Source organism: Sceloporus occidentalis, unplaced genomic scaffold (genome assembly GCF_023333645.1).
Source record: "Sceloporus occidentalis isolate IW3139 unplaced genomic scaffold, rSceOcc1.0.p SCAF_7, whole genome shotgun sequence".
Lineage (NCBI taxonomy): Eukaryota > Metazoa > Chordata > Lepidosauria > Squamata > Phrynosomatidae > Sceloporus > Sceloporus occidentalis.
Genome location: NW_028316987.1, coordinates 66,350,509 through 66,422,597, shown reverse-complemented (window position 1 = coordinate 66,422,597; position 72,089 = coordinate 66,350,509). Strand labels below are relative to the sequence as shown.

At 39.9% G+C, this 72,089-nt stretch overlaps 1 protein-coding gene across 1 annotated transcript; it reads left to right on the top strand.

The window, feature by feature from the left end:
• The first annotated feature begins 13,419 nt into the window (after positions 1–13,419).
• Positions 13,420–40,341, top strand: LOC149309869 (succinate dehydrogenase assembly factor 3, mitochondrial-like). The gene is made up of 3 exons (XM_089531376.1): positions 13,420–13,706; positions 17,447–17,717; positions 39,394–40,341. The coding sequence occupies exons 2-3, from the start codon at positions 17,535–17,537 to the stop codon at positions 39,595–39,597; spliced, it is 387 nt and encodes a 128-aa protein (XP_089387502.1). The 5' UTR covers positions 13,420–13,706; positions 17,447–17,534; the 3' UTR covers positions 39,598–40,341.
• The last annotated feature ends 31,748 nt before the right edge of the window (positions 40,342–72,089 follow it).

The following is a 72,089-nucleotide window of genomic DNA, read 5'->3' as shown; positions in this document are numbered from 1 at the left end:
TGGGCTATAGCTCCTAGTTACTTCTCCAGCATGGCGGGGGGGGGGGAGATTCTGAGAGGTGTAATCCAAAAAAGTAATTTTTCCAAGCACTACAAAATACATAGGGTGTTGTTTGCAGTGCATCGAGGTAAGGTAGATCTATTTACCCTAAAAGATCTGGCTAACATTCTTTCTTCCTTTGCATTTAGAAAATACGTGAAAACACTGCTGTTTAAATGAGCTTTTGGCCTGGTTGACAATGCACACTGGTGTTGACATGTGGAGGTTTACTGTTTGATAGTTTGAGGATTGATTCAATCCTCATGCTTCTGATGATGTGATCAATGGTGTATGAAGATCTCAACTGATTTTGGATAATATTCAGAATAAATTCAGGGCTTTTTTTTTTTTAGATTGGGCGGGAAATAGTTTAATTTTTTAATCTGGTTCAAAGTCTAATAAGGAGACTTCCAATGTAAAGTCGAAGGCTTTCATGGCCGGCATCCATAGTTTTTTGTGGGGTTTTGGGGCTATGTGGCCATGTTCTAGCAGAGTTTCTTTCTGACGTTTTGCCAGCATCTGTGGCTGGCATCTTCACTGAAGATGCCACCCACAGATGCTGGCAAAACGTCAGAAAGAAACTCTGCTAGAACATGGCCACATAGCCCAAAAACCCACAAAAAACTCTAATAAGGGGAGTTGTTCTCACTGTTAACTACTTTGCCCTCATCTAGCCTAACTCCCTGCCATACAGGAATAAACAACTAAGGCACTCCCAAAAGATGGCCATCCAACCTTTATTGAAAGACCTCCAAAGAAGGGGAATCTATCATCCTCAGAGGCAGTCTATTTCACTGCCAAGCAGTGTTTATATCAAAAAGTTCTTCTTAATGTTCAGGTGGAATACCTTTTCTTGCAATTTGAATCCGTTGCTTTGTGTTCTTCTATCTGGAGCAGCTCATTCCTTCTACATGCCATCCCTTCAGATATTTAAAGATGGCTACTATGTCACCTCTTAATTTTCTCTTCTCCAAGCCAAACATACCAAGCTCCCTAATTGGTTTCTCATAGGGCTTGCTTTCTAGACCTTGTATCAGCCTTTAAAAGATATTACAAAGGACGTGGGGCTACATCTCTCGAGAGATGTCTGATGTTTTCTCATTCAGAATTTCTCTACCACCCACAATTAGCAGCCAATAAAGTAGAGACAAGGTGCGTGAATTCCTGAGCACTGTGGCATCAATCCAATGCTAATTGTTCATATCTTTAACACCAGTTGGATGGGTAGTATTAAGAATTAAGTGCCCTTCCAGCTATAAAGCTCACCTGATTGATCATGAGAAATCTATGGCACAGTGAAAGGCGATATGTGTATGTGGGAGCATAAACAAAATGTGAATTGTCATTACACACATCCTTCCAACATTGATTTTGTAATATTTCACCAGATGAAAATCTTGAAAGTTTGCTATCCACATGAGTTTGGTTCCATGACCCGCTGTGGATACCAAAATCTGTCGATGCTCAAATTCCATTATGTACATTGGCATAGTAGTGTGCCTTATAGAAAATAGCAAAATGAAGGTTTGCTTTTGGGAATGTATATATTTTTGGACTATTTTCAAGCCGCGGATGGTTGAATCCATGGATAAAGCATCCATGGATATGGCAGGCTGACTGTACTTTTTGTCCTGAATATTGGCTTAATAAGGATTTTGGAATTTTTCTGATGGCAAAACATTGCTGCTCTTGGGGGGTTTTTTAGGTGCTGATGGTGGAGGGTTGCATGGTCATAATAAATGCAGAGTGTGGGATAGTGGTTAGATGCTGGACTGTGATTTAGAAGCTCTAGGTTCAAAACCCCACAGAGCCATGAAGCTCTCTATGTGATTGCAGGCCAGTCGATCATCCTGATGGATCTTGCAGAGTTTTAGTGAGAATAAAGAGGAGGGAGAAAGGACCATATATACAACCTTGAATTCACTGGAAGATATAAATTAATTGGATAAGAAGTGTAATAAAGTGTAATAAATAAAGAACTATACAAATAAGAAATATCACAATTTTTTATATATTTCTGCCTAACCATCTTTGCATTCAACCTTTGCCCTGAAAAGATCACACATTTCTTTTGCCCACAGCGATTCCTTTTGATACTCTGATTTGTTGAGAGACATGTGTTGGACAGAACTGTGATTCTCTGTGATAAAATATCCAAACATTTTTCTTTTGTTACACAGACTCCCCAAGTACTACTAAACCTTTGGTTGAGAGTTTGAGAGAAAGAAAAAGAGACCCTGGGTTCTAGGCAGTTATGTTCCTAACAGGCTGAGTCCAAAGCTGGTGAACATCCTCTTATTCAATGGTGGTGTTCAATCTATTTTTGAACATTTCAGCATGGGTTTGCTTTGATTCTCCTGAGGTTATACGCGCGGTTACAATGCTGGCAGAGTTACACAAATACGGTGTTCACAGCTCAGCAATCTTTGGATCCACATTTGGAGTTCAAGGTGGGTGGCATGTCAGTAAATGCCAATAAAGTGGCTACAGCAAGGTTGCTGCAGAGACTCGGTGACTCAGTACAGACCCTGTGCAAACTTGGAATTAAAGGGCCAGGAGGCTTCTTTTCTAATTACAAAAAAATGAGGGGCAAAGCTCAAGTCAAAAGCAATTATTTTTCATAAGTATCTTCATCTGGCCTCTATCAAACAGAAAATATACAGACAAATGATAATGCACAGACTGGATTTTGAATATGTTTTACGCATCAACTCAAACACAATCAACCTATTTCTTGTGAAACTATACAGTGTAGCTGTCCATGACATGCAGGGACAAGAGAACCCAGATAAGTATAATAGAACGGGGCCATCCACACCAAACAAATTATAGCACTGTCATACTATTAACTGTAATGGCTGCATCTTATGGAATCCTGGGATTTGTAGTCTGGTGAGGCACTGAGAATTGCTCTTCCTGAAAACGTACCTCACTAAAGCATAGTGTGGTGGTTTGAGCATTGGACTATGACTCTGGAGGCCAGAGTTTGAATCCTGTCTCGGCCATGTAAATCCATTGGGTGACCTGTTGAAACCACACACTCTCAGCCTCAGGGGATGGCAATAGCAAACCCCTTCTGAAGAAACTTGCCAATAAAAAAAAAACCCTGTCATAGGTTCGCCTGAGGGTCAGAAACAATTTGAAGGCACATGACGACGACGACAACAACAACAACAACAACAACAACAACAACGTGCAAATCTCAGGATTCCATAGGATGGAAGCTGAAATGGAATAATAATGCTAAAATTGAGTAATGTGAATAGGCCCCAGGTAGAAAGAAATGTGATATGCCAATTCTGCTGATAGTTTGTTTTCTTTCTAGTTGTCTTAATCACCAATGAAAAGTGGAAGGAGGAAGAAAAGAAGCTCCCTCCCACCCAGCAATGTAGAAACATATAGAAATATGTCTTATATGCAGTTACACCAACTAGTTCATATAGTTAAGGGTCGAACTAGATGATATGTCTTAACTTTTGTCTTTTTGGCTGTGCTGCTTGTTCAAGCGTAGAAACACACCTGTCTTTCATAGCTTGTGTTCACCCTCAACTACATATCTTGCATTTAGTGTGCTTTGTTTTGTGATTGGTCACCGAGAGGTAAAATGGGCTTACTTTGCAAACCTGATTCTAAGGTATTTATCTCTGAGGAATTCACATGATGGGAGGAAAAAAATGACTTAATTGTAGAGAATATGCATCTCTCCTTAATATTTCATTTGAACCTTAGTGCAAAGAAAGTTACTTTAGAACTCCAGTCTACCCTCCGTATCCATGGATTCTTTATCCAAAGATTCAACCATCCACAGTTTGAAAATAAAAAAAAGTATAAATCCCAAATATCAAACCTTGATTTTGCCGTTTTATATAAGGGGCACCATATTACAACAACATTGTATTTAATGAGACTTGAGCATCCACAGATTTTGGTATCCATGGAGGTATAGGTTGAGTCTCCCTTATCTGGAATTTTGAAATCCCCAATATTCCAAAATCCAAAATTATCCAAAGAGGAGTTTGAGATAGTGACGCCTTTGCTTTCTGATGGTTCAGAGTACACAAACTTTGTTTCATGTACACAATTATTAAAAAAATATTGTGCATAAAATTACCTTCAAGCTATGTGTATAAGGTGTATATGAAACATAAATGAATTTAATGTTTAGATTTGGGTCACATCTCCAAGATATCTCATTGTGTATATGCAAATATTCCAGGTAAAGTGCAATCACAGCACTATAAGTGTGAAGTGTGAATGGACCCCCAGGCTACGTCCTTATGGTTGTTCTATTGCAGACCATGTGGTGTAGCTAGTGCCCCAAAATCCCAGGGACTACCTATTGATAGCAGGTGATAGAGGCAGTCCCAAAAAGGCATCACATAGCATCTGGGTTGGCATGAGCATTGCAGGTCCACTAGAAATGTGTAGCATCCTTTTTTTGTTTTTGTTTTTAGAATTCTATTTTCAGGGGACAAGCTAGCCAGGCATATACATGCTTCCACTGATGCTTCTTTTTATTATTGCTATTACTTTGTTTTATTCCTTTTATTATCTTTACCTTTTCTGCAAGAAGACAGTGCTTATTCCTAAGTAAATATGTTTTCCATCAGGGCAGCAGGTGCAGGGTGGCTTTGGATGAGGCTTTTATCATGCTAGCAGTTAGAAGGCACTTTGCAGCTGTTCTGTCTTTGCTTCTTAATGGATTTTCCAATGCCAGAAAAAAGGTGGATGAAGGGGCTGAAAGACAAGGGAAGGTTAGAAGCAGAGGATGACATTGTGTAAAGCCCCCATAAAATTTAGTCAGGGAAATAAAATAATATCATCCATAAACTGCCCAAAGACTCAGTTTTGTGTCTATACACATAATGATGCTATAATCTAAGGTTTTAATTTTTTAAAATTAGTTTTACAACACAACTGACAATTACATAACTACTGTCTCCCTTGGATAGCCTATTTCATGACAGTACTTATATTAAATATTCCCTGATTCTGAAAGAGAGTCCTGTGAATTAAAGTAGGGGTCGTGGGAGAGAATCAATGTGGGGTACTGGTAGTGAGAATTGGATGTGTAAATTTATAGTGCTTTATAAACAACAATGAATTGGAATTGTCTTGAAGGCACCAGGGCCTGTCCAACCAGCATTGAGGAGATTATTAATTTTGTGAATTTAGTATGTGCCAAATGCCATGTCTGAACTATTTTAATCATTGATTATATGAAAAGAGCCAAAACTGATTTATATGGTGGAGTAATCCAAATTTCCCCCCAGTTCTCACTGGAGATTCCATATGTACTCATGTAGAAGTGGCCCTCATGTATTAGTTTGGGGGCCAAAATTATGGATTTTGATATGACACCTGGATAAGTTGAGGGTAAAATTTAGGGGCATATAACAAATGATGTAAAGAACGAAGCAAAGGAAAACAATACCAAAGAATTTACAACATTCTGGTAAGCATAACTGTTTGTGCTGGATGGAGCCTTTGGGAGAAAACTAAGGTCCAAAACACGCTGTAGAAATATCCAGACTGAGACCACTTTTACTGTCCTGGCTCAGTGCTAGGGAATCCTGGGAATTGTAATTTATTGTGGCACCAGAGCTCTCTGACAGAGAAGGTTAAATATCTCACAAAATTACAAATTTTGTTCCCAGTATTCCCTAGCATTGTGCCAGGGCATTTAAGGCAGTCTCAATCCGGATTATTTCTGCAGCGTGTTTTGGACATAAAATAAATGGTGGCTGTGCCCTGATGGCGCAGTGGTTATATGCCAGTATTGCAGCAACTCTGAAACCACAAGGTTGTGAGTTCAATACCAGCTAGGGGCTCAGGGCCGACTCAGCCTGACATCTTTCCAATGCTGCTAAAATAAGTACCCAGCTTGCTGGGGGCAATTAGTTTACAGTTGTAAACCACTTAGAGACTGCTTAGTGCAGTATGAAGTGGTATATAAATGAAGCTGCTATTGCTATTGCTGTGCAATGTGTCACAGAAGCGACCAGGTGTGTGTGTGTCAGGGGGGGGGGGGGGGCTAAAAATGTGCATGTGTAAAAAAGGTTGGAATGGCAAAGCAAAGCAAATGGTGACTACATTAGCAGTGATTACAGCCTTTAACTTTAATGTGATAACCTTGCCAAATTTTAACCCAGAGAAGCTGACAAACATTCACAAATATCTTATTTAAAAATACTTCAAAGCCAGATTTCTCCTAGCACTTCTTTGAGGGAAAGTACCAAAGAGCCATCACTGCTGCCATTTTCTCACCCAGGCATTCAAAAAGGCCAGAAGTGGCACTGTGGCAGAGATAATAGAAAAGGTCGGTATTTCTTTTGCATTCTCCTGGGATGGACTAAACTCTCACCGTTCATTGCTCAGAAATAGAAGTGGTTTCTTTTTTTATAAGAGTTAAAGTACAGTATTTATATTGGCCCATAGAATTAGTTGATTCTTTCACTAAAATTTCTCAACGTATACACAAATAGATTTTTTTAAAAGCTTTGATTCCTGTAATAGCTTTGTTCCTTTTTGTGTGTGAAATGATTCCTCTTATGATTTTATAAAAGTTTGACACTAACCTTGTCTTAAGGGAATTGTTTATACATATAGCTTCCGATGTAGTGATGATGTAAGTGAGCTTAAACTGTAAAATAGCACATGTTCAACATATATTTTTTTAAAAAGTCATAATTAGACAAAAGGGGTATTTGGGAGGCTTCTGACATATCAGATATGTAGAACAGTTCTCAAGTGGAATGGCAAGAGGCGTTGTGTAGAAGATGAATATTTATTGTACGGTTCACAACTGAACTAAGACAGTATAAAGCATATAGCATATAACTCTGCTATAAGACCAGTGGGAAGGGATTTATATAATACTTGCAGATTTTCTGGTCCTCACTGTGAAAGGGTTTCTTGACAGGTTGAGGCATCATCCATTCAGAAAATGGTCAACCACCATGAGCTGTTTATAGTTCAAGAAGTTTTGTAAAAATATTATTTGCAAAAAAACACTTCATTTTTCATTCAGAAAACTACATTTTCAGGCAGAGTATACTATTTTTGCACAGTTTTCTTGACAGATTGTGGGGTACTTGTATGAAATAAGCTTTTTGTGTAAGTGAGTGTAAGTGATTTTTGCTGCAAAAAGTCTTTGTCATGTGCCTTCAAGTTGTTTCCAACATATGCAAATCCCAAGATTCTAAGACGAAGCTTTCATGGGGTTTTCTCGGCAATATTTGTTCACAGGGGGTTTGCCATTTCCTTTCTCTGAGGCTGGAAGAGAATGTAACTTGGCCATGGTCACAAAGTTGGTTGAGTGTAGGGTTGCCGTGTTCCTCCAGTGGCCCTTGCTAACGGCTGCTCCAGTGGCCCTTCCGCTCCTGTGGCCGTTGCGTGCATGCGCCGCCTCCAGCTGGAGCGGGCGCTAGCAGGGGCCGCTGGAGGCACCACATGCGCAAAAATCTTGGGTTAAGACTCTGGGAGCCCAGGGTCAAATTCCCATTCAACTAGGGTTGCCATAACTGTCAACCTCCAAACCAGGACAAGTGTCAAATATAGGACATATTTTTTAAATTATTAATTTTTTTTAGTTGTTCGCGTGTCCTCCATTTAAAAATATGTCCTACATTTGGGGTGAAATTTTGTCCAACATTTGTCCTACATTTTTTGACACTTGTCCCGGTTTGGAGGTTGACAGTTATGGCAACCCTAGTTGAGTGGGAATTTGACCCTAGACTCCCAGAGTCCTAACCCAAGATTTTTCTTCTTGGATGTGAAAATGAAACATGTTTTATATCCATGTGGCAGGGCCCACTGAGGGAATGGTCCAATCATTTTGAGAAAAATTTGAAACATGAAATCCAGATCCCTTGCATCTCCCTAATTCAGTAGAAATTGCTCAGTTTTTTTTAAAAAAAGAGTTCCTCGACCAATCCAAAATGCTGTTAAAATCACTGCCCCAATTTGATATTTGGCTTGAAATCTGGATATCTAAAAGACTACTTCCTCCCATATGAGCCTGCCCCAAATCTTAGATCCTTAGAGGAGGCCTTGTCGCATGCCCAAATACATCATGATGTTAGGTTGGTATGGGCACATAATAGGGCTTTCTCTGTAGCAGCACCTTGACTGTGGAACTCCCTACACAAGAAAGTTAGGCTGGGCTCCATTTCTTTTCATCTTCCAGCAAGCAGCCAAAACACTGATGCTTTGAATGGCTTTTAATGTTTAATGTAATTGATCTGTCTTAACTTGTATTTAACTTGTAAGATTGTATTTTTAGGATTGCTTTAGAAGTACAGTAGCATCCATGGTTTGAAAATATTTAAAAATAAATACATTCCAAACAACAAATCTTGATTTTGCCATTTTAATAAAAGGGACACCATTTGCCACTGTATTTAATGGGACCTGAGCAGCCATGGATTTAGATATCCGTGGGAGATCCTGGAACCAAACCCCAGTGGATGCCAAGGGCCTTCTGTACTGTAGTGCTTATCTTTAGGATGGGCAGAAATAGTTATTAACTGCTGTTGTCTGAAGTAGCTAGAAAGGTACATCAGTGAAGGTGTACCTTTATGTATGGAAACATCCATAACATGTTTCAGAAGATTTGGACTTCATTCACTGTGGAAGCTGCCTCATTTCTGCATCTTTCCTGGTGTTGAAATATAAACTTATCTCTCACTGACTCCCTCCACTCACCCATCCATATAAGAGAGTTTGAACTTTTTCAACTCCCTTTGCCATAAGTCTTATTGCCAAAACTGAAGCAGCCACACAGAGTGTAAGGAAAATATAAAAATCTAGAAAGGGGGAAAAAGTAAACAAAATAATATTATAGTGTGTTTACTCAGAGCAGCAACCCTGCCAAGGAAACCACATAGTTTGCACTAATACATGTCTCACAAAACACGCATTTAATTAAAACAAGAGACTGGGCAATAAGCTTTCTTTTAATTTCACTTAAATGCATGTTACTGTTTTGTTTAATTTCCTTCTGAGGTAACATGAAGTTGATCTTAAAGCTTATAAGGATAATAAACATACATGACAGCAAGCTTAACCACTCATAGCTGCAATCTAATTACTTACCTGTAGTAGTAAGTGTTTTAGTCTTACTTCTCAATAAGAAATGCATGGAGAAGCCTGCCCCAAACTGGCACCTTTCAGAGGGAATGGACTACAATTTCCACTGATGGACATGCAAACTAGGAATGATGTAATCCAACACATCTGGAAGGGCCAGACTGGGGAAGGCTGGCATAAAATAGGTTGTGTTGGCTCTTGCTAACTACATTCCTTAATAAGTGGTGATTTACTTCTTTTTAAAATAAATTTTATTGAACACAGCCATACCAAACAGACAAACAATATAACAAATAAACAAATAGTTATACATTACATTACACTTGCATACAATATTTCTTCCTTTCATGTCATTCTTCCTTTCATCCTAAAGTTCTTATATCACTTACTGACTTCCCAACTACATTCAAAATAAGTAGATTATTTACAATGTACTTGTTTATCTTGCATTTGTTCTTAATAAAGATTTGAAACTAAATTTTTTCTACTTGTACGTAATAGATATATATTGTCTATTATCTATTATATAATATATAATATATTATATATTAACACATATATAAAGATGAGATACCCATCAGTATTTTATTTCATATAAACTTTCCTTTTGTTAATCTATGTCATAAACAGAATTGGTTCTAATTACTATCTAATTATTATTCCAGTTTTTCTTTTTATTATCATTTCAAGATGTTATTTTCATTTCAAGATGTTATTTCCATAATTTGGATGCTTCTTCCCACCGCTCCCTGTATTCTTTAGGGCATTTATGATTTAGTTGGTGATTTACTTTTGAAGAAACATTCAATGGTACTTTGTAGTAAGGATGCCGCTGGTTTAGAGCGTGGGTAGGGAATATCAGGGCCTGAGACCTGACCCCTTGGGGGCCCAATCCAGCCCATGTGGCTTCTCCAGACAGCTACACTCCCCTTTCCCATGACACCATGTTTTGCTGGCTTCCCAGGATCCATCTGATGACTTCTCCATTCTAAAAAGATCTTATTACATGTCAAAAGAAAGATGAAAGGTTGTGATGCAGAAGCAGCTTGCTTACATTCCTACACTTCTGCTCTACTGCTGAGGGAGATAATAGTAAATGTGTGGCTTTTGCCCTGCAGCCTAATTGCATTACATATAAACCTGGCAGGCAAGCAGACAGAGAGAAGTGTGTTTCTCTTTCTGTCTCTGAATAATGTCAAAGAACTTTTATTCTCTTCCAGTTGTAAAAGCATGGGAGGTGGTGATAAAAGCATCCCTTTTGCCAAACAGATTTTTCCAGCTTAGCAAAAAGGACACTTTTTGACCCTCTCCCATGATTTTACAACTGGAAGAGTACGAAAGGGCTTTGAAGTTGTGCGGAGACAGAAACAGGAACATCGTTTTCCCCGCTTGTCCTGCCATGCTTGTTTGTAATGTGATAAGGCTACTTCTAGAAAAATCTGTTTGGCAAAAGCCATATGTTTACGACTGTTTCCCTTTGGAGGGAGAACAAAAGTACTACTACGACATTGTGTGGTAAGAAAGCCAGAAGCCACTTCTGTGTTGCTGCTTTTCATCTTTCTTTTGAAATGCGGTAAGGCCCAAAGTCTCCTAACATTTCACTATAGGCAAGGTGAGGTTTAACTTAAAATATTCTTGGGTTGCTGCACGTTGTAGAATTATGGCACCATAATTCCACTTTAACTGCCATGGCTGTAACCTGTGGAATCCTGGAGTTTGTAGTTAAGCACTGGAGCTCCCTGGCTGAGAATTATAAAAATGCGCTTCCTTAAATTGCATTGATGGAAACATGGCAGTTAAAGTAGGATTATAATGCTATAATTGTATAGTGTGAAAGGATGACTGATATCCATACTTTTTGCTCTGGCCTTGCCCACCACTGGAATGTTGCCACCAAAAATTATCTGAATTTTTTCCTCTTGGCATGTTTTGATCATAAAGAGGAGCCTACAGATCTCAGTCAAATTTAATAAATACTCTTTTAAGAGCTATAGTGCCCAGAATCCTCCCAGCCAGCATGGCAAATTAGAGTTGTACTCCAAAACATTTCAAGTTTCTGGTGCCTGGGTCTCAAGAAGACCTCTTAGTTTGGAACCCTATTGGGGTGCTACACTAGTGTAAAAATCATTGCACAAGTGTTTGCACTTTCTCAGAGTTGTATAAATGCAGCCAAATTATTTACAAGCAGACACACAGCTCCCTCTCTCATTTTTGATCTAGTGGGTGGCTTTTGGTTCAACAGCAACATAACATCTATACCAAAAGCCAAGCATTAGTTAGGACTCTCATGACAAATAGTGTGGTCTGATTTTCAGTTTCATATTTGTGGCTGTTGACTTTTGAAGCACTGGACAGGATGGAGTAGGCTCTGTGAAATCACTGAATCAAAATATATTTAGAGCCACAGAGTTCAACTCAGGGCTATATATATGGGAGGTTCGCTGTAAGCCAGAGTGCTGACTGTTTCATCAATGCAGCACTCAAAAATAGCCCAGATCTAGCTTCCCACCTACCCCCAAAAGTAAATAATCTAAAGGTAAATATGGAAGTGTCAGCTATGTGGAAATGCAAATGCCAGCATTCCTTATTCTTCCCTTGTGTCACAGTGCAAACAAGATTTTTACATATTAAAATGCCAGTATTAAAATGATTAAAATCAAACTGTGACTGTGATTGGAAATATTCACTATCAGTAGCATCTAACTGGCACCCACACACCAGATGTGTCAGACTATAATTGTATTGGCAGCAGCTGATGAGGCTCATAGTCTCACACACTGGGAGAATGCCAGGTTGCGAGTGACTCCTGTGTATAGCAGTTGGACATACAGGTCTGAGGAGGATCTTTATATAGTATCAACAGTTCTGTAGTATCAACAAATCTTAAAACTGCAAGCAGCAAGTTTTGAAGGGATATGTTCTCTGCTAAGGTTAGGGAAGGTTGGGTCAAAGCTCTCTGCTTCCCCCAAGAGGCTACACAACATAATAGAGGGTATCACAAGCAAAACATTCCAATGCCTCATTTCACAGGTTAAATATTATAGTGGGCCCTCCACATTCACTGGGGTTTAAGTGGAAAAATGACAAACTAAAAAGAAAACTCTTTTTTTAACCTGAGATAACACCTCTCTAGAAATCTCTAGGTCCCCCAGCATAACTCTGCAGTCAACATCTACCAGAAGTTAACCATAGAACTGTGCTGGAGGACCTACATCTGGAGAAGTGCTCTTTCAAGGAATCTCTAAGGAACCTGTACAGACAGGGCAAAATAAAGCTGCTTTGGGTCACTTTGAAGGTATGCTGTTTAAATGATGCATACATCCTAAGAAGCCAGAAGCCATGCCAAAGCCACGTTCCAGTCCTAAGGACTGGAGCACAGCTTTGGTGCAGCTTCTGGTCTCTTAAGTTGCGTGTGTCATTTAAACAGCATGTCTCCAATGTGACCCGAAGCAGCTTTATTTTGGCTTGTCTGTACGAGCCCAAAGTCCTCAGTGCAAACTCTGGCAAAGGTTGGCCACAGAGTTGTGCTGAAGGTGATCCCTAAAGATAACATATTAATCATATCCATGTGAATAATCAAATCCACATAAGTCAAAGTCGCAAATGTGAAGGGCCTTCCACATTTGATGGGGTTAGGGGCACAAAATACACAGAACTGTATTTTTTTGTGAGACATTGTGCCTTCTCTCTATCAGAGCTTTGGTGCCGCAATAAGCCACAATTCTTAGGATTCCCTAGCAGTGAGCCAGGGCAGTTAAAGCAGTCCCAAACTGGATTATTTCTGCAGTGTGTTTTGGACACATACGCTGCCTTTGCACTGCAGAAATAATCCAGTTTGACCTCACTTTAACTGCCATGGCTCAAAGCTAGGGAAATTCTGGGTATTATTATTATTTTCTTATATCCTGCCTTTCTCCCAATAATGGAACTCAAGAACAACTAAAAAACAATTTAAAAAAATACAAAATAAATATTAAAATATATAAATATTAAAATTTCTAAAAAAGCACCAATTAAAACATTTTAAGTATTAACACTGTTATAAATTAAAACATAATATATTAAAACACAAACCAAACTGAAAGTTGGTTGTGGCATTAGAAACAGTGGGAGCTGAAGTCCAAAATCCCTGAAAGGGCAGTTTGGGGACTAGAACATGGCACTGCTCTCATTTTTCTAGCTCAGTGGTTACAAAACTGTGCTCTTTAAGGGCTTTTGGACTTCATCTCCCAGAATCCCAGGCTATTGGCCGACGTGGCTGAGGCTTCTGGGAGATGAAGTCCAAATAATAAATCTCTTTAAAGGGCACAGTTTGGGGACCACACACTGCACTGGAGCGAAGGACAGTTCCTAGAAATCAGTAGCAGTGAGCCATGGATGATTTCTGCAGCGAGGATTCAGGCTCTGTTCTGACTCCCTCAGCGGCGCCTAAAGACTGGGAGGGCGGCGGCCATTTTGTCCGCCCCTGGCTTGGCCTGGGACTCAGGGGCGGGAGAGAGAGAGAGAGAGAGGCCAAGCACCGCCTCAAAGCGCCGGCTGCGGCTGCTTCTTTGGCCTGCTTTTCTCTCCTGCCGCCGGTAATCGCCTCTTCTTCTGCTTCTGCTTCTTCCATTGCTCCAAAGAAGCCCCTCCAAGATGGTCCCAGCTCCCCCCTTTCCCCAGTCGCCTTCCTCTGAAACAATCCGGTTTGACACCGCTTTAACTGCCCTGGCTTAATGCTATGGAGTCCTGGGAATTGTAGTTCTGTGAGGCGTTTGGTCTACCCTCTCAGAGGTTTGCCACAACAACAAACTACACTTCCCAGAATTCCATAGCATTGAGAAATGGCAGCTAAAGTGGTGTGTCAACCTGGGCTGTATCCACACTGAAGAAATAATCCGGTTTGACACCACTTTAGCTGCCATGGCTCAGTGCGCTGGAGTGCTATGGAATTCTGGGAATGATAGTTCGTTGTGGCACCAGAGCCTTTGCTACTGATTAAGGATGCAACAGCACTGCAGAAATAATCCAGGCTGACACCACTTTAACTGTCATTGGCTCAGTGCTGTGGAATTCTGGGAACTGTAGTTTGTTGTGGCGCCAGAGCTCTCTCTCTGAGAAGCTAAACGTCTCACAAAGCTACAGTTCCTAGAATGCCATGGTATTGAGCCAGGGCAGTTAAAGTGGTGTCATACTGGGTTATTTCTGCAGTGTGGATGCAGCCTGTGCTACAAAAAGGTGCAGTTGTTGTCTCTTTTCTCTGTATTTTGCAGTGGTTCCCAAACTTTGCTCCTCCGGGTGTTTTGCACTTCAGTTCCCAGAAGCCAGTTTGGCCAATGGTTGGGGATTCTGGGAAGTGAAGTCCAAAAGAACCAAAGTTTGGCAACCACTTGGGGAAGGCATTCTGGTGAAGGTTAATGGTTAGGAACCTATCACTGAGGGGTCTGATACAATTCTGTCTGTGACCATGCATGGCTAACAGACAACAAGCTTTTACCCTGATTTAATTTACTTCTGTTAATAATTATAGGTGCAAAAGTCTGTTATTGTGTGTCTTCAGTTCGTTTCTGGCTTATGTTTTGGTGTCAAAGTTTGTGCGTTGGTGTTTCCCCACTTAGCTCTTCATCAAAGCTTTTGGGAGCTAGTGCTCCTGGCCTGTGTTACTTTTGATATATAGCAATGTACTCTGATTTAAAATTGATTTCTTGTCTGTGTCCTCTCCTGAGATGTAGCATCCTACAAATATTTTAATAACTATACAAATATTATTATTATTAATAATAATATTACATATATTTGAATAACTAAAACTATATAAATATACAGTTGGCCCTTGGTATCAGCTGGGATGTGGTTCCAGGAACCCCCGACGGATACCAAAATCCACGGATGCTCAAGTCCCATTAAACAGAATGGCACAGTAAAATGACACCTCTTATAGAAAATGACAAAAATCAAGGTAATGTAATATTGATACATGTGTGCCTGGGCTGTACTGTTTCAGACTGTTGCATGATTTGAAAATAGAATTATTATTGCTCTGCATGCATCAAAATAGGATGTGAAAAAGTCAGACTTCTTCTTGACATTCTTTGTATGTGAGGATTAAAAAACGTAGTTTGTATGGAGGAGTGTTTCATTAGATCGAGTCAGCAGTTCACTCTGGATACAAGTTTCCATCTTATCCCTGTTTGTAAATACAGTACCAGGCCCTATACAGCCAATGCTATGAGATCAGTCAAAGTTAACTATCCGAAGACATTTTGCTGCCTGAGGCAGAAGACTATATGAAACCTTACACAGTACTCAAGGCAAAAGAAGTTATTTTTGTATTGTAGGCAGAAAATTCAACAAGCATCTTAACTACCTGATTGGTATTAATAGTCACAGCTTGGAAAAGTTACTTTGTAGAGTACAGCTTCCATAATATCCTTGCCAACATGGGCACTTGAAGATGTATTGTATAAAGTAAGTTTTGCAACTTCTGCAGGTGGTGGTAATATGGTAAATTACGTTTCACTCAAGTAACACAAAATTATTGCCTTAAACAACTTCTTCAATATGTTTATACAGGGATGGGAAATGTGCGGCCTGTTTGTTGAACTATAATGTCCATGATCCCTCATAGCTGGACATGCTGTCTTGGACTAATAGGAGTTAAAGTCCAACACATCAAACTATGTGTTCCCTATCCTTGCCTAGTGGTGGGATTGATCCTCTTCATAGGTTATATTGCGATGACATTTTGGTTGCATATTGAGGGATGCTGTGCACTTTGATCTAGGAATAAACCTCACTAAACATTGGAAGACATACTTTTTAGTAATTAGTTCAAGAAATTCCATAATTACTTTTCAAACCACCATTAGGCTGAGCTTTCAGATAATGCTTCTGATGTCATTACACTCGTCCTTCCACACTTGCGGCTTTGACTTTTGCGGCTTTGATTATTCACGGATTTTATTAATATGTTCTCTCTAGGAATCTCTAGGTCCTCCAGTGCAACTCTATGGTCAACTTTAACATAATATCATACTAGGCATTTGTAACTCTTCCAGTGCAATTCTATGGTCAATATCTGGCAATATCTTGACCACAGAGGTGCACTGGAGGACTTAGAGGTTCTTAGAGAGGCGTTCTTTCAGGTAAAAACATAGTGTTTTTGTTATTTGCAGACTTTCCACATTCACAAAGATCCTGTGCCCCTAACCCCAGTGAATGTGGAGGGACAAGTGTATACTCCTTCATTCGTCTTGATGGACAGGGATGACCTCAAGTTGCCAACACAGCCAGTCTCTCTGAAGCAAAATGTGAAAATCATATGGTCCTCCGGACCTTGGACTTCAGATCCTAGTACCCCTTGTCAGAATATCCATTAGTGAGGAATGCTGAGAGTTGCAGTCCAACATCATTTGGAGGACTGTATGTTTATTAGCCCCATAATGTGCGGTCAGCAAATGGAAGGGGGAAAATGGGGCCCGTGCCCATGGGTGTGCAGCACTACTCAAGCCAATGCATCTTGAATATTGGCAATTTTTCATTTTTGTGGAGGTGGGTGGGTCCGGAACAGATCCCCCGCAAAAACAGAGGGGCAACTGTATAATAAAAAGAAATATAAATTAAGAGCTAAAGCTGCTTACTCCAGAAGTGAAAGATACCTAAATGTCATAGTGATTAAAAGAAGTTTAAAATGTCTGGGAAGGCAGAAAAAGGTGTCAGAAGACAACAAAACAAAAAGGGATATCAGAGTGAGCTGCAAAATGGTGGTTCAAGGGCCAGGCTGAGAACAGAGATCTTCAGATGTCATTATATTGCTATGCTAAGCATTCCTCAACATTGGCTAGGGCTGCTGGAATTGCAGTCTAACAACATCTTGGGCGGTTGCATGATTCTCACCTCTGGTTTAGGATTAAGGAACTTTGTGGGGGTGCTGAGGACATGCTCAGCCTTGACTATTTTCCAGAGCCAGACAGTGTTTGCAGTTCTGTTTCTGCAGCCAAGTTTGGGGATGGATGGGTGGATGGATGGAGCATTACGGTTGTTACTACTCGAAATCGGAATACTTGTTTTTTGAACAGCAGTGATCATGCTGACTGAGATTCTGACAGTTTTAGTTTCAAAGAAAATTGAAAAACGAACATTTCCAATCTGATTATTCCCATTTATCAACTGGGAATAAAAAATCCCAGCCCATCTACTGCAAATTTATCTTTTGCTGATCTGTCTCCTGTTGTCTTGCAGAGACTGGATCTGCTATTTGAGAGCACTCCAATGATAACATTGAGCCAAATTGACTTACTACTGCTACTTATCCCATCCAACTTTCTTTTCTTTTCAGATTGTTTTCTTGGTGCTAGCTTTGTCAGAGAAGCATTTCACAATTCTCTATATAGTCTTGCTTAGCCCAGTGGCATTTCTTGTGGGTTATGCCAGGCATTGTAAGCCATCATATATCCCGGGTGAGGAGTCTGTACAAGAAGATCCTGCAGTTGCACAGGGCTTTGCCACTGGAGCTGAAGGCTTTGGGAGATCAGTATGTGAAAGATGAATTCCGAAGACACAAATCAGTCAATCCTGAAGAGGCTCAGAGGTTCCTGCAGGAATGGGAGGCAAGTATCTTCTAACATTGATTAACTTCCAGTTCCCTTGCTTTGATTTTGGGTCATTTGGGGCCAATATGGTTGAAGTGGATCTATATTCTCATCTTTCCAGAATTCTAGTTTTGAAGTGCATTGTGGCTGGACTGACATTATTTGTTGGAATAGCAATTATCAGTAGTGGGCCTAGCTGTCTTGCTGTCCGAAGAAGGATGCAAAGTGTTGCTTTCCCCCGCCCTATATTAGAACAGGTATTGTGGGAAGAGTGCTATTGTGTTCAAGAACTAGGCATAGTTCCGGGCCTCCCCTTGGCTTTGTTTGGTGCCAAAGACTGACACACAATACTGCTATAAAATAAACCTTATTGGTGGTAAATGATGCATCAGACAGTGGACAGTAGACAAGCATTCCAGCCTTTTCACTGAAGGGTTCCAGCATCCCCTCACAGATGATGGTAGAATAAGATGCCTAAAAACTAATTCTACCCAATCTACCCCAGTTGGCTACTTTTGGGGTCCTTGGGATGGGATACACCTCCTGGGTGAGGCAGATGGAAGATGGACCCCCAAGGGTTATATAGTGCAGAAGCAAACAAAGAAAATAAAGGGGTCAAACTTGACCCATCTGTCTCCCCCACCACAAACTGTAACTGTGCAGTTAGTAACAGAGGACAATTTATTTCCCCAGTCTATTCTCAGACTTCATATCTTTTCCCAGCCTCAAATTGCTGAGTTAATGCAAAAAAGGATTTAACAGATCCACCTGCCTGATGTCAGAGGTACAGCTCACTTAGGTTGCCCTGGAAAATTGTCTATGCAGGCGTGGCTGTGGCAAGAAACCTGTGATTGCAGTTGTTGTGTGCTTTCAAGTCATTTCTGGCTTAGGGCAACTCTAAGACAACACTATGAAAGATTTATAGTTGGGGGTTTGCCATTGATGTCTTTTAAGGCTGAAAGAGTGTAGTTTCCCTAGCTGAGCAGGAAGTTTTGTAAACCTTTGATGCTGTTGCAGAATCATTTCTTATCAATATAAGCAAAAAGGAGATTGGGGGAGAGGAAGGATCCTGACTTCTGTATATTTTTGGACTACAGATCCCATCACCCCTAAACACTGTCCATCTTGACTGGGTCTTATGTGGAGTCCAACAACATTTGGAAGACCACAGGTTCCTTCATCCCTTGCTTGAGTATGTGGGCATTGTGGCAGCCATGCAGCCCTCCAGATGTCGGTCTGCAACTCCCAGCAGCCCTAGGCAGATTAGCCAATGGTTAGAAATGCTGGGTGTTGAAATCCCACAATTTCTGGTGGGCTGTACAATTCCGATCCTTGTAGATGAAATTACATAAAATACAATGCACATATACTAGTTTTTAAACCAAAGGAGAAATAATAGAACAGAAAGGTTTGAAAACAGTTACATTAGGCTCCCCTCCATGGTGTCTTCTAAATATTATTACCATCCACATGTAGGGTTTGTGTTCATCTTAGGCTGTTTGGCTTGATCAGGGTGGGGAAATTTTTGACTTTCTAGATCTTTTGGGCTTCAGCTTCCAGAAGCCCCAGCCTGAGTGGCCAGTAGTAAAGGGATTGTGGAAATTGCAGTGCAAACCATTAGGAGGGTGAAAGAGTCCCCACCCCATTGTCTCAAACATAGTGGACATAATTCAGCCCACAGGGTGCATGTGGCCTTCAGTGACATGTTTGTGGCCCACAGGGACCCACAGGGATCAATTATTTTTACAGAAATGGAAAAAAATAATAATCCCCGAACCAAAAAAACCTGAGACGTTGCTCCAAAAAGTCCTCTAGGGGATACGGAGGGCATTTCTCCAACATTTGGAGGCCTTCTGGACCCCCAGGGGTAATTTTTAAAATAACAACAACAACAACAATAAAATATTTCATTTTTAGCCCCAAGATCCTCCCAGGGGGGATAGGGGGCATTTCTACCATGTTTTGTTCTCCCCTCCCCAACAGTTTAGACACAAGAGAGACCTTTCTTAGACTAAAAAGTAAAAGTAATGGAAGTGACTTCGATGAACTTACTCTTGTTAAAAAAAAGACCTTTCCTGGCCCTAAACCTGGCCAGAAAGCCCCCCCCCCCAATCATTGTGAAAATGCCCCAGCCTTACTTAGAAGGCCATTGGGAGCAAAATTATTATTATTATTCAATTGTCTAGGTGCTACAAGGGGGAGAAATTGTCCCTCGAAGGTCTTCTGCAGGGCTATTGAGGCCCCTCACCCACAGTTGCCCACCTCTGGCCTGGAACATTTTTTCCAACTTAGTGCCTTTCTAGATGGGCCAGACTGTAGCCCCATCACACTGGACTGGTTGTTCTGACTGTGGATGATGGGAAATGTAGTAAAACACATTTGGAGGTTCTCACACTGAAACTGCCTGGTCTATATGTGCATGCATAGAGAGCTTGAAAGAATATTACAGTAGAGAACCAACTGGAGTTTCATTCCTTTTCAACCCTTTTGCTTTTGCAATACTGTAAATGTTCATGAATAAGATGAATAGAGACACTCTTTGCATGAATGTTAGATCCTGGAAGTAATAAAAAGCAGGGTGGCTTACTTTGCTTGCTTGCTTATTTTTATATATTGCTCTCAGATTAATGCTTCTTATCTTGAAAACCACAGGGAGGTGTTCATGCTGAAGTGAGGTGTATAAACAAAGCATGCTTTGTTTATGAAAAAGTACTGCTCTTGAGGTAGACCCAATCAGCTATATCAATTATTAACACATGCTTCTTTCCAATATAATAAATGTTTACTTTTTTAATTAAAATAATTGGTACTTCAAGAAGAGGCAGTTGGTATGAATGGCTTGATCACGGTTATTACCTCTGAGCATTACTAAATTAATGTAGCTGAGCGATTTAATCCAACATGTAAAAACCACTCTGTAATAATAACTGTGCATTCTGTAGAACCTAATAATAATGCTTGAACATAGTATTTCATTCTTTGATATTTGTTGAATGAATTGCACACACTTTGAGAAGCAACACAAAAGAGATTTTTTAATATTGTTGAAAATATCTTTGTTTCCTTGAAAGTAAGTTCAGTTGTATTCAGTGGGACTTAATAGTGGTATATGCATAGGATTTTGGTGATAATACCTAATCCGTTTAGTAAGCCTGTTATCTTATATAGGCTTTCATGTTGTAAGCAATAAGCACTCTTGTCTATTCATTGAAAATCATTGAGTTGGAAGGGCCCACAGGGGCAATATAGTCCAACCTCCTGACATACAGGAATAGACAACTAAAGCACTTATGAGGGATGGCCATCCAGAGCGCACCATTCTTTGAGGCAGTCTATTCCACTGTCAAACAGTTCTTATGGTCAAGAACTTCTTCCTGATGTTTAAGTGAAATCTCTTTTCCTATCATTTGAACCTATTGTTCATGTTCCTATCTCTGGAGCAACATAAAACAAGCTTGCTTCATTCTCCACATGACAGTCTTTCAGATATAGAAGTATGACTATTGTTATCACCTTTTTTTTCTTTTATCCAAACTGAACATATCCATAATCTGGAAGAAGCTGGGCAAAATGAGGCCTTCCAAATGTTGTTTTCTGCCTACAACATCCTTCAGCTGCAGCCAGCATATTCTGTGGTGGGGGATTTTGGGAAATGCGGTCCAGAAGCATTTGGATAGCCACCATTGCTCGCCCTTGCTTCAGCTGGAGATGCTATGGACTGAACCTGGGCAACAATATATGTAAAATATGACTGTGCTGTGAGTCTTCTCCAATGTGGCTGAAGCCACAACTGCTTGGCCAGTGGTCTGAAATGCGTCACTTCAGGGTCATCACAAGGGGGTGCAGGAGATACGGACTGCACTATGTGACACCTTGGGGAGGTGAACATCTGTTGATGCAGTCACTCCTGTCCATCCCAAGCTACCCCCTCTCTGCCTGCCAGGGCACCTCTGCCATCCATTGGCTGCGATCACTGGTGGGGCTGGCGTGCTGCTGCCACCCAGTAGCATGGCTGCTGGAACAGGCTTTCAGTGGTAGAAGCACTGTCCCCCCCATCAGTGGCCACTAGTGGGGTCCTGCATGGCTGCTGGACAATCAGCCATGCAAGACTCAGATGGAAAGGGCTGTTGGGAGGCAGCAGCTCCACACACCCCTTTGGGTGAACAGCCATGCCAGATCCAGACTGCAAGGAGCTGCTCCACCCCACATTTCACAATGACAGAGGCAGCTCGGCTGGCAGAGGGGGTGGCTGGGGTGTGTGGCAGGCAGCCTGTGGGAGTGACAGCATGAGTTACCACACAGGGATGACACCAACTCTGGTGACACCACTGTGTCACTGTGCTTAATCTTGGTTCCCCAAGATGAAGAAAATATAATCTTTCTTATCCAGTAATTATCATAAATCAGGTGCGGAAATTATGCATCCCATTGGTTGTGTTGCCTCGGGCTGCCTATTGAGAATTGTATGCCAATAATCTCTGGGCTACATGAGGTTAGGGTCAGTGGATACTTTAAAGGGCAAAGTAATTGAAGAAAGGAACTCAAATCATCTAGAGGCCTTCAAATTTAGGACACAAACTGCACCATGCTGAAATCCTACGTCCAAAGCAGTAGGCAGGTGGGCACAGTACAGCATGGCAGACATACCACCAGCTAATTTAGTAGCCTTAGTTACCACATGTTGGCTCTGTTCATTGGAGAAGCAAAATAAAATAGGAATTTCATGGTCATGTTACACTTCTGTTGTCTGTTTAGATCAACTTGCAGTTTCTGAAGCTTCCCACATGGTGGCACCAAATATCCACACCAGGCTTTTATAAGGAGCTAATGGGTGCTTGTGCTTGTATAGATGTGGTCAAGGGAGGTCATGACAACAGCTGCACTGGCTTGTCATTAGGATCCTGTGGTACAGGGCTTCATTCATGCTGCTCAGAGAGGAAAGTTAGGCATTGCCAGATGCTTTATGGTGCCATTGTGACAACACTTTCACAGATGCAGGGCCAGAGAAAGCATAGGGAGGATTCGCCTAGATAAGTGCTTCACATCTTCTGTTGTGGGAACTGGCAGTTATTATTTTCCTATGTGCCAGGGATTGGCAGGTGGTGGCAGCTTCTTCTTTTTCCTTTACTTATCTATATCCCACCTTTTCCCCCAATAACGAGACTGAAGACAGCTAACAGCATATTTAAAAACAATGCAGATTGAAAACTGTACAAAAACTTCAATAAAATGTGCATATAAAGGTTATTTAAAAACAATCAAACAATTTATAAAGTTAAAAATGTTGAAAGCCATTTAAAAAACCCTATATACAAGCCATAAAAACAGGACCACACAACATTAAAAGCTCATTCCAGTTGGTTTCTAAAAGCCTGACAGCACAAAATATTTTAACTTAATGGCAGAAGGAGAACAAGACTGAAGCCATCCTGGCTTCTCTAGGGAGGGACTTCCAAAGTTTGAGAGCAGCCACTAAGAATGCTTTCTCCCTTGTTTCCATCAAACAAGCCTGTGATGGTGGTGGGAGAGAGAGAAGGTCCTCTTTAGAAGATTGTAGACTTCAATGAGCTCAGAAAAGAAAATACAGTTGTTCGCATAGCCTGGCCTCAAGCCTAGACATTTTATTTATTTATTTAGACTATTTATACCCTGCTCTTCAGCTACAAAGGCTCTCAGAGCAGCTTACACATTGTTTATTTGACAGTTCCCTGCCTTTAGGCTTACAGTCTAAAAAGGCATGACACAAAAGGAGAAGGGAATGGCAGCGGGAAAGGGGATCAGGTCCAGCAAATAAAGCTGGTTCTTCTCTGCCTCTTGCCTTGGATGCATAAGTAAGAATGGAAATTAAATTTCATTCCTACCTTTCTCCCTCCCCCTCCCTCCTAACTGTATGCAACATTTTCAAAGGTTCTGATATATATGCTGTAGTAGGTTGGTCTTTCCCAAACTATTCTTAGAGGAAACCTATATTCTCGGGTTCGTGATTTATCTTCATCACAACTGGATAAATATTTAATGACAGCTAATGGATCCATGAATTATAGACTCATGTGTCCCCCACCCAGCCCTCTTTTCTGGTACAACAATGAGGAGATTAGCTTCTCATTTCAGTTGACCAAATTTTTGATTAAATTGGGATACCCAGAGCTTAGAAAAGTCACTCTTTTCGATTACATCTGCCAGAATCCTCCAGCCAGCATGGCCAGAACCCATATTGGCTGAGGATTTCTGAGTTTCAATTTAACAAAACTAAAAAACAGAGAAAACAACTTGTTGAAGTTCAGGTTCCAAGACAAACGATGCATAATTTGTCCAAACAAACCAATTTCAGACCAAGGTTTTTTCATTCAGATTGGTAGAATTCAAAGATGTAGCCATGTTAGTCTGTAGAATCAGTATGTAGAGAGAGTTGGCAGCCAACTTCTTTCTTTCAGTTAGCCTCAAAGGTGCTACAAGATATCTGCATGTTCATTCAGATTGTTTGTTTAAACAGTGATTAAATCTAATTATGGCTCACAGTTGTATTTAGTTGAAAAATGGATGGGAATGTTTCACATTTTCTCCCTTCTAGCTGTCCTAGAAGAGGAGGGTCATGCATACAATGGGGTCAGTGGCAGTTGATGGCTTTCATGTCAATGGAGCAATGAATCTACTCCATGTTCTAGTCCAGACTTTAAAAGACTTTACATGTAGTTTCCTGTTACATGAAACTACTTTGGGAATAGGATTTACACCTTGGATGGCTCTTTTGTAGTTCAGACTGCAGTGGGTTTACCACCTTACAGACATAGATGTCATCAGCTGTCAGTGACCATGTTATTGACCTCATTTGGATTCATAATAAAGGCAGCTTCATATCCCATACCTGGATGGTCTTTGGGGTGGGGGTGGGCATCCACTGTGAGCTTCTGGATTTTGGCCCAATTGCACCACTGTTTTAAGGCATCAGGAAAAATCCCATTGTGATTTCATCATGGTGGTGGGAAATTCAGTCACATCCCTGCTTATCACTTGTCAATGCCATGTTGATGAGAGTGTAAAATATTAATGTTTGACTCCTTTTTCTTGGGATGATATTTACTGCCTTCACACACACACACAAACACTTGATCTAATGTTGTCATTATTAAAACAATGTTCCAAACTATTCTATATTGCTGGACTCTTTTTTTTTTTATTTAGATTGATTCTGAGCCAGGCTTATGTTATTTCACTTTATGGAAGGAAATGCCTTATTTGATTTAAATTGACTGTGGCTCAAGCCTGTGTTGTTGTTTATGCGTGGAATCAAAAGAGAATAAGAAATGCATCAAAATGAACATGTATTCAGATGTCACTTTCAGTTTACATAGTCTTACCAGACTAATGGAGGTGGTTTCTTAGGACCTAGGAGTGGGCAAAGTGTGGCCCTTGGATCTTACTTTTGTGTTGCCCAAAGCCCTATACTAGTCTCCCAAACTCTCAAATCTCAGTTTTAAAAAAAGGTTGTGATTTTATTGCACATTTTGACTCCAGACCACACAGAAAATGCCCCAAATGCATGAAAGCATGCAAGAATATTCCCACTCTATCCCCACAAGCACCTCGAAGCCCCATACTCCATTTTCCTCCACAGTCCGTCTCAAAATGGCAACAGGAAGTAACATGATACCACTTATTGATGCCATTTTGAGAGAGACTGCAGCAAAAAGCAGGAGTATTTAGGCAGGTGTATTTAGGTGGGGGTATCATGGTCTGTGGGAGAAAATGAGCCTCTGATTCCCATACAGTTGCCAACCCTGGATCTACAGTAATGCATAGGTCTCCTGTGACTATGTTGGTAAGTGCAATGGTCACCTTCCACAAGTTGTTCAAGATTGTAGGCTGCTCCTGAAGACCTGAGAGAGCTCTACAGTAGGACCAAAGCTCCAACTTTGCTTTGGTCCTACTGTAGAGCAGAGTGCGGCAGATGCCTCAGGCAGTAGATGTGGAATGTCATGAAAGGACCGGGGATGGTTATTTTCCAGTGAGCATGGCCATAATATACATCAAAAGTGTGTTTTCACTTTCCCCGTCTTAGATCTTATTAGTTCTTAATGACAGCTTTCTTGTAAATTTTGGCCTAGATAAGAGTGGGATTATGTGGTCCTCCTAATGCTGGCTGGGATTGCTGGAACTGCAGTCCAACAATATCTAGAAGGGCTGTACAGTTCCCTGGCCTAAGAAGATGGTTTTGGAGTAGCGGAAATGTGAAGCATAGTATAGTGGTTTGAGTGTTGGACTGTGAGTCTGGAGACCAGGGTTCAACTCCTTGCTCAACCATGAAACCCACTGGGTGACCTTGGGCAAGTAACATGCTCTCAGCCTGAGGGGAAGGCAATGGCAAGCCTCCTGTGACCCAATCTTTCCAAGAAATCCCCATGATAGGTTCACCATAGGGTCAGCATAAATTGAAAATGACTTGAAGGCATACTACAACAGCAACAACAAGATCTCTGGCATAGGAGAGGAAAACCTCTAGTTTGTGAGCCAAGATTCAGGTTTCCCAGTTTGATTTGTGCTAGGTTGGGGGGGATATCCCTCCCTATGCAACACTCACTTCCTAGAACAGAAGCTCAAGGGGAGTGGGGTGGAGGTGTATAAATTATAATTCTGCATAGTTAATTTTTTGCTATTTTTTAAAAAGGTACTTCCATTACCATCAGTTATTTAAACAAAGAGAATATTATAATTATACACACTGTGAATTAATAGGCCTTTTGTTTACAGCAGCCAAATTCCTACTGGCTTTACAATGGAGATGTTCTTGAGGTACTACCTATTAAGGGCTGATTGGAAAAAAATGTGGGAATTACGTGTAATGGACACATATCTGTGCAAATCAGAGCCACTTTCCACCTTCATTTCAAGGCTAATTACTTTGGGGAAAATAACTAGAAAGGGATACTAAAAAGGAAATATGTAAAAAGGCTTGCTAAACTCTAAATAGGTAGTTATAGATTTACATTTTTTTAAAAAAAACATATTGTATGTTACACTTTCAACAAATATGATCTCTGGTGACTCTGAAAAGAAATAATGCAAATGCAAATTGAGGGTTCTGTTTCATGTAAGTGCTAAATATAATGCTGGTTAATTAGTGTTCTATTTTTTTAAAAATCAAAAAAGTATTAAAGCACTTCCATAAAGTAATCTTCAAATAAAGTTGGGAAAAGGTCTGTATATATTTAATAAGATACATAATATGAAAAATTGTAACTAGTAGAATTTCCTTTGTACTTCAAAAACATGTGGATTTTTGAATCACTATTTTTTTTTCATTTTCCTTTCATGAAAGAAAAAGCCTGTCCTTTTGATAAAGAGGATAGAACTCAGTAGTATTTTCTAGGGTAGGCATCATGTGACAGTACAGATGTCCTTTGTATAATGTTGAAGAAGAAAAATTAAACAAAAGAGAACAAAACCACCAGTGGCTTAAATGAAAGGAGTAATATGAAATGAATGCAGAAATTGTACAGACGCTAACTTTAAAGGTACACTCCTGACTGTCTGGGCATAATGGAAGTTGTAGTCCAACACATCTGGAGGATACCTGGTTGGTGAGAGCTACTTTAGAAGAAAAGAAATTACCTAGCCAATATATAGTATGTCCTTTCAATCATCATTTTTCATTATCTTGAAGGCTTGGGAATTGGGATGTGGATAATATTAAAATACTGGTGAATTGTGCTAAGATCCAAAGACTTCTTTGCATGAGTATTAGGAGAAGAATATTTCTGAAATCATTCATTCCTGACATGTTTATGAGAACATTTTAGCTGGTAGACTAGATTTTGACTAATACGCAAGGGCTTATGGACAAAGGGACTTTTGATTCAAAGGCAACCATTATAGTCGAATTAGATTTGCTATAGCAGTGGCACAACTGGCCACCTTATGCAATAAGAGTTGAGCTGCTGATTTGGTATGCTATTTTGTCAAATGCCCCCATCTATTCTCTTCCTGCCTCATGCTATCAAGTTCTCAAGAGCTGTCACTTTTATGTAGCCATCTTCAGATTAGGGAGTGTTCTCTGTGGAGTCTGAGCACAGGTCTAAAAGCCTTAATAAGTGCCTTCTCTGAACTTTCTTCTCTACTGTCAGGCAGTTTCCTGCCTATTACAGCAGTAGCCCTAAGAGCCATTACCTTAGCAAAAGGAGATCTTTGAACAGGGCAGTCTAGCTATTACAGAGAGAAATAACTCTTGACTATTTCATAGAATAAAAAGGGAGGTGGGTGTGATCCAGAATGGTGAGTCAATTTTAGTTTTCAACAGAATTCAGGTCCTCTATAGAGTGCCTGAAATTTTCTCAATCTTCATCAATGACAACTACATATAACAATGGTGTATTTTGGATCTGAACTGTAAAATTTCACTTTAGTCACATTATATTCCAGTCTACCACCATTCACATCTACTCAGTGACAGCGAGCTCTATAGAAAGTGAGCTAATATGTGGCAAGATTATAGGAAAATAGGACATGTGGAATCTGTCTAATAGTCCATTTAATCTGTATGAGTTTATGAGGCTGATTTACACTAAAATGTAAACCTATGCATGTCTGCTAGAAGGTAAGCGCCACTGAGTTCAGCAAGTACTGAGTACTCAGGGAAGCAGGAGATGGTTTGAGCCTTATTCAAACTATTGATACATATAGCCCAATGTTTTGCAGGACAAAATGTCCAGATGTGATTGGACTGAAGGTTCTCCCAGCTATACAGATGCTTTGCTCTTTATATGTCAATTCAGATTCTGTAATTTAGGAAGAATTTGACAAAATATTCTTCAAATATTCAAAAAATATTTTCTGAGAAGACATTTTAACCCAACCCAAACTAAGATGCGGTACAGAACACTCCAAAGGTGCGACCTGCCGGTGACCTAATTCCCTCCAGAGGGAAGCCGCAGCCGCCAAACTGTGTGGCTCCCTCCGGAGTAAAAAGAAACTGGAAAAACCGGGTTCTTTTTGCGCCGCAGGGTGGACGTCACGAGTGCACTAATGGTGCACTTGCAACATAAGAAACGTGCGGTACCATGCGGACGCCACACGGCGCTTACATCACAATGGTGGCACACGTGTGCCTGGGATGCTGGCATTGTTACAGTGCCACACCATGCTAGGGTTAGGGACTGTGCGGTTGCTGCTCAGTCCCTAACCCTAGTATTGCCGGGAGTATGACGCATTTGGGCGGTCTGTACCGTGCCTTAGACTCCTTTCTTACTTCCATCTTCTTCATGTCATGTCCTTCCCTACATTCTAGCAGAGAAGTAAATTGTTTCCAGCTCCCCCAAGAATCCCATTTTCATGATCCTCTTTGTTTCTTCCCCTTTCTGAGAAGTTATGTCTTAGCTTCGTTTTGAAAATGACTGGGCTGTGGAGCAGGCTGTAAAAATTTCAAAGGAAGGAAGAAGGAGATAACGAGTAAAAGACAGCTTAGATTTAACCACTGGCATAAGAAGCAAGCTACAGGTGATATGCAAAACATTCACACATCTGTGTAAATCAAAATGCATTAGCATTTCTTGCCATATTTAACTTTACTTAATTCAGGGCCACAAAGGGTAAAGAACACATTATTTTATGAAGCAAAAATGTTGCTATGGCAGCAAAGGTAGGAAAGAAAGAAGTTGAGATTTCAGTTTTATTTCTAAGAAATTGTATTCATTAAAAAAATGACAAAGCCCTGCTTTATTTGTGGCTCCCAGAGCAACATAGCTTTTAGGGAAGCAGGACTGGTATATTGTTTGACTTCTGTGAAGGATTTTAAAAAGATTTTGTAGGTTTTCCTTCCCATGCACATGAGGTGGGCTGGGGTGTAGCCTACAGCTTTGTATTGAAATCCAAAGATGGCAAATGTCATTCTGCATATATGTGAACTAATATTTACATAACAATGTGAAGTTGAAGGCTTCCATGGCCAGCATCCATAGTTTTTGGGTGGGTTTTCCAGGCTATGTGGCCATGCTTTAGAAGAGTTTCTTCCTGACGTTTCGCCAGCATCTGTGGCTGGCATCTTCAGAGAATGCTAACCTGGAAGAGAGTGGGTATATGTGTGTGTGTGTACACACACACACACACACACACACACACACTGTGTGGCCCTAGGTGAGGAGGAGTGATTCCCATGTTAATCTGTCTATTGTTCTCTTGTTGATGGCCTCCTCAGAACAATACACAGAACATGGCCACATAGCCGGAAAAACTCACAAAAAACTATTTACATAACATTTTGTCTCTTTGAACACTTCTCCAGTTCTTGATTAGAGCCATCATTATGAAGGCTAATGTTTTCCCCCCTGTATGTTTGAAAGAAATATTCAGAATTCAGAAGGCATAGTGTAATGCCTTTGGAAAGACATCTTAATTCTCAGCAGGGGGTGTTTCTGGTAGATAAATACATATAGGATTGTAGTATTTTCAAAGGGAAGCTACTTTTAGCATCATGCAACCTCTGTGCTGTTTGCATGGCCTGGCCTACTTTATAGAATATAGGGCATTCTTAGAAGGGCTGTCAGAGGACTGCCTGTAACGTGTAGATATCCTCTGTTGGAATGAGTGGCCAGTCCAAGTCCATTTTAATGATCAAGAATCATAAGAAGGAAGAGCAGGAGTGTTGAAGTTGCCTATCACTGGGGAACACCTGGACAGAAGATGGATACATAGCTCTACAGTGGGCCCTTGTTATCTGCTGGGGTTTAGTTCCAGGATCCCCTGTGGATACCAAAATCCTGGAATGCCCAAGTCCCATTAAATTTATTTTGTGTTTCAGTTGTACTTTTTACAGAGTACAAGAAAGGTGGGATACCAACCCAATAGTTACATACATACATACATACATACATACAGTCTATATATTTAACTCAGAATATGCAAATCAGTGCCTCCTCATTGGTGATGCACAAGTCTAAACCCGACCAAATGTGGCCATGAGGTGGACACTTATACATTGCTCCCTTAAAAGTTTGGAATGCATCACTTAGAAATGAATCACTCAGTAGAGGACAAAGGAATGACCATTAGCATAAAACCAGGATATTATTATTATTATTATTATTATTATTAACCTTTATTTATGAAGCACTGTAAATTTACACAGTGCTGTACATACAATCTTTCGGGCTTACAATCTAAAAAGACATGACACAGAAGGAGAAGGGAGTGGTGGAGGGAAAGGGTAAGAGGTCCAGCAGTTCCTCTCTACCTCCAAGGCCTGGACCAAGGTAGATGGACTGGAGGGAGGGCTTGGCTTCATAATGGAGGGTTAATCTTCTTCCAGGGAAAGTACATACTCTCAAGTAGGCTAATACATATACAGTACATAGCAATACAGGAAATGGTTTGATAAACAGGCACCAAAAGAACATCAAATAGTAAGCGACAATTATGCAATGCCTGGGAAGGCTTCTCTGAACAGGATGGTTTTCAACTCCGTATTGAAGCTGGTTAAAGAAGTGATGGCTCTTGCTTGTGGGGGAAGAAGGTTCCAGGAGTGAGGGGCAGCAAGTGAAAAGGGGCGAATCCGGGATGGGGCAGAGGAAATCCTGGGCTGGGACAGCAGACCTTGACTACCAGAATGGAGGGCCCGAGTGGGAAGGTGAGGAGAAAGAAGGTCTGATAAGTAAGGAGGGGCCAGTCCATGGAGGGCTTTAAATGTCGACAGCAGGAGCTTATACTGAATGCGGAAAGGGAGGGGGACCAGTGAAGGGATGCCAACACAGGAGAGATGTGGTCAGATATGTGCACTTAGATACAGATGTGCAAATTCAGAAAATACAGTTGGCCCTGTGTATCCATGGATTCTTTATCCACTGAGTGAATCATCCATGGCTTGAAAATATTCCAGTTAAAAAAATAATCCCCAAAACCAAACTTTGATTTTGCCATTTTATATAAGAGACACCATTTTACTATATATTTATTTATATAACTATTGGATTGGTATTCCACCTTTCTCTCCTAAATGGCGCTCAATCAAGGTGGCTCATAGTAATGTTGAATAAAAATGTGCAAGCTAAATAAAAAGTACAACTGAAATACAAAAGAAATTTCATGTTTAAACAGATTAAAATATTTTAAAGCACAAGTTTTTAAAAAAATTACTAAGGAAAATGCAGTGCACAAGGAATAATAAATAAGTCCCTTCTTGAGCTTCCATTCAGTTGCCAAAAACAGGCCTGAATGAAAAGTAAAAGAAGTCTGTGCCTGTAAATAGAAAAACAACAGGGAGGACCCAGCCTAATGTGCCTTGTGTAGGATTTCCATAACCTGGCAGCAGCCACAGAGATTGTGGTAGGTCTGATAGAAGGGCCTTCCTCCAATCCCTCACCATATACGTGGTCTTTTAGATAGTCTGGACCCAAGGTGAATGCAAATGTAGAAATTTATACAGTCTATAACACCACAGTGTGACCAGATTGTGACCAGGTGATCTGTGTGCCTGCTTACATAGAAGCCCAGAGGGACCACCATGGTAGGAGAAGACACACCGGAGATACCCTTTGCCAACAGCCTCCTCAACCCTGATGCTGGGCATGTTTGTTGTTACCCATATTACTGTTTCTGCTTTTGGGAATTTACACTTGACCTAACATACAAAAGTGGAGTAAATGAAACTTTTCACAGTAAAGAAATTGGTGGTCAACAGAGCTAGCCCAACCAATAGGTGGAGTATGGTGGCTGCCTCAAGTGTCATTTAGGGGGCCATGAAATTTCAGGAGGTGGTTAATTAGTGATCTATTCTTGTTGTATGTGTATGGCTTCATGTAGGGAAATGTGTTTTGGGGATTCCTTACCCCCATACAGCAAAATACTTCAGCTGGCTTTGAGCTCTATTCCTTGGGATTTGGGGTGGTTCATGGGCCACCATTTTCTGCTCTGACTCAGGTAGCAAAACCTCATTTGCCCAGCTGGTATAAAAAGCTTTGGCTTTTCAGTGTATTTAGGCTCTTTGACACTGTGTAATTAATTATAGGGCTATGATTCTATTTTAACTTCCATGGCAACATCCAGTGGAATCCTAGGATTTGTAGTTTGCTGAGGCACTAGAACTTTCTGGCTGAGAATTCTAAATACCACCCTCTAAAATGCAAATGTCAGAATTCTATCGTATGCAGGCATGGCAGGTAAAGTGGAATCATAGTGCTATAACTGCATTGCAAAAGGGTTCCTGGTTTCTCTTTTTTACAGGTATGGGTGCTTAATCCATCTAAGTAACTTTCAGTGTCACTGGTGCTGATGTAGTTTCTTTTGCTGAACTAAAGGAACTCCATAGGAAACCTGTGACCTACCAAACATTTCTGGATGGTCACAACCACAATCCCTATGCTGGCTAAGGCCGATGTGATATGTAATCCAAAAAAATCTGGAGGGCCACAGTTCTCCGTTGTGTGCATGGACAGATGGTGTTTTACGTCACTACTTTATGGCTTACGTGTAGGATTAGTAAATGCAATTGAACATATTATTTTTTTCAGATCACTAGTTACCAGTTAGATATACTCAGAAGTGGAGGAAAATATTTCAGATCAATTTCCTGGTTGTACCTGTTGTGGTAACAAACAGGACACACTGTCTTTCAGTACTCACAGGGTTATATTTTTTTCATAAAAATAAGATGTCAGTGTTTGCAATTTGATTAGATGCCCTGTGCTGTGATTGTTTCTCATCTATTTGGGCTCTCTCTGCAATGAATCTTTATGACAATAAATGTGTATCAAAACTGAATCCTTGTGGAAATAACAGTTTGTTTCCTGAAGAAAACACACCAACTACAATGTCAAATAAATGAATGGAATATATGACTGGAAAGTGTTGTCTGGAGTTTAGAACTCACAGGTGGGCTGCCAACAATATTGACTTGGAAACAACATTTTCTTTGCACGCTTTAAAACATGTTGCAATTGATATGTTTCTGATTCCTATGGCAGTTATTTTTGCTCCTAGGTTCATTCTCCTGAGGGTTCGTTTTTTTTCGGAGCTGACAGCCATGCTGGCTGGTGTATTCTGGAAGTTATAGTACAAAAAAGCTACCTTTCCAAGGACTTTATCACATGAAGGGTGTACAGCACAATTGCTTATGAATAATAGCATCTGTGGTTCTTCCTTATCACACAACGTCGAGACTCTCCTGTCACTTGTGTGCATTTCAACTGTTATTACAGCATAACTTTTCATTAACAGGGAAAGCCCTGTTTTCTTGTTTTCTGTGCACCATGGCTGTAGAGTCAGTACACCAAATCTTAATTCTTACTCCTTCATAAATGACAAATGTATAGTAATTAGTGAGAGACAGTGTGGTGTAGTGGTTTGAGTGTTGGACTCCAACTGCAGACCAGGCTTCGATTCCATGTTTGGCAATGGAAACCCATTGGGGACTCTTGGGTGAGTCACAAAATGACAGTGTTGAATCCTGTAATAGGTTCTCCTTAGAGTCACAATAAGTCAGAAATGACATGAAGGTACACAACAACAACATCAACAGCAACAAATATTAATTAGTAATAACAAATTTACTCTGTTGAAATGGTAGCACAAAGCATTTCATTATCACTATCAGGCTACTTAATCATCAGATTCCTTAAGGTTGATAGAGCTTAAAATATATTTGATTAAAATTTTGGAACTTTCCTAAATTTCTATGAAAGGGACTATGCAACAAACTATGCATTTAATATTATAAGTTTTATTTTGATGCTGAAGTTGGGAGTTGTTGCATTCTTTCTGAATCTATCCAAAATTTCTTCCTGACTGTATGACACTGATTCCAACTACATAGCCCTGCTCACAGCAGAAGACAAATGGCTCTGTGTTTTAGCCCCCATGGAGTGAAAACATATGTCTGTAAGTTGCATTACATGAATGAGAGATTCAGAGGCCTTGTTCTTTAATACTCTACCTCCAAAGGTTATGTGGCTAGTGACTGGAGTTTCTCTGTTGTCACCTTTTGAGGAAAGAGCCACACAGTGCCAGCTTTATTGCATTTTACAGCACTGTTCTTGGGTTCACATGGAAATTTCAGTTGTTCCATATTGAGACAAATGGCATTGATTTAACGGTCCTACCCTGACTTGGGTTACCATTAGAATTCAGTCAATAGATCAGTGTTTCCCCTAAATGTATATTTAGCCTAAATTTAGGTGAGGGACAGTAGGCAAACCTAATTTCAGTAGGTCCAGGATTTCTGAAGACTGTTCCCCTTTCCTCATTTTAATTCCTAAATTTGGTTGTAGATTTTTTGATTTGGCAAACAAACAAAAACAAAACAAACAGCTTCATTTATATACCACTTCATACTGAACTAACAGTGTCTAAGCGGTTTACAACCATAAGCTAAACTGCTTAAATGTGTGCTTATTTCTTTGGATGAACACTTTGGTTTTTCCACCTAACATGTTTAGAATCTTGAAAAATAAACATAGCATCAGTGGGTTGTTTGGTATAGCATGTGAAATACTTTGAAATAACTAGAGTGGAGAAGGGATGCTTTCCAAAGGCCCAAATGTCTTTGAACTGCACAGGTCTTTTCCTTCAGTGGAATTTTTTAAAAGGGTCCCCAAATTAGGTACTAGTTTCATCCCCCCACCCTCAATTGATTGGTTTCTTTTTTACTCCTGTTTTGGTTTCTTTGAAAATCCTTCCTTACATACATGCTGTTCTGGTCTTCTCTAGTCATGAAGTACAATAGACAAGTGTTTGAAAGTCCTAGTTTAGAGAAGAGCAAAAACTGAAGACAAGATTTTTGTCATTGACTTTGGCATCTTAGTGCTTCAAAGCAGGAAGCCTGATCCACATCTCGTATGAGTACATTCATTGGGAGTTGTGAAAGAAGCCATGTTGGGAAAAGCTGAGCCAAATGCATGTTTTGCATATAAGAAGTTCCATGTTCAGTACCTGGCATCTTCAGATAGGACTCCTATCTGGAATGCTGGAAAGCCATTACCAGCGGTAAGTGTAGATCAGAAGAGGGAATCTCAGGCTCTAGAGAAAGATGTTGTCTTTATTTGGTTCCAATTGGCCCATCTTCCATGGAAGGCCTCTATGATGCCATCATCCAGTAGTTCTGTGTGGTGTTTTCTGATTTTTAAAAAGCTGAGTTACTGGCTCAGCTAAAATACATTGGGTCCTTTTTGCCTTTGGCCATGCTCACCACTGGGATGTGGCCGCTGAGATGTTCTGAATTGAATTCAGCCCTCCACGTGAAACAGGTTCCACCAATTATGTTGAACTAGATAGACCTAGTTAAAGACAGTAACTGATACCCGAATCTTAGGCTGAGTTCAAGCCGTCATTTTCTTCATCATTACTCTCTTTGGAGGCTTTTCTGGATTCAGGCCACCTTCTTTCTCTGTTTAGGACATACAGATTTTTTCAGATTCCCAATTGGGGTGTTACGGAGGAGAAGATAAAGTGAAAGATATTTTGTCTGAAAGAGTCAAATTAAGAATAGATGGCTGCATTTCTGTCACTGTCTGGCCTCAGATTTTAATGCTTATTTTGAACTCTGATGATGATGATGATTAGAGGAATTTAGGTTGTGTTAGAAAAGGATAGGAATACTCTGATTTGTATCCTGCATGCATTTTCTGTAATGTATTCTGCATTCTGATTTGTTGGCCAGTTAATTAGTAGAGCCTGCTGTTGAAATGATTTATGAATTTTGCAGTGTATTTCTGCCCCACCCCTCTTGGTTCTTTAGCCCCTTGTGCCTTGTTTGCACATTTATCTGTGTCAGGATAGAGTGGTGTGAAACACCCATACTGATTTCTTCAGCCAGCTACAGCAGTTGCATAAAGAGCGCAGGACTTTTTTGTGTGTGCTAGTACTGCTTCTTGTTTTGCTGCCACTGTACATTAGAGACAGCACTTTGAACCATACAGAGGACAGCAGCTGGCTGTGGCAGTGAAGACCTAGGCCCCTTTCACACAATACAGAATTATAGCACTAAGGTTCCACTTTAACTGGAGTGGCTGTATCTTTTGGAATCCTAAAATTTGTACTTTGCGAGGCAGTAGAACTCTCTGGCTGAGAATTCTAAAATGTTGTTGATATATGTTTTCAAGTCAAGTCTCACTGACGGTGAACTTCTCTTGGGGTTTTCTTGGCAAGATTTATTCAGAGGAGGCTTGCCATAGAAGATTGAGATGGTGTAACTTGCCCAAGGTCACCCACTAAGTTCCAGTAAGGAGCAAAAATCCCACCCCTGGTCTCCCACAGTCATAGTCCAACATGCAAATCACCAAATACCCTGCCCTAAAACTGTGAACCATGGTTAAAATGGAATCACAGCACCATAATTGTGTGGTGTGGAAGGGCCTCAAAACGTGCATAGGTGCATGGCATCCTAGGGCAGCTGACAGAGCCCTAGAAGATCCCACTATTTGACCCTTGCCTTAGATGATTTACACAGGGATGGGCAACCTTGGTGAAGCTGGAAATGATACCAGGCCATTGAGTGGAGGGAAATCTGGAAGGAAGGGGAATCAAAAGTACAAGTGACCAAACATCTATTTTTGGTTTTGCTTTAAGGTAGGGTGGCTTTTGAGGCTTGCCACCCACCGTTCCTAGAGGTCCCCAATAGTGGAAAACCAAAGTTTGGGTAAAAATTTATTTCCTCACTAGGGTAGTAAGGGGGTTGGGGGTTGTAGGCTTGGAGAAGACCACATGTTGCCCTGCTGTAGGTCAGGTGGCTGGATATATGAATCTTAATGTTAATTTTCCCAGTGTTCTGATGTAACACTTCACTGGTGCCTTTGGGGTATGATGGAAAATGGTAGATCCCAGATCCCACAAAGTGCTGATACTCTGGCAGCTTGTTCCAGAAAGAAAAATAGGAACAATGATAAATGATTAGACTGAGCATTGATTATTTTAAATGAAGGGATATAAATTCAGTGAAAGTCAAGGAAATAAAATAACTGAAAACCAAGAGGAACATATTATGTGAAAAGCTTGTTTTAAATTAGGAGAAATAAATTCAGTGACAGTTAAGTGAAATTCACTGAAGAGCTCAGTTATATTCACTGATGAGATTATTTTAAATCAAGCAAAACAGATTTAGTGTAAATCAGGGGAAATACATTCTCTGAAAACCAAGAGAAATAGTTATTGAAGATCATCACATTCTGTGTAAATGGGGCAAAGAAACCATCTTCTAATGTTTAACAGGTTCATTTCCAGCAAAGACAGATTGAAATAACCTGTTGATAAATTACTGCTGGTGAATCAGTACATGAGTTCAAAATTAAATGCAAAATAACTGCCACTTCAAATTAGTTTTCCTAATTGATACTATAATTTGATCTAGTTAGATGTTGCATTTCATATTTTTAAATATTCCTTGAAATTAGTTGTGGGGTGCAGGTTACTGTGAAGTTACAGCCATTGTGAAAGCGAAAACAAACTTATAGCAAGTAAAACTGGTTGCTAACATTCAGATACTTTTGTATAGATTTTCAAAACAGTGGTAAAGTGAAGGACAATGATGCTTTTCAAGATTTCTGAGCCATAATTTTGCTTAAATAAATGCTTCAGCTCTCATTGTTGCACTTAAAAGAAAATCAAGATGGTAGAAAAGGAGAAACGTAATAAAAGTATCAGACACTACATTCTTAAACATACAGATGTTTTAAAAGCAAGGCACCAGATGCGTCTACAATTATGTAAGGTATATTCTTAACAAATGTTTTGAAATTGCTGGCTCTATAGACAGAAGCAGTCTATTGTGTTGGGATTTAGCAGCACTAAACTACTTATTATCTCTTAGAAATCACTTATATTTCTGTACAGTACACTTACATATATGTAAGTTTCATTACTTGGTGGTGAAAGAGTATTGGATAAACTGCCTATGAAAACCAGCAGATTTTACCTTTAAAAATTAAACTATAAACGGATTTATAACTATTTTAGCAACAAGCAGAAATTAATGCAAAACATATTCATATTATAGCTGGCATGATGATATCGTTACATTCAGTGTAATATCAATATAAAATATTATATTATAATTAGCCTATTCCCACCTTGGCCTGATGCCCTCATGGCACAGTGATTAAATTCTGGTATTGCAGCCATTCACAGCGACAAGGTTGTGAGTTCGATCCCAGGGACTCCAAGGTTCACTCAGCCTTGCATCCTTCCATTGGTTGCTAAAATGAGTACCCAGCTTGTTGGAGGCTATTGGCTTACACATTGTAAAGCTCTTAGGGAGTGCATAAGTGCACTGATAAGTAGTATAGAAATGTATATACTATTGCTTGCTATTGGTCTCCTCCACAGTGCACCCGTGCCATATGTAGCTTTAACCTTATGCGGAAGGCAAGCCCTGTTTAAAACAATGACATGTGCTCACACTGCACACATGCCAACTGCACTCACACCCCACCACGCACAGGAGCACGCACCCATTGTTTTAAACGGGGCTTGAGCATACGTGTTTTTCCCTTTATGCTGGGGAGGGGGGATTCAGTATGGATCACCTGCATATGGTAAGGGTCTACTGTACTGTTCCCATCATGCCATGGCAGTTAAAGAGGAGTCATCACACTAATTGTAGGCATTGTGGTTAAATGGATGGTGTGGGGAAAAGCTTCTGAGGTCCCTCAAACATTAACTTTTCAAATCAGAAGTCAAATAATAAGTTATTCAGTGAAGTCTTTCTCTTTCTTCTTCCTAGAACTATGCAGCAATCTTGTGGCAGCAAACTAGCCAACATGTAAGGAGTTCAACTGGTCGACCTTGCTTTGGGTCTGACCTTTCAGAGGAGAAACTGAATGCCCTTCGAGATGAACAAATTGGACAGCTACAGGAACTAATGGACGAAGCTACAAAACCCAAAAGACAGTTTGATATTTTGGATGATACAGATTACAAAACATAAAATACTTCTATAAATGTATTGAAAAGTGTTTTTTTTAATGGTGCTTCTTATGGCTGTACTTTGCAAGCCAATCTCACTGTCAGAAGAATGAATAAATGACGCTGATGTACATTCTTTCTGTTGTTTCAGCCTCCAGGGATATACACGATGAATATTTAGAAACAGATATGGTCCCATTTATATTAATTATGGCCTACGCATGTGCTTAGAATAACTGAATAGATGGTATTTCTGAAAAATTTGAATGTCTTAAATTTGTCACATGCCAGAGGGAGGGGGCAGGGATTTACATGAAAAGTTTTAGGATAAGATTGGGTGCTTGAAAAAAAAAAGATAATCATAACAAACTTACATCTGCGTGGTTCCACCTCCAGTTTCCGGCAATACTATTTTAATGCAGCAAAGAGAAAGATTATGACTTCCTTTCTAAGTTGTATTCCAAGCAAATCCTTCCTACCTGATGTGGTGTGAGCAACATTAACCAAAAGTAGCTAACCTAATCTCTATTAAGGGCCTTTGGGTAATTTGCAGAGTTACTTATTCACAACTCCCAAAATCCTCACCAAGCCTCACTATACTGGATGGGAAATTATGAAACTTTTCCAAGCTCTGGTAATTTGTTGGTGGAAGTGTAGTCCTGAAGGCATCAGTGATAAAGTAAGAGCCAAATCTAGTCAAGTCTTTTTTAATCACTTTCTTTCTCTTTTCTTTGCACTCTAAACTTTGCATATTAATAAAAATGTTCCCTAAATAAATACGTTACTTTTAATTTTCTACTCCCAAGTTTTTTTTAAGAATCTCTGCAGTGTCTTAAGGAAGGGGCCACTGGGGCCACAGTGCAGCGGTTAAGAACATGCTTTGCTGGAAGAAGGTCCTGGGTTCTTGCCTAAGTAAGACATTGTTGCATTGTTATTTTGACTATATCAAAGTAATTGATATAGTAATAGTAATTTGCCATCAGCAAAGAAGTGGTGAGAAGGTAAGACCGAGAAAGTTGTTGAAAACGGTGGAATAAAAAAAAAAAAATGAAACGTCAGGATTCAAAGTGATAAACAGAACATAATATGCCAGATAAGAGTATGGTTGAGAAAAAGAAAGGTTGCATTATAGATGGGGCAACCCCAGGGAATAGCAGAGCTGAAGACAAAGAGATGGAAAAGACTGTAAAATATTGAGACTTATAAATTGAAATTCTGGGCCTCTGGGAAAAGAAGAGTAGTCACAGGCAGTCCAGGAGCGTTTCCAAACTGACTGACAAAACATTGGAATGATATTGTTATAGCCCAATTCACAATACCACAAATACAAAATGTGACACATTTACATGGAATGTACCACATTGTCTGATGATACCTGAGTCCTAAATGCTTGGATAGAATCTGCATCAAAATTTGAGTTAGTAATATTGGGTAGACTGTGAAAAAGCTAATAATAACTTGTCACAGGGCTATAGGCAGGCCAAACCCAAGTTATGCTGCTGCCTGAAACAAAGGGTAAGAGGCTATTCCCTCTTGTGTGTCATGTGCAGAAGCTGATAAGCATGACACCTGAATATTGCTGATGGAGTGGTATTTCTCCAACAGACCTTGAAGGCAGAAGGTCAGTTTAGTGGGTTGAGGACAAGATGTGTCTGGCTGATTTCAGAAAATGCATGAAACAGAACAGCTAGGCTTTCCAGGGCTCCTGTATCTTTAATTGTGTAGAAGCAGGAATTGTAGAACCTGTTGCTTACATGGCACAACTCATAGCACAATTATTAAAGGTACAGGAGCCTTGTCCCTTATTTCACATGGCAACCTTACAGTTATATCAGTTTGACACCACCTTCATCATTTTAGGTCCAGCCAGTGGAATCTTGGGATTTGTAGATTGGTGAGATACACAGAATTCTCTGCTAGGGGACTCAATTCAACTCCCCCGAATTACAGCACTACATCACGTCAGCAGAAGATTCTATATACCCAAACTATAAATTCCAAGATTCCATAGGATGGTACCATGACAGTAAAAGTGCCATCATACTAATATCACTGTGTCTCCTAAAATAAAAAGTTTATTTTACTGACCCACATCTGTACATAATACTTCACTTTTCCTTATTGGTCTTTTCCTGGTTATTGCTAAGAAATAGGATTGCCAGGTGTGACAAAAAACACCTGCTGAAATTGATTCTTCTACACAACCATTAAAGGGGCAGAGGCTCTGTCTCATTATTTCACTTGATAAGGCTAGGAACAGCATACATGTGCAGAGGGAATGAGGTTAAAATTTTGTGCTTCTAAAGTAACTTAAAAGCAAGACTGAATATGGAGAAATTTGTTAAAGATACACCCACACATAAATACATACACATAGACCCACACACCCCACATGGTGGGGGGAGATAAATGTTTTGTGTATAAGTAGTTATTTTATACTGTATTAGCCTTCCTCAACTTGGTACCCTCTCAATGTATTGGACTGCAACTCCCAGAATACTAGCTGGGGGATTCTGGGAGTTTGCATAGCACCAGGCTGGACAAAGCTGTTTTACATTGTATTATTATTATTATTATTATTAAGTATTTGTATCCCACTTTCCCCTCAAAATTGGGACTCAAAGTGGCTTATGGTTTTAAACTTACAAAATGGCAATTAAAATACAATTAAACTATTACAGTACTATTTAGGATTCTCCTTTTAAGAAAAGGAAATATATTTATGTTTTGAAAACTCAAAGTATTGTAACAAATTTCCAGAAGAACTGCCTGAGATACTTGCCTGAGGCCAATCAGAATAGACTGGATTCAGTAGTCTGGGTAAGATGTCTTACCCATTTTAGGCATGATATGTTTACCAAAAGCAACCTAATTTGATGTAATTTAGGTCCAGTCCCAATTTCCCCATTTCAGTTTACAGTCCAATCCAAGCCCTTACTGGAGCTAGGTCTCAAGGGGCCTGAAAGTTGTACTTTACCAAAACATTTGTGTATCCAATAAATGTATCTTAGTGCTTTGGATGTTGCTGAAGATGTCCACAGATGCAGCTAGAATGGGTGCTGGATTCCTGGGGATTACAGTTTCCAACACTTCCAATGCCACCGAAAAGTCCTGTGGGTCATAGTAGCAGCCTTCTCATCCCAGTCATTTCTAGTGGGTACTGTATGTTTTTGTTGGAAATGGAAATATAGAATCAGTGGCCTGTTACAGACTGCCAAAATAAAGCTGCTTCGGGTCTCTTTGGAGGTATGCTATTTAAATGATGCATGCATCCTAAGAATCCGGAAGCTGCACCAAAAGCTGCACTCTGGTGCTTAGGAATGGAGTGTGGCTTTGGTGCGAACTTCAGACTCTTAGGACCCATGCATCATTTAAATAGCATACCTCCAAAGAGACCCGAAGCAGCTTTATTTTGGCAATCTGTAACAGGCCATAGATTTGGAAGAGACCACAAGGGCCATCCAGTCCAACCCCTTTCTGCCATGCAGGAACTCTCAATCAAAGCATCCCTGACAGATGGCCATCCAGCCTCTGTTTAAAGACTTCCAGGGAAGGACACTCCACCACAATCTCTAAGGGAGTTTGTTCCACTGTCGAACAGCCCTTACTGTCAGGAAGTTCTCTTTTCCTGGAGCTTGCATCCATTGTTCCGGGTCCTGTTCTCTGGAACAGCAGAAAACAAGAAGCTTGCTCCCTCTTCAATATGACATCCCTTCAAGTATTTAAACAGGGCTATCATATCACCTCTTAACCTTCTTTTCTCCAGGCTAAACATCCCCAGCTCCCTAAGTCGTTCCTCATAGGGCAAGGTTTCCAGACCCTTCACCATTTTAGTCGCCCTCCTTTGGACACGCTCCAGTTTCTCAATGTCCTTTTTGAATTGTGGTGCCCAGAACTGGACACAATATTCCAGGTGGGGCCTGACCAGAGCAGAATAGAGTGGCACTATTACTTCTCTTGATCTAGACACTATACTTTTATTGATGCAGCCTAAAATTGCATTGCCCTTTTTAGCTGCCGCATCGCACTGTTCACTCATGTTCAACTTATGGTCTACTTGGACTCCTAGATCCCTTTCACATGTTGTCTCCTTAAGCCAGGTGTCCCTCATCCTATATCTGTGCATTTCATAACTATCAGAATAGTGACTGCAGTAGTGGAAAAAATTACTCGGGGCTACAGCTACTAATGACCCAAACTCTTGTCCTCAGCTTGTAAATAGCTCAGAGGTTCTGAATTGCCAGAATTCATATGTTTAACTCCCTAGCAGGGGTGTCACTAGGGGGTGTGGGCTGCACAGGTTGACACATCAGACTGGGATACCACCCAATGCATGTAAGTATGTAAGTTATCAATACCATGATTACTTACACACACACACACAAGGCCTACTCAGTATTTTCAATAACTCAAGGAAATCTGGCCACACTTATGATGAGAGAAAAGGGAAAGCATATATAACACTGCCTCCTCAAAAAGAAATGTGGGAGACCTTTGGCAGTAGGTCTTCTTCCAACATTTCTCAGACCTCTTAAGTCTGAACTCTTTAGCATCTTTTAGCTGGTTGCTGCGCAACCACAAAGTGTTATTAGGTAGGAGGCTAATTTTCCCATGAATCCTGTCACTCACTTTTTGATGAATGTAATAGGCATTTCAAATGGAGATAGGAGGAGGATGTAGTTGCTTCATGTGAGTAATGTCACAAGGAAATCTTTATTATTTCATTACATATATTTCAAATAGGGAAAGGGGACAGTTGTGCGAAAATGACAATGGCTTTTAAAAAAAAATTAAGAAAGGATGTTCTAGATGTGCAAAGGGAGAAGAAAATAGATTGTAGATGGCTAGATTTACTAGTAGATCTTTTTGAAAGATTTGCAGTAGGTTTATGACAGAAATATCTTTCATGCCACATAGTTACAACAATTTGATATCACTTTAAGAAAAACAGCAACAACAGTTCTCCCCTTATGGGTTTACAAGCAGCAACAAAAAGTCTTCTGACTTGTAAACTAGACTGGAATAGTTATGTAATTAAGACATTACTAATTGTATGATGAGAGCCTTATTGCATGACCAATAAAGCCAAGAGGGAGCGCAACAGAAGTGGCTTTCTCCATTCCTCTCTGCATGCTGTCAAAGCACTTGTGAAAGAGAGGGCTGTAAAAGCATGTTTTTTTTGCACTGGAAAAATCCACTTGGCAAAAGGCATGCTTTTATGACTGTCTCCTTTTGGAGGGAGAATGGAAGTGCTATGACAACATGCAGAGAGGCAAGCAGAAAGCCACTTTTCTCTTGCTGACTCTAACCATTTTTCTGCATGCATTAAGGCTCTTCTTTCAGTTCTGACATTAATTTCTGGGCTAAGCATGAGCTCAGAACCACCCTGTTCCTTAATTCTAAGATTACAGTCTGCCCCTTCCCAGCCACTATCTTACACCTGGCTGATCTCATAGGACTGAAAAAGCATTTTGGTGCCTGAAGCAAAATAGGAAATGGTGCTCTCAACAACCCACCAGAATCAAGGTGCATGGAACCAAACCCATACAAATTGTATTACCACGTGGTGTGGAAAATCATATAACTTCCTTGACAGTAAAGAAACCCAACAGCTAAGTCAATAAATAACAGTTTGGTATCCTTTCATGACATCAAAAATATGGTGGTACAGTGGTGAAACACCAGTAATGTAGTCACAAGGTTGCGAGTTTGATCCCAGGGCTCCAAGGTCCACTCAGCCTTACATCCTTCCGTACGTCACTAAAATGGGTACCCAGCTTGTTGGGGGCAATTGGCTTAAAGATTTTAAACTGCTTAGAGAGTGCTAAATTCACTATTAAGTGATATACAAATGTAAATGCTATTGATGTTGCTACTAACTGAAGTGACTGCCTCATTATGGCTAATGGGAGAGGCAAACTTTTCAGGGCTTACTATCTGAAAAGAAAGCAATCCTTGAATGCTTCAGTTTTCTGCTTAGGAACAGTGGGAGTGGGGTGGCGGGGTGGGAAGCCATCCTACTTTTCAGCAATACAGAATGTCTCTGCTTTAAGATATTTGACTTTATTTTACTTGCACCTGCCTGTTTCCTGCCAAGGTGCTCATCCTGTAACCAGTGCTTGTTCCCCCCAAAGTCTAATTCTGCAGCCACTTAGGCAGATCTTTTTGAACCACTCATTAAACTGCCTACCTTCCCCACTAAACCTCAAATATAAGCTTTTTTCCTGACTTACTTGTGACAAAGGCTCCTGCCATAGTTTGTTGTGGCAGTGGAACTCTCTGAGGGAGAAGGCTAAATATTTCACTAAAATACAAGTCCCAGGATTCCATAGCATTGAGCCATGGCAGTTAAGGCATGGTCAAACTGCATTAACTCTGCAGTGTAGATGCAGCTTGGGTTTCACTGTAAGGACACAAAAACTATAGTTTTGCACTAGTTACTTTCACATACCATTGCATGCTGTTATGCCATTATCAGGTGGTGGCAATTTTTTAATTGCTTATATTCAGTGTGCCTAGACTTTCTGCCTCCTAAATTCATAATATTGCTGTTGGTTGTTACGTGCCTTCAAGTACTTTCTGACTTACAGTGACCCTAAGGCAAACCTATCACAGGGGTTTCTTCACAAGTTTCTTCAGAGGGAGTTTGCCATTGCCATCCTCTGAGGCTGAGAGAGTATGACTTGCCAAGATCACACAGTGGGTTTACATGGCCAAGCCAGGATTCGAACCTTGGTCACCAGAGCCCAACATTCAATCCACTACCCCATGCTGGCTCAAATATTTGTAATATAGGTCAATATTTTAAAGACGGAATATAGCAAAAACATGACCCCATCTAAGGAGGATGACATGGATATATAGAGATATGTGTATGGCTCCCTCTCTCCAAAGGACAAAGACTTCTTTACTCCCAGTAGAAGATGTATAGACTAGTTGAAGGCAATGGGCTTACCTGCCATTTTTAATATGTAGGATATTTATATGTTAATCATCCTTCAAACCTTTCTTTCAATCATGTTTCTTTGCTAAAATCTCTGTTATAGCAGCTAGTGAAATTAAAGTGGGAAGAAGGAAGTGTAACACTCCTATTATTTTCATGGCACTTAGCAAGAGAGAACTCTTTGGCATCAAGCATTCACAGATCAAAGTTTTCACAGAACATTTTCAAGATTGACAGATGAAGCAAGAGGAACTCTCTCCCACTCACTATACTGAGGATGAGAGACAGGTGTGGGTTGGTGTGCTTTTGGTCATGATGACTGTAAGTCCCTGATTCGCACTGCTTTATTTGCATTTGCTCTTTAGTCCACCGATAATGTCTTTGCAAGACTTGTGACTCAAACTCCATGTTACATTTCATATCTTGTGAGCAATTTGCACCCTCAAGTTGTCCCTAGTGGGGAAAAACACAGTCCCAGTTAATCCTCTGCCATCCCACTTTTCAGTTGCTTTTAAAATGCCCCGGTTTAACTCTCTTTGTTCTCAGCTTACTTCAAGTACTATAAACTGAGTTGAAAGTTCAAAATGTAGTTGGCAAAGGAAGTTCCAATTAATCCTCTGTTGTCCCACTTTTTCAGTTGCTTTTAAAATGTCCCCAAAAGGAGGGAGTATGGCAACTATGGGTATACCTACACTGTAGAAATCATGCAGTTTCACACCACTTTAATTGCCATGGCTCCATCCTACAGAACCCAGGGATTTGTAGCTTTGCCAGACACCAGCACTCCTTGGCAGAGAAGACTAAAGACCTTGTTAAACTACAAACCCCAGCACTTAAAGTGGCATCAAATTGCATTATTTCTACAGTGTAGATGCACCCTAAGCACCTTTTTTTCTTACTTAACAATAAGTCCAGGTGATCTAAATTTAAGTCAAGATACCTAGTGTGTTGTAGGTAGAGAGCGTGGCCATTTGCCTCCCATCCTATTGTAATTCTGATCATGGTAGGGGCATCATGCCTGCAATTCACATTGTTGCTGTTGCTGTTGTAGCTTCAAGTAGTTTTCAACCTATGGCAATGCTGAAAGCTAACATGGTGTAGTGGTTTGTGCTTTAGGACTATGACTATGGAGAGACCATGGTTCAAGTCCCTGCTGAACCATGAAACCCACTGGGTGATCTTGGGCAAGCCATACTCTCTCAGCCTCAGAGGATAGCAATGACAAACCCCCTCTGAAGGATGGCTTTACTCTGGCTCTAAGGACTTAGCCATTCTAACATGGCTAAGTCCATGTAGTCTTACTGAATATAGATTAATTATGGATCATTGTGTTCCAAATCCATAACTGAAATACTGAATACCTCCCATAAGTAATAATTATAGTTTCTCAGAGCATATTCGGTTGCAGCCTAGGTCAATTTGTCCTGAATAACCACAATATGTATTAAAGCATTCTTTTGTTACACATCAGATTAATCCCACTTACAGCAATCTTTAATTGAGGTTAAACTGAGTATTTTATGACTAATTAAGATTCAGCTACCATTGATAGAATGTTTGCATTTGTTCATTTAATTTATATCCTGAAAGGGAGCAGAGAAACCTAGTATCCTGTAGGATGGAATTCTAGAGTTCAGGGACAGTCACTGAGAAGGATCTCTTCCATGTCCACAACAAATGTGCCTGTGACACACCGTCCAATATTTCACAGATGTGTGGCCAAACAACATCAGAGTGTAGTCGAGATGGCAAAAGTTATTAATGAGAAAGAGCAGACAATCTTGGTGATGGTGCAGCAACTTGCTTTTGCCTGTATATGCTGGGAAGGTAAGATTTTGCCTTCTCTTCTCCACTTCCACTACTGAGTTCTATGAGTGCAAACTACCTTTGCTCTTTTAACTCAGTTTGAAGCAACTGAAGGAAGCTGTTGAAAAAGTGTAAAAGTGGGGGGAGGAGAGAGAAACTTGGACATTTCAAAAGCAGCTGCAAAAGTGGGACAACAGAGAATTAATTGGGAGTATCCCTGCCAAATTGGGGAAGCTGGGTGATTTGCAGAAAGAAAATAGTTTGCTTGTTTCCCCAGCCATGTCCTGTAGCTCCAAGAAATGTAGAGAATAAAGGCAGTAAAGATATATTATTTAACAAATATAATAAACATTTAGCTTTACACCAGTTTTATACACCATGGATGATATCACTTCAGTTTCAAACAAAATAACACTTCTCACTAAACTTCTTCCACATTCTCAGCTCCCAAAACCTTATTCAGATCTTATCAATTCCTTTCTTCCTAACTGGTCCAAACTGTGGCAGAATTCAAAGATATAGCCATGTTAGTCTGTGGAATCAGTATGTAGAAAGATCTTGTAGCACCTTGAGACTAACTGAAAGAAAGAAATGGGCATCATGAGCTTTAGTAGACTTCAGTCTACTTCCTCAGATGCATTTCATGGACTGAAGACTACAAAAGCCCATGCTGCCCATTTCTTTCTTTCAGTTAGTCTCAAAGGTGCTACAAGATCTCTCGACATACTGGTCCAAACCAAAGGTATTTCTAATTGGCTCTGTCTCTGACCAGCTCCATCTAGTTAACAGACAAGCCTCTAAGTTTAGGTTATATCCTTTTCTTTGTAGGGCTTACCCTACAACATTTCAGGAGCTGTGATGGGCTGGTTTGATCCACGCTTGAACTACCACTTGCATCGCTCCTGCCTAATTTTGGGAATTTTGGAACTGCTCTGCTTCCAATAAACCTTTATGTACCTGCAAAAGTTCTAGATAATTACATATCCTATTAGGATTTGGTTGATCATTTTATTTTTAATTAAAAAGAACAACACTGCCACTTCTGTAAGATGTAGAAGAGAATCTTTAAGACTTAAAGATGGTTGTTGAAATATTGATGCCATGGAGCTTTGTGAAAAGATAAGAAAACAGTAAATAAAATATGAGACATTTAAAAGGAACATGGTAATAGAAAAGTATAAACTGAGCATTTAGAGGGAAGAAAAATAGCATTTCAGTGAAAAGCATTTTTGTGGACGCAAATTATTTTTTCCTCCATTCAGACTTCAGACTTGTGTCATTTTACTTTGTCTTTTAGAAGAAAACCATGGTCAATTATAGGAAGGCTAGACTTGTCCCTTCCTTGTTGTCTTTTTGTTATTATTATTCAGACAGGTTTTAGGAATTGGAAACTGTAAGAAAAGGCCTGTAAGAGGCTACTGTCTTGTTTTAAATTGTAATCTCATAACTGTTGCTTTACATCTTTTAGAAGTGCACACTTTAAATTGTTTTTATAGAATTAGTAGTTTGATTCTATTTTAATGTTGATTTTTTTGTATGTTTTTAATTCTATTGTAATCAGATTCATTTTTAGGCCACCTTGAGGCCCAATTTTGGGGGAAAGGTGAGATATAAATAATGATGATGATGACAGTGTGGATGTGGATGCGGATGTTGACCATGATTTGGGGTTAGGTACAAAATAGGGGCCCAGAGTTAGTGTTTATTATGGACTGTTCTCTGAGATCTATATATTGTCATGTAATCTGCATAATCCTATACAAATATACAATAAATGTTTTACAGTAGTTAAAGAAATAGCCTTCTTAGTCTGTATACAAAGGGATCTTGTAGCACCTAATAGAGAGAAAGAAGTTTGTAGCATTAGCTTCCATAGATTCACTCTACTTCACCAAGTACAAATAAATGGATTATGCAAAGGCTTATACTACAAACATCTTTCGCTCAGTTAGTCTCAAAAGTGCTACAAGATGCCTTTGTGCTTTTCAAATGATCTTTCACCAGGAGAAAAAGAGAACAGGAACAATGTCATGTGATAAGCCCCGACTGAAGAAATGATTGTCCTGATGCAATCGTGATTTAGGGGCTCTTCAGACCGACCATTAAAGCTGGCCTGGGGGTGTAGTTGGAGCATCGTGTCTACATGACACACACACTGACTCTGTCCCCCAAGACCGCGCCGCTCCACACAGTGCACGGTGTCATGGCACTCCTCCAGAGCTGTGTCTCCATGATGCAGTGCCAAAGGAGCGCTATCATGCTCTGGAAAGGCTGAATAAGGGCCATAACATGCAGTTGCTACTGCCTGATCTAGCTGAAGAAGGGGTGGCTGGAGGCTGTTTATACAACCCCTTATTTGCCTAGTGTGATAAGGTCCCAAGAATTTTCTCAAAGGAACAGGATTGAATCAGAACCATGGAGAGCTCCAAATAATGCTGCCACAGAGGTTCACACATCTTTCCTAAATGCAGCAGAGGTCTTATCTACATGGGCCAAATGAAACAGTCTCACTTATCTTCACAGTAAATTGTCCAGATTATGTAAGGGACAATCTGGGCCAAATCTGGGCCCATTTATAGCCTCGGGGATTTAATCTGGAGAAAAAAAAGTGGGGATTTATTCTGGACTTGAGCAGAGCATCTGGATATTTGTGTGTGTGTGTGTGTGTGGTCTGTGTTCCATAGTGATGTAAGTGTGGGACTAGGGTTGGGAGGGTTTATTTTTTGTAAGGATGGGTTGAGTTAGGCAAACCTGGTGTTTGTCACCATATTTCTCTACTGCAGTGTATGTCCAGCCATGAGATCAGTGCTGAAAGGTTAGATCGGTTATAGCACTTTGACAGCACTTTAGTTGCCATGGGTCCAAGCAAATTATGAGGGGGAAGAAGAGGGAATGTGCATGTTCCAGTCACTGAAGTAAAAAAAACAAAGATGATACAACACTGATCAGATGAGAAGGGGAGGATTGGAGGGGGCATGAGTAAAAAGAGTAAAGACAAATGCGACACACAGGCAGGAAGGAGGAAGAGGGAAGAGATAGTCTGAAGTAGCCCTTGGCTGCTGATCTCATGGTTGACCATGCACTGAAGCAGAAAACCATGGTGACATACACCAGGTTTGCTGGTTCCACCCACCAAGACCTCTTCCCACCCCTGTCTCCACAGCAAAGCCACCTTGGAGCACTGGTCAAACATAGGAAAATCTAGTTTTGTAGGAAAAGGTTGTAGTAAAAGGTGACTTTTTAGAATTCAGATTAAAACCCCTCTGAACCACATTCCATGAGAATTCTCAGCAACTTCCCTGAGAATCCTCAAGAATGTCATGTGTCCAATTTATGGCAATGTGAAGGCAGTACATTTTTTTTGTCAATCTAAACAAGCCCTTTGTGAATGAGCTGCTTCTGCTGAAGGCAAGTGTGCAACCAGATAGTGCTTAGAAAACTTTTGTTTTGGAATTCCCAGAGAGCATGGGCAGTTATAATCCAAAAGGATATTTTTTCCAAGCCAGCAACTGATATAGAGGTTTTCTTCTTGCTAGACATCTGGAGAAAAACAACTGACACGTAAGTAGTTCAAACTCTCCCTACCACTAAGGACAGCTGGCAGCAGTGGCAGATGGGCAATCTCCTCCCAGCATTCATTACCATAGGCTATGGTTGCTGGAGCTGCTGTGATGTGCAGACCAACAACATCTGGATGACCACTTGATACCTAAATAAGGTGACTTACATTTGTCCATGCATTCATAGTGCAACATGCTGGTCAGTACATCTAAGTAAACATCTGAAGGACAAAAAACACAGATATTTTAAAAGTGTTTTTAATCATTTCACTTAGATGACTGGCCTGCCAGCTAGACCTTTGTCCATTAAGTTTAATGGAGGGAGTTTATTTTGACTATAGACTATAAACTCTATCCTTTGTCTGAAGCAGTATTTTTCCATTTTCCTGGTTTACAGGAAACTAATATTTACAAATGCATCTTTCCAATTTAGTCTTTATCACACTGCTCTGCCCACAAAACAAGCCAGTATCTCTACTTAGTCCAATTATGTAAACCAATTACCATCACAAACTCTCCACATACAAAATTGATGTCTCTCCCTTGTCTGCCGCCATTGGCTCATATTTTTGTTTTTGAACTGTCTGAGATTTTTGAGGCGATATCCCCTTTTTATTCTTCTTCTGAGTGCTTGTTTGTGCAATAATGTAGAGATATTTTAAACCATTTCATATGTTTTGTACATCCTATACATTTCTGTTGCACTTACAGTGCAGTATTCCTTGCCTAAGAAAATCGTATGAAATTCATGGGGTCACCACAAGTCAACAGGTGACTTGAAGGTGTGTGGACACACATCCATAGGTAGTTCCTCTCTGTTGAAGGCAGCTCATGTAGAGTTCATTTCTTCTGGATTCTCATAAATCAGTCAAGAGTATAAAGTAATAAAAATTCAGTTCTACCAAGGATTCCAGATGAAAGGATAAGAAGAATAAAGACGCCTCTTCAGAACAACTCCTTGTTTCGTTTCGTTTCATTTTATTTATTTATCTATTTTTATTTGACCCTTGCATTGCTTTCATTCTCTCTCTCGCTCTTTTGAGCTTATAGTGGCCTTTGTATATTTTTGTAATATGCATGTGGAAAGATAAATAGGTCCAAAACATAGCTAGAATTAAAACAGGCTTCAAATCTAAATGGATAAATAATTATCACATTCATAGTATTAGAATTCAAAAATACAGCCGTTTTAGTCTGTAGAATAAGTATGTAGAGAGATCTTGTAGCACCTTTGTGACTAACTGAAAGAAAGAAATTGGCATCATGAGTTTTTGTAAAGCATTTTCATGGACTGAAAAGTCACACATGGGTTGAAGGCAGCTCATTTTCCATTTTAAGAAAAAGTAGCATGGAATTATTGTCTTTTTGAAACAATCTGATTCTTTGCTTTTGTTCAATAATAGCAAGTTTCACTTGCTTCTAAGATGAAAGACAAAAGAGTATTAAGAACAATGTTGGAGTTATTTTTTTACTGGTTAATGACTAGTTTTGCTAAGTTTAGACATGAATCATAATTTGTTGCCTAGAGGGTTTTAAACCATACTTTCAGATGATTCAGAGATGCTCATGTCCATCAAGAAAAAGCAAGCAAATGAATAAAACTCTTTTCATATGGGTCTGAACTGAGAAATGGATGGGAAGGGGATCACCTCCATCCATTTTGTGGAGCAGGAGTGAAGACAGTGTGGCTGCAGGCCACATGTGATAACTGAACCCCATTTTTGCAGGCCCTGAAACCCCCTGAAGACCTATTGGAGCACATGTACCCCACAATTTTAAATTTAGAGGGCCAATTTACAAGCAACTTTACCCCAACCAGCTCAAAATGCCCCTGAACCACCCACAGATACCACATTTTACATCAGTCCACCCTCTAGAACCCCTCACCTCCTCCACTGTCAAAACACAACACAACTGAAAATTGGCCCAAACCAGTAACTACAAATGATGCAACATCATTTCCACTGTGGCAAGATGCATGGGAATGGGTACGTCTTGGGGTAAAAACTGGTCTCTGTTTTCAACACAGTTACCCACCAAGCTGGAGACACAGTGGAGAGGTCTCACTGGTATGTCATAAGCCAGGGATGAATAACTTGTGGCCTTCCAGATGTTGTTGGAGCTTTATATGAATTTTAATTCAAAAAGGAGCTCAGCCAACATATTTCTGCAAGCCACACATTAGACAGAAAGCCCCTTATTTCCACAGTATCGGTAACCAATTTCACCTAACCATGGTTGGGGGAAAAAGATCTCTCTAGATATTTTCTTGGTCCTCTATTATTCTTGGTTTTATTTATAAATCCTAAGTCAGGGAACATATCCCTCACGGATATGGGGAGTGGGTTCTATATCAAAGAGCTGCATGTGGCTCACAAGCCATGGTCTGGCCACAAGGTGTATAACACACAATTCTACATTCAGATCAGAAATTGTTCCTCAAGGTTTCTCCTAATATAAGACAGATGAAAAAACTGTTTTATTAAAATCAAAGTTTAGGTCTTTTCTGGATGATGCACATCAATGTCATGTCAGCTTAAGTGGGTTGTACAATGACTTATGATGAATAACAGTGCTGAACTGCTAGCACAACTTGTTTAACAGAGGCTCATTGCAATCTAAAACAAAGAAGAGATGCTGGCCAGATGTTCAACAATCTTGTGATCATCTTAAAACTTGGCTTCAGGGTAAGAAGTTCCCATAATTCTGTTTGTTCCAAACAGAAAAGAAATTTTCAAAGCACAAAGTCCTATTTTTTTTTGTCCGCATGAGACCTAAACTTTATGATACTTATGACTGCACTTTTCACATTGTACTTTGTACTTCTTGGCCTACTGAAATCTCTCTGGAGGATATGTGGATCTTTTTCATTGCTGGACTCCCACGATCACAAATATATTCTAGGATGGGTTGTTCTTCTTGTTATGTGCCTTCAGGCTGACTCTGACTTATGGTGAGCCTATTGTAGGGTTTTCTTGGCAAGATGTATTCAGAAGAGGTTAGTTACTGTCACACTGAGAGAGTGTGGCAAGGACACTCAGTGGGTTTTTGTGGTTGAGCAGGAATTTGAACTTTGGTCTGCCATACTGGTTTTCTTCCGGGTGTGTAGTAGTTAAAAATAAGGCTGCTGTTCTGTCATAATCTTCTTTCACCTATCTGATTCTTATGTGTCTATGGCCCGGTACCTTCTTGAAGATCCGGGCTGGCGGCAGCGGTTTTTCTGCCGGAGGGAAGCCGCAGCCACCAAACCGCGCGGCTTCCTGCTGGTGGAAAAAGAACCTGCAAAAAGTGGGTTCTTTTTACACCGCAGTGGCAGAAAATTTGGTGGCAAAAACCTTCTGATAACATCAGGACGCTACTCAAATTAAGCTTTAAGCCGGATAGAGGTAAATCGATTTAGTAAACCATGGGATTAGCTCCACATGTGTTACAGTTGGAAGCAGAATCATGGCTCAGGCAGTCAAAGGTCCAATTGGGAAAAGCAGGACTGAGCAGTCCAAAGCCAAAAAGGTAATTGCCAGAAAGATCAGTCTGAGATACACACTGAAGGCCCACAAAGCCACTGACATCATACTAGGTCACAAGGAATTGTTAGAGCTGTTTGTCTGCAACAACAGAATGGCCTGGGCTGAAATAATTTATAGCCAGGAGTAAAACTGTATTTAAAGTGGAACAGGGCTGTTCCTGACCTTTTGCTCCTGGATTTTTAATTTGCAACACTCTATAGGATGAAAATCCTCTGTATTCTCCTTCTTCCCTGGTCTGCAGCTGCTGCCTGTGATGGACCAGGATCTATTTCTGATGTTACCAAGACAGGATTGCCAACTTCCTCAGACTCAGGCTGGGACCTATTATTTTGGCACTACTCTGCCCATTTTTCATCCAAGGAGGACTTCTGTAGGTTGGGCATGACACTATAACATAACACAAATAAATGCCATTGAAGCTATATTAAATATTAATACTGAATTAGAGCCAAATAGTCCCATCTCAGAAATGAGGATTACTTCTATCAGTGGAGTGATGCTTCTGCAGTGCAGAAATAATGCAGTTTGACACTGCTTTAACTGCCGCAACTCAATGTTATGAAATTATGGGATTTATAATTTTGTGAGACATTTGGCCTTCTCTGTTAGAGTGCTCTGGTGCCACAACAAACTGCAATTCCCAGAATTCTATAGCATTGAGCCATGGTAGTTAAAGCAGTGTGAAACTGCATTATTTCTGCAGTGCAGATGCAGCTGAAGAGAACCTTTTGGTGTAATCCTTTATAATGCCATGCTCCTTTCTTATCTTCATCCCCATCTTTTTCTCTCTTTTGACTTCCTTTTATTGATGTGGTCCATTTGCTCTCTCATGTAAGGTAAAATGCTGTAGAGCTACTCCATCTCCTAACCAGTGCAACTTGGAAAACCTACTTTTTTGTCCCAGAATCCCCACTGCTGACTGGTGATGCTGGAGTTGTACTTCAAAAGGCTAACTTTTTCAAGCTCTGAGACTGCAACCTTAGTAGAAAAAAAAGCTATCCAACAAATTTATTATGGAAATCTGAACCCTATGGACACTACTGTGGACTTTCCTTTCCGCTGCTGGTGAACTGGGTGTGATTTTATTCATGGCCCTTGGAGACAAGCTTACTAGACAAGGTGTATAATTAAACGGACAGTGGAAAGTTGAGAGAAAAGATTCTATATGCCTCTTGAAGCAACTCAGTTGAAATGAATGTCGATTAAGAAGTGTTAATCCCTATGAGCATTTACCTGCTGCAGAAACAGTATTATGAGAAAATGGTATTTTAGGAAAATAAGGTGCTCCTTGACTTTTGGGTTTGCATCAGATAATAGTTCCAAATATATGTTTTAAATATATATTTTTTAGATAAACGGCAATGTAAAAGAAGAAAAAGAAAAGAAGCAGGTTTTGAATTTCTTGTGTGTCTTAATCCAAATAGTTTCTTACATATAGGCAAAACAGACAGGCATCCAGGAGCGAACCAAAGCTGTTCCAAACTTGATCACCCTGGAGCTGTGGCAAACACATGCTGCAACCCTGAGGGCAGTCCCAAGTGGATTGTGGCCAGGAGTGGAAAAGATCCGCTTCATCTGGGTCTAGGTTTGGGCTACCTTAGGTGGCCCTGCCTGTGGCTTCAGGATAGCTTTCAAGCCCTCCCCCCCGCAATTTGCCCTTTCCTCTTGGCAAAAAGACCCCACCCCACAAAGAAAGGACAAAGACAAAAAAAGTCTTTATCTACCCAAGGAAAGACAGCAAAAAGGTGCCAATCTAAACTCTCTAGGAAGGGATTTCCAGAGCTTGGGAAAGCCACTGAGAAGGCCCTCTCCCATGTTCCCAGCAGATGTACTTATCAAAGTGGGAGACCAGAGAGAAGAGTCTTCCCAGAAGATCTCAAAACATGAGAAGGTTCATATGAGAGAATGTGGATCTTCAAATAAAATGTGCTTGAGTCACATAGTTTTCTAGGTCATAACCAGCACTTGAGTTGTGCCTAGATATGCTCCCCATCTCTAGCCCCAATTCAGTGTACAATCTCGCTGCAGCTCTTTGGACTACTTCTGAACACTCTGCTTAAACCTACTCCAGCACCTGTAACTAACAGGTTATAGCTGCTTTTTAAGTTAATGAAGCCTGGGGGAACTGGGTATTCCTACAATGAAAGCTATGCTTTTCTTAAGTCAAACAAATATTCACTGTGCAAATCCCACTTTAATATTTGTGAGTTCCTGCCACTGAAGGCAGTTCCTGGGTGCCTTCCTAGATGAGATTAAAACATGGTGTTGCAAGGCAAAGTTCTGCCTGGAGAGAAAGAAAACTATGCAATGGATCCAGGATTGGTCTTTTGCTAGTGGAAGTTTTCAGTTCTCAAAAGATCTCTCCATCCACTTCCAGGGGATCCTCCCCTCTTACCAAAGAGCTGTTTATGGCTGCATTTTCCAAAAGATTAACACAGGAAAAATCTTTCTATGGGAAAGTATTTGTAGAATAGCACAGTAGTTGGGAAGCCAGTTGCGGCCATGGCTTATTTCCTAGGCTTATTCATCTGAGTGTGACCCTATGCTGCCTTGAGCAGGTTGTCATAAGTCTACATTTCCAATTGTTTTCTTATATAAACTGCTACGAATTTAGACAGATTGCAGAACAATTCTGAGGCATATGCATTCATTTTCCAGATTACATAGAGAGTGTCATTTCATAATGAAATGTTGGGATGTTTAGGACATTTAACTTTGGGGTTCTACCAAAGCGAGAGCTGTGTGATTGCCAAGCATACCAAATGTGTCCTTGACCCTGACACCTGCAACCCACACAAAGACAGTGCCAATCCCTGCTGGCCCATACGGGCTCCTGCCAGTTTTCCCTCCTCTGTAATTCATTCTGACTCTTTAAAACAACGCAGCTGTACAAGCCAGGTGTGCTGGAGGGTTACTTGGATCTGGATTCGGTGTCCATTTCTGTCACAAGAGTCTGACCCTTTCCCATTACTCCACTTGGCTTCACTGTTCAAACTAATTTGTGCCTGGAACAGGGTGTTCTGGGAATTAAATCAGCTGAACTCTTATCACCTCAGTTTTTCATTTTTTATGGAAGTTTGCCATCTGGGGGTAGACAGGCCCTTGGCCTTTAAAAACCAAATTACTGACAGTTCTGACATGTTCCAATTTAACAAAATTCTATAGGAGACACAAAAGAATCTATAAAAACTGAGGCTATGGCTTCATAAATTCCTTTTTTAAAAAGTGCCTGAAGCATACTGTTGAATTGTTCCATGTTGCAAACACCAGGACTGAATGTTCCACTGGACCCCAGTTCTGTGCCATCATCAGAGCCTCAGGTTGTTTTATGTTGAGCATTGCTTTAAGTAAGAAGGCTGCGAGGCTAATTCAGGTCTGCCCCTGTCATTAGGTAGAATGAGGCAACATGCTCAGGTAGCAGAAGTTGGAGTGAGGAGTTGAAGTTATTTGTGGCAAGGACTGAACTGTACTGTCAGAAGATCTGAAAAAATGTACCTCACAATATGAGTCTGCCCAAGTTTTAAGGTTGTGGAAGGAAGGCCTTCCCTTGGCGCCATCATGATCACAGGCACATTGGTGATGACAGGAGTGAGGGCCTTCTTGGTGGCTTTACCCAGGCTGCGGAGGTCTAGGTTGGTCCCCCCTCTGCTTCCTTTCTTCTGGCAGGGAAAGACCTTGTCTTCCCAGGATTTGATTGCTAGCTGGTCATTGCAGAAGGTGATTTAATTGGTTTTAAATTGTTTTTAAATTGTTACATTGTATTATTCCTTGTTTCTACTTGCCAACATTTTACAGATAAAAACTGGTATATGTGTTGCCAAGCAACATCAGGTTATGGCCATGATAGAAAAAATTATTAATGAGGAAGAATTCAAAATTTAGAATGAAGCAGTTTGCTTTTGCCTAGGCCTGCTGGCAAGGACAAGATTTTGGACCGCTTCTGCTCTCCCCTGCTGAGTGTAAACTACTTTTGCATTTGGAACTCAGTTTACACAATGGAAGTAAGCTGAGGACACAGGGGGAAAGAGGGAGGAGGAAAGAAAGAAACTGAGACATTATAAAACCATCCAAAAAGTGGGAGGATAGAGGAATAATTGGGACTGTCCTTGCCATGTTGGGACAGTTGGAGGGTATGTTATTTTAATCACATTCTGTCTTAATTTAATTTACCTTGGGTGCTGTATTGTGAGAAGGTGATAGAAAAATAAAATAATTGGGAGAAAGGCAGGTTGTTAAATATCATCTTGCATTCTCCAATACTAATATCTTGTTCTCAAGATTTCACTATTGTTGAAATAAGACTAAGCAGCTATTCTGAGTAGCTGCTGCATGTGGAATTTTTTGGGGGGTGAGGGGACAGGGGCAATGCTATCTTGTCTTTGACCTCAGTCAAAAATATATTAAATTTACCCTGCTTAGAATCTGTTTTTATGTCAATAATAATAATAATAAATTTTAATAATAAATTTTATTTGTATACCGCTTTTCCATAGATCAAAACGGTTCCCATAGATCAAAGCGGTTTTATCCTTCACCCATAAAAAATAAGAGTTAAGAAAATACCTTTAAGAATTTGCCTTTCTCCTCAGCCCTGAGAAGATACCTCTGTCCTAATAAAAGTGTGTGTGTGTGTGCATGTATCCACCATAGCTACAAGACAATGGAACATGATTCTTGGCATGGGTACTATGGGTATTCTCTTGGTGTGTATCTCTGGATTAGATAGGTAGGTAGGTGGGTAGGGATAAAATGATGGCTGAAGTAGCAAGCATGACTTCTAGATTCTTTGTTTACTGTTCTATGTGAGTTTAGCTTACTCTGTTTCATTGAACAGACATTAATTCTTTTTGTTAACTGCCCTGGAATTTATATTGGAGGATAGTTTAATAATAATTTTAATAAATAAATGGGGAAAAATAAATTACCTTCCTTCCAGGTTCATCCCCATTATTAGACAGAGTGGAGATGCTGCTCTAGCCCTAGTTGATGTTGTTTTGGACTGACTTAAAAGGGTGATAAACAGCTAGTTATTTAGTTTTCCCAGTTTTCTCAAGTTCTTTCCATCCAATTTATGAAGAATTTTGAGTATTTTGCAAAGCTGTTCTTTAAAAAGTGAACTAAAGAAAATTCTCACACAGCCCTATAGAGAATTACAATCTCCTTCCCATGGATTTCTGTGGGAGAGTGAACCATGATCCTCAGTTGCTTAAAGCAATCAGTAGTACAGTCGGCCCTTCTTATACACAGATTTCTTATACACGGATTCAAGCATCCACGGTTTGAAAATGTTCAAAAAAAAGTATAAATTTCAACTATCAAACCTTGACTTTCCATTTTTTAATAAGGGACACCATTTTGATATGTCATTATATTTAATGGGACGAGCATACACGGATTTTTTTATACATGGGGGATCTTGGAACCAAACCCAGCATATAACAATGGTCCACTGTATAAATGAATACAGAAATTGGGTTCCATCATGTTCTGATTCTGCAAAAAAACCTTGCCTTTAAAAAAACACTAGCATTCATTGATACACCTAATGATCCAATTGATATGACCAACAAACATCCTGGCTGTAACAAGGTGTAACAATCAGTATGCAAAGACAACCTGTAGCACCTTTGAAACTAAGTGAAAGAAAGAAACTGGTAGCATGAGCTTTCATAGACTAGAGTTTACTTCCTTAGATGCAACAATAATATTTTATTGGAGGAAGCTCTCCTTTGGAGAGCTGTTTGTAAGAATGCTCATATTTACATCAGCAATCTGTTGAGCATTGGGAAATGACTATACCTAGTGCTGAAAGCTATCAAGGACAGACACTTTAAAATAATTATCAACATGCAAATCCTTTTATTTTGGAATAGCAGTAGGGGAAATTGGATGCTTTTGCTGTAATTAACTCATTTCAGGACTGGCTCCTTTCTTTTTGCCAAATTAGCTTCCACTAATTACTTAGAAGTAGCTATTGGCCTTGCTCTTGTGAATCAACATTTGCACATATCCTTATGTAACTTGGTAGAGCATAAATGTTGATATTCTGTTGTTGTTTCTGAACCAGACTGGATATGCCATCATTTGAAGGCTACATCCTCTGGAGATGTCATTATTCAGTGAGTTAACCTTACCTGCTCTTCTTCAGTAGTTTCTGAATTTTCACTTTGACAATTTACTTTCATCTGTGAAATTTGAGGCATATTGGTGACAATTACTTTGAAAGGTATGATGATTAGCATAAGAATAGCCCATGGAAAGAATACCTTTCAAGCCACTATTGTTATCAGGATCTTCAAATTAGTCAATTGCAACTTCCCCAAATTGACTGTGTGTGTTGTAATAACTGAACCAGAAAATGACTTCTTCAAATAAAAGTTTTAATATGTGATTATAGTGAGAGTACATCCAGACCATGGCTCTTCATATTCATTATATTTCATTTAGGGATGGATGAGAGAATTTTGTTTCATTTTGTTTTGTTATTAAGAATTTGCCATAAGAATTGTTGTTGTTGTTGTTGTTGTTGTTGTTGTTGTTGTTGTTGCTGCTGCTGCTGCTGCTGCTGTATGCCTTCAAATCATTTCCCACTTACGTTGACCCTAAGATGACCCATGGGGCTTTCCCACAGGGCTTTTCTTGTCAAGACTTTTTTCAGAAGAGGTTTGCCATTGCCTTCCCTTAAGGCTGAGAGGATGTGACTTTCCCAAGATCAATCAGTGGGTTTCAAGCCCAAGCTAGGAATTGAACCCTGGTTTCCAGAGTCGTAGCCCAACACCTAAGCCACTATGCCACACTAGCTCACTCTCCTTTCTATCCTGTCTGTCTGTCTATTTCAGAATGCTTTCACAAACTTTAAACAATAGTCTCCTTATGGTTTCTGAAGTGTATCACAAAAGCCACATGGAGAACATTACGCAGAAGTTTGTATGGTTCACTGTAAGCAGAAATCAAGGTGTCATATATAATCATGGCTGTTCCATGACATTGCTTGGAAGAGGCCCCAAATGGTACCCCAGCTACTTCTAAAGCTAATTTTTCTTAAAAACAACAACAAAAAACACTTTCTCTGTTGTAAGCTTATTTCTCACTACCTCATCAGATGGCCAGCAATGATGCTGATATAAATCTTCCTTATGGTAGCAAAGCAATGGCATGCAGGATTGCTCTGTCCCCTCACAGGACAAACTACAGGGTGAATGTAGGCTTGAAGGCTCATAGTGCTGACATGACTGGAAAGTGCTCGTATTCAAGTCACACTAAAATGAGCGGGAGATCTGCTGTAGGACTAGTTGATTTTGTTTTGTGTTCAGATTCTACAGTACCAACTGCAGAAGGAAAATCAGCCTGTGATTTATAGATCATAGCAAAGCCTTTGATTATATATAGATCATGAAAAGCTATGGATCGTTCTTAAAGAAATGGCTGTACCACAACATTTGATTATCTTAGTGTGTAACCTGTACTCAGGATAAGAGACCACGGTTAGTACAAAATACAGAGAAACAGAATGGCTTCCAGTTGACATGGTCAGCATGGCTACATTTGATCACCCAATCTGCTTGACTTGTATGCTGAATGTATCACACACAAAGCTGGATTAGACTTGAGGAAGGAGGTGTGAAAATTGAAGAAAGAAACATCAACAATTTTATATATGCAGATGATACCATACTACTAGCAGAAAATAGTGAAGATTTGCAATAGCTACTGATGAAATTCAAGGAAGAAAGTACAAAGGTAGGTTTACAGCTGAACATCAAGAAAACAAAAATAATGACCACAGATGATTCACATAACTTTAAAGTAGACAACAAAGACACTGAGATGGTGAAAGATTCCCTATACCTTGACTCAACCATTAATAAAAATGGGGACTGCAGTCAAGAAATCAGAAGAAAACTAGCACTTGGAAGGGAAGATATGAAAGAACTAGGCGAGATCTTGAAGTGTAAAGATATATAATTGAATACCAAAGTCCAGATTGTCCATGTCATTGTATTTCCAGTTTCTATGTATGGTTGTGAAAACTAGACAGTGAAGAAAGCTGACAGGAAGAAAATCGATTTATTTGAAATGTGGTGCAGGAGGAGAGCTGAAAATACTACAGACTGCCAAAAAGACAAATACATGGGTCCTAGACAATTAAAACACAACTGAGAGAAACAAAATACAATTGAGCACACATTTTTTTAGGTACAAATACTAACTGTGGGGAACTCTGAGTAACATTGGCACTCAGGAAAGGGAGTTTAGTGATGCTAACATCCTCTCCCTCCCATGGTTTCCACAAAAATTGCTCCACCAAAGGTGTTGTTTGCATTTCGTAAAATGCTTCTACTGAGTATAACAGGAACTTCCCTTACAATGTAAGTACTTCCGTGTGGGGAAGTTTTTTTGTCACAAACAAGACAGGGAGAGAAAGAGTAAAACTTTCCTTCTTCAAGGACTGTTCAGGTTCCCTCACATCTCTCTCTTACACAAACACACAACCTGAAATCTTACTGGTAATACCAACTAAAGTAGACCCATTGGAATCAGTTATTGAATGGTGAGCCTACTCTAGCTGGAGCTACCAATATAAGGCCATTAATGGCATTTATCTAGTTTGGTGTTCAGACAACAATCTTCTTTTCCTCCAACATCCCCATCTTGTGCCTCCTTAGAGTGGGGATAGCCAACAGTAGCCCTCCACATATTTTTCATTTCCAATTCCCATCAGCTTTTCTCAGCATAGAGCAGAGACACATCTGCCCTGTTTGTTATAAGAAGTATCCACAAATTATCAGTTTCCAAGAAAGGGTTCATTATTGCTCAAAAGAAAATGTTTCTAAACTATCAATTATTACTACTAGGGGTGGGACAAATATTTGAAAATGTTCAAATAATTGTCAAATTATGTTTTCTGAGAGTCCCCAAAGCCTCATGGGAAGAAGCCTGGACTAGTAAGAATCTTTGCACTTTGTGATTTATTCTATACAAAATTCACACATAGTTGTTTTGTGCAGAAAACAAAGTTCTATGAAGGAGGAGGAAAACTTAATGAAACTGTAGTTACTAAAATTAATTTCAACTTAAAACAAAAAACATCGCCTTTGTTTCTCCTCAATTCTCAGTGATCAAAAGTTTTCTGCACAGGAAACATCATTTTCTATGCAGAAAACAGTATTTCTGCACAGAAAATGCTGAAGTTGGAGACTTATTTTGCTCAAAATTTGCATTAATTTTTTTGTAGAAAACAGTGTAACTATCTTTATCTGGGAGGGCGGGGAACGCCTCACATCAGGGGCAGAGTTGACTGTGCCAGAAAGCTTGCCTTGCTTCTGTTGCACTCCAGTGCAGCAGTGTATACTGTCTGCTAGGGTTGCCAGATTGAAAACTGGAGAAGGATCCAGTCTATTTAATGGTTTTGTAGAAGTGGGAGTTTCAGAAAATGTTACTTGTCACACAACCAGGCAAGAAGCAACACCTTCTGAAATTCCTTTTTCTATGCAATCATTAAAGCCCTCTCCAGTTTTTACCATGGTAAACCTATTTGTCACTACTCTTGAAGCAAGAATTCAACCAGTCTAGTCAGTTTCTCTATGTGGACCTGATAATGGTTGGGTGAGGGAGCACCATCTTGCTCTTTGCCTTTCACAGAAACAAGACTTGGGACAGCCATATCATATGGCAGAATTTGGACTACAACTCCCAGGATGCTCTAGCTGGGTGATTATGAGAGTTGTAATCAAAGAATAATTTTCCAAAGTTTCCCCACAGGAACCATATCTAAAAATAATTGGAAATGCAAGGGGATTGGTGTGAGATATGTACAAGCCACTCAGAAATTGTCTTGTGCAAGCTCAAAAGTTATCTTGTGCTTCAAAACAGCACAATTTGAACATATATTATTAATATAAAGTGCTCAATATTAAAACTGTGATATACTTCTAATTTAATATCACAAGAAAACAGTTAAAGCATCAACTTTTGATCACCGAGGATTGAGGAGAAACAAAGGCAATATTTTTTGTTTTAAGTAGAAATTAATTTTAGTAACTACAGTTACATTAAGCTTTCCTCCTCCTTCACGTAATGACATCTTCAAAATAACAATCTCCAATATCTTGCTTTTTTAATAATAATAAAAAAACCTTGAGCAATATAATAATATCTTGCAGGCAATTAAACACAGCATGGATGAGCAGGTGTAAGTGATGATTTGAATGCAAATAACAGGAATGTATCTAAAATAATCTTAGGTTAATCTAATTGAATCAGCCACCTTTGTTGCCAGGTACTTTTCATGGTAGCTTTGATTTGCAAGCAAATTATACTCCCAGGCAGAAACAATTATAGAAGCTCCTCAGCTTGTAGCTAATAGACCTTTCTCCATCTCGTATTTTCCCTATATGCATTTCACTAAAGACTATGTATCAGATGCAGATCACTGGATTATATACAGAGAGATCTTATCGTGTGTGTTAATAAATCGATTTACCTCTACCCATCTTAAATCTTAATTTGGGTGGCATCTTGATATTATCACAAGGTTTTTGCCAGTTAATTTGCCACCTGAATATATCCCCACTTCCAGGAGTGCTCCTCATGGCTCTTTTCGCATCTGAGAGCTTTCTGAGTTAAGAAAATGGCCTCCTGGAAGTGGGAATAGACCTGGGCTGTATTCGGGCAGCACATTAGGAGCCAAAAACCTTGCGATAATATCAATCCTGCCCAAATTAAGATTTAAGATGGGGAGAGGTAAATCAATTGATTAAGACATGCAATAAGCTCGCAAGTCAGACTTGGAAACAGAAAAGTTGAATAGCAATAGTAATTACTTACTTATCTGACTGATACATAAATTGGCTCTAACTCAAATTATGACTAAATCTTGGTCCAAGTAAACCCATTGAAATTAATGGGGAAATCATGATTGAGTTCTGTTGATTTCAGAGGGTCTGCTTTGATTAAGCCTGAATCCATCTCACTGATATACAGAACAACTATTGAGAATTGTGGTGAATATTTTTAAAAGAACTCAGTGGAACCTCTAGGGAAGCTGGAGCATGTAGGTCTGCTTCTACCAGATCTATCACGCATGCCTAATTCTAGACCTAGATCCAACCTTTATAAAAGAAAATGGGAGATAGGATATAAAAGAAATATACTAAGACAGGGATTGACAATTTGTGGCTTTCCAGCTGTTGTTGGATTGCAACTTTCAGCATCCCTTGCTAGTATAGCCCACGATGAGGAGTTGTAGTCCAACAACATCTGGAAGGCCACAAGTTGCTCACCCTTGGGTTTGAGATCCACAGAATCATGAGTCAGCAGAGACGATAAGGAACTATCATTGAAAAATGTGAGTATCTTCATGATGGATCGTGGAGGATTTTGATGAAAGTATCTTCTAGTCTTATAAATTATTCTTTCTGCTACAAGAAAATTAAATTGGCAAAATTAAAAATGTCCAAAGATTGTTCTATGTCCAAACTGTGATATTTTTATTTAACTAATTGCTTGACATATTAAGTATATGTTTGGTTTTTGCCATTTCTCGTGTTTTCTTCCCCAGTTTTATGTCCTTTAGGGATTTTGGTAATGCAAAATCTATAATATGAGTTTTTAAAAGTGTAGGAGAGAAATTACTGAGTAATGTGTAGATGCAGACTTCTTGACACATACAGGTGAGTATGAGATATTCGCTTGGGTGGATCTCTGTGGGAGACTTTTACAAGTACACCAAAATTGATTCATTTCAAAATTATTGTGCAGACATGAACATACACATTCACACAACACACATACACTCATGGGAACCCATTGGCTGCTGGTGTGATGCACTGAAATATCTATTAGTATCCCTTTCTCTACAGGAACATTGAAATATTTTGGTAAATTGTGAACAAGTTGCAAATTTCAAGCACAGAGAATTCCAGGAACAGTGAATTACTTCCCTTTACAAAGAAATTTCACAAAATTTAGCAAAAAACATTTCCTTATGTACCTCTTGCTGCATGTTAAAATGCAGTAGCAGAAATGAATGGAAGGGGTGCAGTGTCATTGCTTTAGAGGATCGTGCATTACATCTCTGTGGAACCAGCCCTATGATTTGACACAGTGAAACAACTTCCTCACATGGCAAACATGAGAGACCATGCCAGCCCTTCCCTCAAGCTGTTGCTCCTGAACCTCTTGGTCTTTTCGTTTTGTAGACAGAGCTGTAGTCCTGGATCGTCTATAACTGATCTTCTGCTTTGGCTGTGGTGAAGGATCTTATTCCATTGGCAATGTTAAAGATTTATCTGCCAGTCCAGTGGGCTTCAATGGAGGGTTGGTTAAAGACACACGTGTATCATATAATGTCAAAAAGACATTAAGGGGTATGTCTATTTCCTCTGATTAATCCCTTTTTCTTCCCACATGGAATTTCCTCAGAAATATGTCGCTTAGCAATCAGATTTGCAAATGAAGCCTGTATTTGCCCTCTAATAGCCAGTCACAAAGCAAATCATGCTAAATGCCAGACACACTGGTGAGAAATAGAAGATGGGATGACAAACAGACATATTTCACTACTTGGGGTAGCACCTCTTTTAAATAGTATTTAATGTATCATCTAAATGTTAAATTAAGGGTAGAGATAATTTGGTTAAATACCTCACCCAGCAGTAGATGATATCAGAGTGGGATTTTTGTGTGCTATCACTCTAGCTCATTCACAGTAATTGTGCGTAGGTGACTACACAAGTCATCATCTCCCACTTGTTGTCTTTCATTTGTAACCTTCTGTGTTTTAACACCACTTTTTCCTTCTGTTTTCTTACTGCAGTAATGTGTTAAGAAGGATAAACGGACTAATCATGTAATTTTGATCAGAAATCCAAGAACATCTGTCTGGAAGCAAACTTACAGGATGATCTTGGGTCACTTCCCTTCCCACCAACTCTCTCTCAGTCTCATATATCCTTCAGCAGAAGTGGGCAATTATAGGAAGCTAAGGTGAATATGATACATTAGTTTCCCAGGAGACCTTGGAGGGCTGCCCCCTCCACCACATCCCCTATTCTATTCCTTCTTCCTTCCATGGCTATGTTGAAAGTATTTAACTCCAGACTTCATGCCGAAGGAATATTACAGAGACGGTCCATTTACCTCTTCTAATCTTCAGTGGAGCTGTGTGAAAATGAATTAAGGAGCCACTCATGAATCCACTTCAGCAAATGAAAAGTCAAACTCCAGCCTGATTTTTTAATATTTTAAACTCATGTCAGACCAGTGCCATTCAGAGTGACAATGACCCTGCCATCCTTGAAAATGTATACTTGGATCAAATGTTGCTTTAACTTAATTGCCTTTAAGGTCAGAACGTGAACAGAATAAAGTAACCTGCAGGATGTGACTACTGGGGGCATATTTAATAAAGCTGAAGAGAATAAATTGTAGGGTTCTTATGAGGATCATGAGGAGGAGCAGCAAACAGTTATTAAAACACTTCCCTTATTCAACTTCCAAAGTAACAACAAAGCTCACAGGGAAGTCGTGTTACAAGTACAACAGGTTTTTGTGACTTTGCAAAAACTGTCAATATGTCATTTTACTCACAGGTAAAACCCACCGTGTTCAATGGGAACACAAACAAATGTTAGAAAATGTATTTTTGGACTACAGTTGCCATGTAGGCTGGGGATTCTGGCAGTTGTAGTCCATCAATAACATTTCCCAGCTTTGCTCCTAAGTCTATATATACTTAGGCTGCGTCCTTATGTAGTTAGATTGTCTTTGGATGTAACAATAAACTATAGTTTATCATTATGTGAATGAGCCTTTAGTTTAGAGAAATCCCCTTTCCCTTCCCCACTAGAAAGTGATAGGTTTCCTTCATGATTTCAGTTAATCATGGTTTTATGTTTTATTCAAACCCTATTTCCAGTTTAATTTCAACAACCTGGTTCGGTGAAGCAGATCATCTTTGTAAGCCAAGGGTGGAGTTTAACTTATTTTAGTAAGCCATCATTAAGGCCATCTTCAAGGAATCAAAAATGCCCTGTCACTGTTCTGCTTTTCTTGGAAAAAAAGATAATAAAATTATAGTCTTGCTTCCTGGCTCATGTGTGCTCTAAAACCTCCATGAAAGATGTTCATATATTCAAAAAAATATCACAGGGACATAAAGTCTACTCTTCTGGCTCTCAGCAGTATGCACCAAAAGTTTTCACTACTGCAAAAGTATTCTCTTCACTAGAGATATATCTTTTTATTAATGACATATTTTCTTTGTGGGTTAATTGATAAGAGAAACCTGTACACACCTGAGCACTGAAATATGATTTGCATGATGCTGTGTTTGACCAAAGGCCATCTAGTCAACCATTCTATTCATATAGTAGCCAGTGCTACTGCTCATGGAAAACCAATCTGCTGGACATAGCAATTTCACCCTCCATCTTAGCAGGCAGCTGATATACAGAAGTACTGTGCTTCTAATAGTGGATGTGGTAGTCATTTATGCCTGTAACCACCATTGGTTGTATCTAATCCCTTTGGAGACCATCCAGATGGTAGACTTCATGACATCTTGTGGCACTGAATTTCAATTTAGCCTTTTTCCAAAGCAACCTACTAGTGAAGATCCAGGATGGAAAATGTAGGTGAAGGAAAGTTTTAACTCCCTCCTCATCCTGAAAATACACTTTAACATTCTTCTGTCCTACAATCCCTTAGACATAAGGCCAGAAGGGAAATTTTGCAACTCCCCCACATCCTTTGAGTGTCAACTCTCAGATGGGAATATACCAATACGAGAAGCAAATATTATTTTATAGTTTTGTTAACTGGTTTCAAGTTGACTTGAGGAAACTCTCACTACCTTCCACCATTTGCCATGAGGGCTGAAGCTTTTGAGAATTGGTGTAAAACCACTTGGAGGGTGAAAAGTTCCGCCTCTCCTTTGTCCTAGATCCTTCCATGTTGAGTGGGCTGTTCTCAGTTTAAGTTGTGATGTAAAGAGAAATGGTACTGAACCAGAGATTTGAAAACTTATTATTTTGGAGTACAGCTTCTGAAGACTCCCGGGCAACATGGGCAGTGCTTTGGAAAGAACAGTGGTGTGAACAATATACTATTCCTGGAAAAATTCATTCCTTTCCCTAGTGTCTTTGAGGACTGCAACAATACTTAGGACTAGTCTTTATCACACCAGGCTACTACAATGGCACAATCATGTTACTGTAGGAAACACAATCCTACTAGTTTGGGGACAGCCATTTTTGCACAGCTCTTCAAACGTTCTATGGTGCTGCTATAGTCTCAGGATCTGTCTTCTGCATGCTGGCCTTCATAACCCTGTCTTCCTGCCCTATGCCCTTCCAAAAATGCCCATCAGTCTGTATTTTTTTTAAAAAAAATCAGTTGTGCACTCACAATAATTTATTAAGATAAAAAAGAAAGAAAGAAATTGGGGGAGGGGGGAGAGAAAGAACAACCTGCTCAGGAATAGTATGGGGAGGGGAGGAGAGGAGCATAATCATGCCCACTCACACCATGTGACTGCCTGCATATTGGAACTGCAGTAGGTGGAACTTATTATTTGTGACTCAGTAGCGGAAAAACAATGCAATTGGGAGGAATTGGTGGTTTTTGCCTGTTAGTGGAAATGGATGGAAGACAAAAATAGCTATAAGTCAGACATGGTGTTACATAATAAGATATGACCACAGATGCTAATATGCTGCTGTAATTCTGCTTTGGCAACCTTGTGTGATCAAGTCCTAAAAGGGAACAAGGAAGCCTGAGGGGGAATGCAGATGATATCACCATCGCTGCTAATCAAATACTCTTGGCACCTTGATCTTATGCGCCCTGGGTCTACTACACCACATGGACTGAGGCTTTGATTCTGGATTTTTTTATTTTATTTTGGGAGTAAATGTTGCCTTCTGTTGTTCAGCAATGCAGCCATTCTCCAAAAGTGATACACATGTTGAACACACTGAGCACCAACATAACAGTTGTTACGTTGTTATTGTTTTTCCTTCAGTTTTTCCACTCTAGGTTGTTTTGCAAGATGGATGATGAAATGTAATTACAGTGTACATTTGCTAGTTCTACATTTGTATGATCAACCAGCTACCAGCCTGCGAGAGCTTCAAGAAAAATGTATGCACTTCCTGTAAGATGAAGGGTTACTATGGCAGCAAACCATGAAGCTTACAGGAGTTTCTTTCTGGCATTCATGAATTCACTTTAGTTTGTATTTAGAGCATGTTGCTATAAGGGGTGAACAATTGTATTACACTATGTATACACCTAAATCACTTCTGCTTCCACAGTATTATGAATAAGAATTGTTTTCCTACAGAGTGTAATAAGGAACAAGAAAGAGCAATATCCCTTCATGGTATAGCTTGCTTTGCTTAAGCCATGATAGAATATTTCATAATAAAAGAAGGCATTAATCATATTGGTATGATAAATTTTATTGGGAAATTCTTCCACAGAAGGACTCACTTTTTATCTTTTGTGCTTATGCACAAGGAAATACAAGCAGACCAGAACCCATGTGCCAGCTGCTGCACTTTTCAAACTGATCTTTTAGACAATTATCTACTTATATGTCAAAATAAGTGCTGAAAGAGTCAGTGGATTGTGGAAATAAGAATGGATAGTAGCATATCATATTAGAGTTGAAGGC

Coding starts and splice junctions, on each gene's coding strand:
- LOC149309869 (XM_089531376.1), top strand. CDS start 17,535: ATGCCAGGCATTGTAAGCCATCATATATCCCGGGTGAGGAGTCTGTAC. Junction 17,718..39,393: donor GGTTCCTGCAGGAATGGGAG/GCAAGTATCTTC, acceptor TCTTCTTCCTAG/AACTATGCAGCAATCTTGTG.